The sequence below is a fragment of the Cavia porcellus genome, unplaced genomic scaffold, assembly GCF_034190915.1.
Source record: "Cavia porcellus strain 051 isolate PalLab524CR breed Dunkin Hartley unplaced genomic scaffold, mCavPor4.1 scaffold_22, whole genome shotgun sequence".
In the NCBI taxonomy this organism is placed as follows: Eukaryota; Metazoa; Chordata; class Mammalia; order Rodentia; family Caviidae; genus Cavia; species Cavia porcellus.
This window is the reverse complement of record NW_026947505.1, coordinates 49,919,439-49,989,408: the sequence shown is the minus strand read 5'-3', so window position 1 is coordinate 49,989,408 and position 69,970 is coordinate 49,919,439. Positions and strand designations below refer to the sequence as shown.

At 40.2% G+C, this 69,970-nt stretch overlaps 1 protein-coding gene across 7 annotated transcripts; it reads right to left on the bottom strand.

The window, feature by feature from the left end:
- Window positions 1-12,091: 12,091 nt before the first annotated feature.
- Mrap2 (melanocortin 2 receptor accessory protein 2) lies at window positions 12,092-63,690 on the bottom strand. 7 transcript variants are annotated; one of them, XM_063233169.1, is made up of 7 exons: window positions 63,535-63,672; window positions 63,222-63,300; window positions 42,071-42,180; window positions 41,510-41,559; window positions 34,983-35,116; window positions 24,427-24,526; window positions 12,092-13,610 (listed from the first exon to the last, which is right to left on the bottom strand). In XM_063233169.1, exons 5-7 carry the CDS (start codon window positions 35,107-35,109, stop codon window positions 13,220-13,222), a joined length of 618 nt encoding a protein of 205 aa, XP_063089239.1. In that variant the 5' UTR covers window positions 35,110-35,116; window positions 41,510-41,559; window positions 42,071-42,180; window positions 63,222-63,300; window positions 63,535-63,672; the 3' UTR covers window positions 12,092-13,219. The 7 variants fall into 7 exon arrangements, with proteins under 7 accessions (XP_063089239.1, XP_005006000.1, XP_063089243.1 ...); XM_005005943.4 differs by lacking the exon at window positions 63,222-63,300; XM_063233173.1 differs by lacking the exons at window positions 42,071-42,180; window positions 63,222-63,300 and having other exon boundaries at window positions 63,535-63,676.
- Between the last annotated feature and the right edge of the window lie 6,280 nt (window positions 63,691-69,970).

Sequence of the window (69,970 nt, the reverse complement as noted above, 5' to 3'; positions counted from 1 at the left end):
ACACAGAAAATGGACACATTTGGGCTATTTTGAATAAGGTGGCTTTCATGAAGACTTAAGCTCCAGAAATAATTCTTTTTCACTGTGATGGTCAATTTTAGGTGTTGATTTGACTGGTTTCTAAGCCATATCTACAGCTAGGTTGGTCTATAAGGTTCTTTCTAGAAGAGACTGGCATCTGAATCAGTGGACTAAGTAAAAAAATCCACCTTCACGCAGTAAGGGAGAGTACTACCCAGATGGTTGAGGGAGGCCTGGATAGACAAAATGGCAAAAGAGAAGGCCAGCTCAGTCTTCTGGAGCTGAGATAGCCGTCTTCTGCTGATGGACCTCAGAGCTCTAGGTTCTTAGACCTTCAGTGTCCAGGACTAGTATCAGCAGGTTTTCGGGCCTTGGCCTCAGACTGAGTTTCACCATAGGCTCCCTTGGCTCTTAAGCCTTCCTTGGGACTGAGCTATGCCTTTGGCCTATCTGGTTCTCCACATCACAGTGAAACAATTTTTATATGCATTTATCTGCATTGGTTTTGGGGTTTCTAGAATTGGATTTACAAGTTGATTAGACTTAAAAACACTGAAGACTGTTTTCAACAGTAGCAAGAGTTCTGTTAGCGATGGCATAGTGACTCTGAACAGGACTATGATGACAGTTGGAACTGTTGTCACCAGAGGTGAAAGAAAAGGATAAGTTCAGGAATTTAATTCCAAGCTCAAGCACTGCATAAAATCTATGAACTTGTTGGTGTGCCTAGTTGGAGAATCTTAATTCCTGTAGCCACAGGACTGAAATTGTTAAGTCCTCATCATGGAATTGGATGAAGTACAATGGATGTTGAAGTCCCTGCTTCCAAGGGTGTGTATTGTTAAAGTGAGAGCATTGTGAATGAATGTAACAAGTAAAACGAAGATGTACACTTAGCCAGGGAGGTAAAAGGCCTGTACACAAAAGTACGAAACACTGATGAGTGAAACTAAGAAAATACAAGTAAATGAAAAGATACCTTGTGTTCATGAGTTGGAAAAATATTGTTACCCAACTCAATATATATATTCAGGGCAACCCTTTGAAATTTTAAAGAGTTTTTATAGGAAAAAAATTTTCAAGTGGAACCAGAAAAGACCCCAAATAGCCAAACTAACCTACCTCCCTGACAAAAATATACTACAAAATCATAGTTATCAAAACCACATAGTATTGACATTAATATATACAGACACACACACACTGACGCATAGAATCACGATAGTGTCCAGAGATAAACCCAGCTTTTACAGACAGTTGATATTCAGTAAAGCTGTCGAGAATACACAAAAGAGAAATGAAAGCTTTTCCGTTAATATTTGGGTAACTAGATACCCACATCCAGTAAAATGAAGTTGGGGCTATATCCAAAAATAAATGCAGATTATAGACAAATGTAAATAAAATGTAACTAATGAAAACAGGGAAAGCTCCATAATACTGGCCTAGGCAATGATTTTTTCAGTATGACCCCAAAACCACAGGCAACAAAAGCAAAAGTAAACAGATGAGTTTGCATCAAACTAAAAAGCCACACAGCAATGAAAACAAGAGACAAAGAGAAACTATTTACAAAACATACATCCAGTAAGCTTATAGTTATATAATTCAATAGCAAGAGGACCCAATTTTGAAAATAGGCAAAGGACCTGAATAAACATTTCTTTACCAATCAAGTAACCAACAGATTCATAAACAAATGCTCAACATCATTTAATTTTCATTCATTTAGTAATGCTTCACACTATACTTCACACATTCTCTCTGTTGGTGGCAAGGTAGATTGTAGAGCTACTAAACGCATGGAAGTTCCTGAAAAACCAAAAAATTAAACTACCATATGATCCAACAATTCCAGTACTAGGTGGATATCCACTGGAAATCAAATTGGTAGGTGTGAGACATTTGCATTGCCACCTTGCTGCATTATCCATTGTAGCAAAGAGAACACTCTTTAAGTGTCCACCAAGAGGACAAAATGTGGCAGACATACCTAATGCAATACTATTAGTCACTTTGTTGTCACTGAGACAACACCCAACAGCCACAAGTTAAAGGAGGGAGCTTTATTTTGGCTCACTGTTTTTAAACGATTCAGTCCTTAGTTGGTGTTCTAAGGCAGGAAGGGCATAAAGAGTTTGGCAGAAGAAAGCTCTTCCTGTCGTGGTAGCCAGGAAACAGAAAAGGAAGAAGCCAAAAATGGAGTTATACCTTTGCACATCACACCACCGGGGACCCACCTCTTCCAGTGAGGAGCCCCACCTGCTAGCCTTCTGGTGAATGTAGCTCCCCCATGAACCAGTCACCTTCAAAAGGTGAAAACATCTGAACACAGGAGTCTTGGTGGACATGAGCCTGGAGAACTTCATGCTGAAAAACATGGTGACTCAAATTTATGCTTTATGACTTAGATACTCCATTGTGCGTATCTAGCACATTTTCTTCATGCATCTGCTGGCACCTTAAGACCAAAATGCTAAATAAAATAGAACATACACAGAAGGATACATGTCACGTTGTTTCTCTTAACATGAGAATTCCAAAGTATAAATAATTTGAAGAGCAAAATAAAAAGTGATTTAAAAAACAGGAAGATATGTAGAGATGGAAAGAGAATTTAGGGATGGGGAGGAGAAAGGGAGAGTAAAAAGATCAAGATGGCAATGTATGTATGTACCAATTCCCCAGAATGAATGTACTATGTGTCAAAAATATACTATGAAAAAAAATGTTCAATGACTTACAGCTAATATATATTTTAAAACTGCTGGGAGTAAATTTCAAATTTTTCACCCTCAAAAAATAAGTGAGGTGATGGGTTTTAGTTGGCTCGATTTTGTCACTGTGTTGTAAGTATGTAGATATCACATTGTACCCCGTAATTATAACGTTATTTGCTAAATAATAAGGGCATTTCTAGAGAAAGACTGAGATCCTGTAATTTTCAATGGGAACATATAAGAACTGATAACATTGAGCTCCCAAGTTCCAGTGAGTTTTCTGAGCAAAAGTGGCCTTGAGCACTAAGCCTCAGGCTTTCCACCTCTGAGGGGTTTAATCCTACATTGCCTGTAGAAAGAATAATGGCCTCCCTTGAGGCTGTTGCTAACAAAATAATACTGATTCTTCTCAGGGCACACCAATCCACTCCAGGCTCATGTCCACCACCATCAAGCTCCTGAAAGTACAAAGTGTGTCCATGAGGAAGTGTGCTGTACTCTAAAAGAACTTGAGTTTTCTGATTTAAAAAGTAGCAATCCAAGTGATCAGTGTGGAAATGGGTTTTTAGGAGTATGGAATAATAGAACATAATATGCATCAGGCCAAATTCACTGAAATGCACCCAGTAAGCACAGAAAGTGCATTTAATGTTGCACCTTGAGGGGCTAGAAAGGCTCCTAGTGATACAGGGGACGAGAACTCCCAACTTACTATGTCGGTGAGTTGGTGTTCTCTAAAATTGAAGAATGAATTTTAGGAACAAAGGAGGTTAAGAGTAGAATATATTTATTGAGAGAAAGAAAGCTTCTGTCTGAAGAGACCGAAGGGGTCCCCAGCGGGTTGCCAGGACTATCTTTTCCAGGGACTTTCATAGAGCAAAATCATGGGGCGAGACAGGTTCAAGGTAGGGGAAAACTGGGAATTCACAAGGCAGATGGGCATAAGGTGGGACATAACTATAGCCAATAAGATTAGTAGTTCAGGTAAAATTGGTTAAACTGGGGACAAATGTGGAAGCAAGTCACATTCTTAAGGAGCAGTGACTCTTCCCTAGGGGGACGGGATGGTGACTCCAGGCTTCCTCAGAATGATAGGGAACTAATTAGAATATCAGTCCTTAAGATGTGGATGCATTTGTTTGATCTTTTGTCTTGAGGTCTGGCCCAGGGCAGGAGGTATCTGTCTCCCCTCAGGTGCAAAGTATTTGGGCTTCTGCATGTGCTCCTTTGAGGACCTAGCCCTGTCTCACTGCCTATAATATTTTTAACTAACTCAGTTGCTTGCAACACTAACAGTTTGATTATCTGAAACATGGATCAGAAAAAGATGGCCCACACTAAGCAAATTGGAGCCGGCATATATCCCTACTTTAGCCTCAAAAGGACTCAAAACCTTAGGGAAATTAGAATGTTACCAGGTTCTGTATTTGTCACTTAAAAAACCTGCTCACTCACTGACAAAACATCACATTCACTGATACTGGGTAAAGACTGTAAGATACACAGAAACCCCAAGACTCAGGACAATAGGCCTGCACACAGATGCACACATACTTTCGGAGGGCAAAGTAATAAGACCAGTAACACGGAAGCATCTGAGGCAGAGGCAAGGAAACGGCAGCTGAAGTCCGGAGAACTCCACGGAGAGAACTGGACAGGACTGCAGTCCCAGTCCCCACATCCAGAGGCCAAGATCAGGTCCATACCTAGCACATCTCATGGATATAACATGGGCATTATCACAGAACTGGAGACACCAGACGAAGGTAGGTTCTTGTCATAGTTATAAAGAACCAACTACATCTGGAGGATATCCTTAAAGAACGGACATCTTTCCTCCTTGAGACAGGCCTCAATGCTAGTAGTAGAGCTATATATCATGGGAGAGTGGCGGGCATCAACATAGAAGGCAAAATAAAAGAAAAAAGAGAAGGTGGAAAACGGCAAAATGCAGAGGCAGATTTCAGCTCCAGACCCCCAGATCACCCAGGAGAGGCTGGAACTCAACGAGATGGATAAAGCTGGAAATCAAACTCTAGAATTGTCTGAAAAGATAAAAGAAGTGAAAAACCAAGTGGAAAAGTTATAGAGAAAATGATCTCTCAGGTTCAAAAAGAAATGATGCTTAAAATCAAAGATATTAGAGAAAATACAAATAAAAAATAGATGAGCTTTAAAAATATGGAAACAAAAAATGCGCAACATAGGAGAGAAATGGAACCCATGAAACAGATCCAGAGATCCAGGAGATTAAAACCTGCATTGAAAGTATGTGCAACAGATTGAACAATGGAAAGGGTAGAGTTTCAGATCTTGAAAACAGTATTGCAGCTAGTGATCATGAAAAGAAAAGTATCTTGAAAGTAATGAGACCATGAGAAATCAATCCAACAGCTTATTAAGACAAAGCAAAGATTAACATAAGATTGACTGGGGTCAATGAGAAAGCTGGAGACAGCACCAATGACATAACAACCATATTATATAATACAGGAGCACCCAACTATATAAGACAGTTATTGGTAGACATGCAAAATCAAATAAGCAATAACACAATTGTAATGGAGACCTCAAAGCCCCATTGTCACAGAGAGACCAGCTAGATAGGAAAAGTGAAGAAATATCAGAGCTGAAACAAACCTGTGAACAAATGGACTTAACAGGAAGAAGCCATGCCCCAAGGCTATGTATCAGGTGGCACGCAGAGGTCCAGTGGGCCCAGAGTGGGCCCAGAGAAGCCACCACGCCCCAAGGCTCTGCCACCATCAGGGGATCATCAGTGAATCACTGCCCCATGCCTTTCCCCTACTGCAGGAACCCCAGATTGGAGGAACTGAGGGGCCTAATCCAATCCACTACACCAAGGGACTGGCAGCCAATGCAGGAAGCATCCAGGTTGCAGCAATGGGCTCATTCAGAGGAACACAGGAAAAGTCAAGATGAAGGACAAAATACATTCTCAGACCTCCAGTCCACACAGAACAAGTTCAGGAGACACAGATACAATAGAAATTAAAAGTCACACATCTGAAATTTGTGAAAAGATAACAATTGAAGTAAAGAAGAAACAGTTTTTGTATTTTTTGGTTAATGTTATATGCCTGTGTCTGATGGTCTGAACAGCTATTTGAAAGATATCAAGAGGCATTATGGTGGTCGTTGTTAATTTCCTATTATCTTTCTTTGAAGTGCTATGTCATTTTCACTGTTTTGTCTGATTCTATTATGCTTGGTCATAAAGGCAATTATTTTGATGATAACAAGATATATTATGCTAGCCATTGTTGATTTCCTATTATCTTGTTTTGAAGACTTATAGTGCTTTCATTGTTGTGTTTTGATTGGCTTTATTATATTTTATTTTGTTTGGTTTTATTCTCTTTAAAATAAATATATAAATAAATACACAAATAATTCAGTAATAAAACAAGTACCTAATAATACAATCACCCAAAGATTTCAAAAGGCACTTCACCAAAGATAGGTGGAAAATAAGTATATGAAAAAATGCAAAATACCATTAGTCATTAGAGAAATTAAATAGAATAGTATATTCTTAAATGTGCATTTAAGAATGGAAAAGTTTTAAAAACTGACACTACAACATGTCTGCAAGAAAGTAGAACAACCAGAATTCATTTACACTAAGGAATGTAAAATGCTATACAGTTTAGAAAACTGTTTAGAAATTTTTTGAAAAGGAAACACTTACCTAGGAAAACACTGAACTGGATGGACATTGTTTTACTTGCTACATAAAAAATAGTTCATATAAAAACTTGTAAATAAATACTCTTAGCAGTTTTATTTTTAATAGCCCAAATAATAACTGACTCTAAAACTTATCAACAAATATATGGATAAACAAATTATGGTATATGAATACCATAAAACACAATCATCAACAATGGATCAGCAACTGAAAGGAATTAATTATTATTTTTTCTTCTTTTTCCTACAATATGGAGCTTGTTAGTTACAGCTCCATGCTGTCTTTTAATTATTTATTTTTTAATTTTTCATTATTTTGAAGATAGTAAAATACAACAGAACAAGATGCAACAAAGTCAGTTGAGACACTGTAATGAAATTGGTACAGAACTTCGCAGCAGGTTACCGGGAAAGCAGTAATGGGTATCACAGTATATCACGTTATCTTCATAACAGTTTTTCTTTCAATCAGGTATAGCAAAATAAAATGAAATATAGAACATTATAGAATGTATCAAAACAGAATACCAAATAGAGCAATACCATTAATCCGAACAAAGCAAACCAGTGATAAAAATATTTTCCTTCAAAGAGATGGTAGAAGGACATCCCCCCTTATTTGCTATATTGCATACGGTCAATCTCCTAAGAGATGCTCAGATCTCTATGTCCCATTTGCTAACAGGGTGGGGAGGGGGTAGGATGTTTGATTCTCAGCCCGTACGCTGGTAGGCTCATTACCGCCTACCAGGGAGGCAAGCTAGTTGCTTGGTTTCCCAGCACCCCAAGTTCCAACATAGCGCGGATCTCTGGAGTCAAATTAATTATTGATTTAACACGGATAAATTTTAAGATAATTGTGCTGAACGAAAGAAACCAGGTAAAGGTTAGCAATACTGTAAGCTTCTACCCATATAAATATCTTGAAAACACAAACCAATATACAGCAACAGAAGGCAGATCTGTGGTTTCAGGGGAAGATGTAGGGAGGGGTAAGAGAACATTAGATAATTTTTATGAGTGTTAGATATGTCATTGACTGTGTTTGTGTTGATTGTTTCTTGAGCACAAACATGTGCCAAAATGCATTAAATTGTGCACTTTAAATATGTAAAAATTATTTTGCCAAGTATTCCTCAAAAATTTTTTTAAAAAATGCAACTCAGACCTCATTCACCTCAATTCTTTTTTTTTTTTTTCCTGTCTTTTTCCTTTTTATCGGTACCAGGGATCAAACTCATGACTGCCTGCTTGCAAGGCAGGTGCCTATGCCGCTGAGCTAAATCCCCAGCCCCTCACCTCAATTCTTGATTGAAATGAGATGAACAGTTTTTCTCTCTGCATAGCAAGGACAGGGGCAATCTTCATGGAAGATTAACATGTATATACTACAAATAGGCTTTTTCGTGTATGATGTCTCCCAAATAATAAGAAATATGTAGACCTGCAGGATTTGTATTGATTATGAAAATATTAAATATTGACTAATACAGTGGTACCTTGGTGCCTTCCCCAGTCCTGATCAAAAACCAAACTGGATAAAAAAGAAATATCAAATTCAATGGTAAAGTTTAGTACTGACCTTAAGGGAAACTTTGATTTGGTTCTCACCAATTTGATCTGTGACCAGAGTCGTGGAAAGAATTGAGTTCATGAGTTGAGGTACCACTGTAGATGCAAAGCCACAGATGACCTAGGAATTAATAGAGTCTTTTACAGGACTATAAAATGATTACTTTTAATATATTCGATAAATGGACATCTTCACAGAGAATGTGGCAGAATGAATTTTTAAGAAGAATCCAACAGATATCCATAACTGAAGAAATGTGTGCTTCTTTATAGGCATCTAAGCTAGACAGAAATTTATATACAGTCAGAGAGGAACTGGGTTCTCAAGGACATCAGCACAAAAATAAAAACATCAACGACCAGGACTAAAGATGAAGGTGCACTGGCCAAGCCTACATGCCTTCCTAAGGGATAAAGAATTGTAACTAGCACCACCTGGTCAAGCAAACCCAGAAAGGCATTAGTCCCCCAGGTGGGTGACCACAGCATCTGGACCCGTCCCTTCCCCAAAATACCTTTGTTCTTTCCATGTTCCGGTTACTTGACTCATTTCCCAATTTTGTCAATATTAGCTAAGCAGTTATACTTATAATCCAGAGGTTGATACTAGTTGTATAACCCATGCTGTGAAATTATCCCTGAGCAGGGATCTCAGTGGCCACCCAATTTGGGAGCCCTCCTGGAAATCCAGAAGCTGTTCTGCTCTACAGTGGAACTCCAGTTTCCAAAAGAACTCTCCTAATTTCTTGCTTTGATTCATGACTTCATTCCTTGATGTTAGGGAACCACAAACTTGGCACATCGAACATCTAGCAGGTTGGGAGTTGGTAATTTCTCCTATATCACTTCTAGTTATAGAAACAGTGAAATGGACCAATTTGGATTGCTTTCAAATAAAGGTTTCAGTAATGCTGGATAGAATACAACAAAAATGACATTAAGCATTAGGGAAAAGAGAACTTCCCAATAGAAGAAATAAAGAGGAACTTTAAAATCAAAAGAATAAGCTTATTAGCTGACTGCACATTTCTCTGAAGGGGATGGAATTTTACTATTGATTTATGTCAAACATTAGACTCTCTGTTTGGTGACATGGTATAAAAGCTTTTAGAAGTGCTGCCTCTTCTGTGATGAAAGTTGGGAAGATATGGATCACAGAGAGATTAAAGGTCATTGGTTGTAAGGACTCTGGTTTCTTCACTGAGTGAAGCAGGAAGCCACGGCAGAACATTGAGCAGACAACTCCCCTTAACGTAATGAAAAGGATCATTTAGACCTGCATGTTGCAAGTTCTTATAGAAGAGTTAGAAAGATCATCCTAGCACCAAGGAGCTCAGTGACTAAGTTACATCACTCATGATTGTTTGCAGCAGTTGCTGAAGCGGCCCAACCAGATTCTTTCACTAGCCAGTACCCCTTCCCAGCCACTGAGGATGCTGACCAGGGCTCCCGTTCCTTGAGAACTGCCCTTGATCAGCCACTTCCACCCTACAGTGACAAACAGTCATGCTCCTCCCCAAGCGTGGTGTGAGTCTGTGGAGATGTGTGTGCTGGAGAGCTTCCTGTGAGGTCAGAATGAGTTTGCTAGTTTTTCCTCTGCATGGGATGCTTCCCAGTCTCTTCCCTTCTTCCAATATTTCCCTTCCAGTAAGCCACTGCAACAGTGCTCAGGTCAGGCTCCACTTCCATGTGAACTGTCCTAAAACAGCAATGCTAAAGCAATCTTTTTATTTACATCCTTAATAAAATCCACCCTCATACATTTCTCTCAAAATCAAAGGTTGGTGTCTCCAAACTCTTTGTGCTAACTCTTCAGCTCCATGGACACTGGTAAGGCAGATTTGCATGCACAAACTCTCCAACATGTATGCTTGGCCCTATTCTGCAATCAAAAAGATGGTTTTAGTATAAAATCTAACATTATATTTCAGTTTTACTATTCATCTATTATAATTTTATTATGAATGCACACCCACAGTAATCTCGGTCAGACCATATTTCAATTCAATTGAAATATTAAATCTGCATGCAAATCTGCCTATTAATTTAAAAAGCAAGCCATAACCACACAATGCTCCACATTCCAATTCTTACCCCAGAAATAATGCAGTAGAAACCTGGACAAAATCTTCGAAATGTACAAAATATGTATCCTAGGTAGATAACAGAGAAAAATAGTTCTTCTAGTTATACAAAGGAAAAAGACAAAAAAAAAATACAATGAAGAAAACTTTTGCTCCAAAGAAAGCAGATGGAAAAGATCCTGGAAATGTTAATACATTTCCTTTGTATCTCTGGAGCCCTAGAACTTCTTTCCCTTGAAATGTAAATATAACTCCTGAGTCAAACGTATTTCTCCAGAATTCTCTTCCTACTTACACAGTTGTAAATTAATTTTGTACAACTTGCTCTTACCCCATGATAACAAATTACCAGCAAAATTTATTCAAAAGCTCCACCTCTTAGAAAAACAAGAATATTTTCTCTACGCTCCAAATGTATCTGCCTCAAAAACCAGCAGAATCAGATCTTACCTGATTACAGGTTGTGGGAGGTCACCTCCTCCAGGACATCTGTATGCCCAGCTTGGACATAATGGCTCTCCTTCCACAGTACATTATTTCTGGGTGGCACTGTCACCAAAATGGGTTCAAAGAGTTTCTGGAACAGATAAGAAACCTAACACCCCTAAACATGAAGTTTTGGAGATTAGCTGACTCCTGGCACAAAGAATTTTCAGCACTAGTCAGTAAGAAACACAGAAGGGTTTTAGTAAGCAGAAATAAGAGTGTGAGCCCTCAAGAAAGAGAAATGCATGAGACAGGGTTGGAAATATATATGGAGATTTGGGAGTGTTTTAAAATGGGTGATCTAGGATGTGCTTTTCTACTTGTCTGACAGGTTATTCATCTGGAGAGCTGTATGAGAAAGCAAGACATTTACCTGGGTTTGGGGTTGAGATAATGCTGTCCGTTAGTATTGTCCTTGATGGAGGAGGGAGTGCAATTTATAGGTGAAAAAGACAGCTTTAGGGTCCAATTTATTCATTCTTTCTTTAAGACCCTTTGGTTTGTTTTTTGTTTGTTTTAATTTTTTAGAGTTTTGTTTTGTTTTAGTGAGTTTCCTGGAAGGGAAAAATGATAAGTAACTTTTGCTATCCTGAATTGCTCTTTGTTTTGTTTTAAGTATGATTTTAAAATCCTTAATGACTTGCCTCTTTTTAAAAAACTTTATCTGTCTACCTCAGCATAATGTTGTATTGCTTATTTTACCAATAAGACTATTTCAATGGAAATAAAATAGCTAATGAGGGCTGGGGATATAGCTCAGCCACACAAGAATCTGCCTGGCAAGCACAAGGTCCTAAGCTTGATTCCCAGTACCAAACAAATAAATAAGTAACATAAAATAGTTCATGTATACAATATACACTTTGGCAAGCTCTTGGCAGCTTTAATTATGAAAAAATCTATTGCCATGCAGAAACAGCCTATCACTTATGTTTGGTTAAATTATGAATAATAATACTACTTATAAGTTAATGAAACCAGCATTCTTGCTCTAATTCTGCTGCATAAAATTATTCATGAAAATAGTAAAAATCTATTTATAAGAATTTGTTAAAGTGGGTTTTTTTTTCAGTATGAACTCAGTATTGAACCCAGGGAACACTGAGGTGTATCTCCTTCCCTTTTTATTTTGAGATAAGATCTTGATATATTGCTGAGGCTGGCCTTGAACTTGGGTTCCTCACCTCCCAACTTCCTAGGTAGCTACAATTACTTGTGTAGACCATTATTCCCTGCTAAAATAGTTCTAATTACACTAAATATCCCATGCTTTGTTCTATAGTTTAGAGTTTTAAAAAATACTTTACTTAAAAGACACTATGGGAAAGGATTTTATTTTGGTGGAATAATTCCTAAATAAAATCTCATGCATGATTGTATAAGCAGGATCCCAGAAATGACAGTCAGCATTTCCAAGCTGAAGAAGTTAAGAGGCATTACAGACATGGACTAGTTTAAAAAATTTAAAAATTGGATTTTGAAAACAACCAGAGAAAATTCCTGTGCAGTCATATACATTTATTATGTAGCTTAAGCAGATAAGTAGTAAACAAATTCATAATGAAAATTGCCTGCCCCAGATTAGCAGCTGGCCATGCATACAACTGTGTGTGAAAAACCAAGTTGTTTCCAATACCAGTATGTAGGTTTGATTCGTTCATGAAATTAACTGGATGATGTTCTGTTAACACAGTCAAGGCCACCATGAGATCTGTTAGTGTGGCATGTAAAATTCACTGGCCATCTCAGCTCAAAGCTGCATGATCATCACCTGCATAGACAGCATGGCAAATAGCATTTTCCCTGTTCTAAAGCCAATGAAGCAGCAGTGTGACACTGATTAACACCAGCACAAAGACACGCAGATGATACCCTCTCGTTCAGATAACACCTTTTTTACATTGCTGGGGATAGAGGTGCCATGCACTATACCATGAATTGATAGTCCCTCTGAGAGGGACAGAGCTATACCTACATTTGAGAATAGGCAGTTGGAGAACCTCTAAAGAGTTATTTCAGCAAAACCCAGCAAAAATGCCCACCACAGTGACTATATGGGTCCTAATAAGTAAAGATCTCCTCACTAACGTATGGCTCAATTAAGGACCGAGTGGAAGATACACAGATTCAGGGATCCAACAGAAACGAAAGGCAGTGCCTTCTTGTTTAATGCTTTCTTGTGTCTCAGCTCGCCTTAGCTGCAAAGTCACACATTCACGAAGTGTTAGTGCTGGGGGAGATCACCTACTCCAGGTATCACTCACCACTAACACTGTTGCATCCCAGAGAAGCAAAATAGTTTGCTAAAGGTATAGCATGAGGGTGGCAGGGCCAGATTAGAATGTAATATGCCAGTCCTCATTCAAGAGTCCTGACCTATTTGGACAAAGTTTCAACAAGGAGGATGAGATAGTGCAAATACTATCCCTAACAAAAAGAAAGAAAGAAACTCAGTGTGTTAAAAGGCAAACAAAGCTTGATAAACACCAACAATGAAAGACTCCAACCGTCTTCTGAGGGAGACTCTCTCCTCTGTCTCCCTTGCATATACACACACTTTGGTGAATGGAGCTTTCTTGCTATGGAAAGACAGAACCTACATCTTCAGAAACACAGAGATGCTTCTCAGACCAGGTCTTTGTGTGAGGTCTGGGAAACTGGCTTATTTTCTAGAACAATAGGTGGTTCTGAAATCAGAAGATCATCCTCCCCAAAGGAGTTCTGGTCCGTGTTCACAAAGTTAGGGATGTCAAACTTCATGAGCCTGTTCAGCTCCTCTTCTGTGCTCCTGCTGCCTCTGACGGCTTCCTGGAGCTGCACATCGCTGTCAACAGCCGTGGTCTGGTGACATGCTTTGGCCCTGTCCAAGCGTTCCACTTCATTGATGTAGCAGTGAAAGAGAGATCTAGACTCTTCATTGCCCTGGTGGGAAAACACTTTGTCTGGCTCCAGAGGTTTTCCAAAGTCTGACACAAAGCTGTTCATTCGGAATCGCTTCTCTGAAGACTCTACATTGCTGTAAAGAAAATGAAAATAAGATTACAACTTACTCACCTGGAGGGGTTATATGCAAGCAGCCAGCATATTTCCACTAATCACCTACTGAGTATCCTTTTAAGAGCAGGCATAAAAACAACAGAAATGTGACACATCACTTTTGAACATGTGTAAACAAACTTGTAAGAAATGTCTCAGATGAGAGCTCCTGGATTATCCTAAAGATAGACGCTTTATTAAAGAATCTTCCAATATTGTGCATGTACATGGGTATACCTCAGTGGATTCTTAGATCTGCTGCCTCAGAATTAGTTGAAATGCTTCTTAAAATGCAAATCCTTGGTTTACAGAAACTCAGGTCCTCTGGAGGTAGACTAAGCAATCCATATTTTTATAGAATTCCCAAGGATCATTACAATACAAGCTTAAGAACAGTGGTGTACATCACAGTGGCTTGAGCAACAACAATGCACACTAGAGGAGTATTTGTCACTTACTACTTGTCAAAGCACTTTAGTATCCATTTATTTCATTTAATTTTCAAAACTGAGCAGTGTAGTCACTTAGGGCAAGAATTTTTGTATCTATATTACAGAACAGAACCTGCCAAGACCAGGATGTGAAGACCATGGTCAGTGAACATGTAATCTTCCTGGTGATTCCTGCTCTGAGATCTCTTCTTTCCCAACACTCAAGACCAAGACTTATCAAATTCTTAATAGGAAGGGGAACATGGATTTGATTTATAGGCATGAGCAATCTGGTCTACATCACCAGCCTCCAAATTATCAAGAATCATAGTCCAGAGGTTGGCAACCCTAGGAGCTTTGCCATTCAGTTACCTGGGTATAGAATTTCAGATTATCGCCTAGAGTGATTCCCTGGCTAACACCTTGTTGCTGTTGTTAAACAACAAGGCTACTTAATTAATTAATCACTCATTAAAAAACTGTGTTGTGAAGCTCAAAGTTTTATATGAGTATAATCTTCATTCACTTTGTCATTTATTATAATTCAGAGATAAATTGCTTTAAACATGTGCTTTAATGCAAATTTAAGTGTCTTTCAGTCAATGACTCTACAACTGTCCCTTCACTTGGTTTAAAAGATGCTCAAGAACAGGATGAAAGTGCCAGCACCCTGAGACTTACTAAGCTAAAATGGCAAGGGAAGGGGGGGGCGGATAACGTGTTTAGAAAGAGTGTCATTAAGATAGCTTGGACCCAAACCATTCCCAGATTCCAGGGCCAAAGAGCTTTCCTTGGGATGATATAAGCACCACAGCAGAGCTGAAACCCAGATGACTCCCACCTTTGGCAAGAGTTTTGTCCCTCCCCAGGGCAGAGCCAGGGCAGTGTACACAACAGCCCCTCTGTGATGCCTCCCCTGCCCCACTGTGCTAAACCACTGCTCCACCTGTTCTTAGCCTTGTCTCAATAATCTGTTGGTGGGGGCTGGGGATTTAGCTCAGCGGCATAAGCGCCTGCCTTGCAAGCAGGCAGTCGTGAGTTCGATCCCCGGTACTGAAAAAGACAAAAATAATAATAATAATCTGTTGGTGATAACAGTGCAATTTTCTTCCCCCTAAAAGCAGAGAAATGTTCATCATTGAAATCTGAGTCTGGTTAAACATCGAACACTCAATATTCTCTCTCTCTCTCCCTCCCTCCCTCCCTCTTTCTCCTTCTCTCTCTCATTAACTGATAAACTAAAGGATTTATACAATATTCCCTCACATCTGTACTTTCATCTTCCATGGCTCCAGTTACTTGTGGTCTAATATTAATAGAAAATTTCAGGAATAAACTGTGTATTATAAATTGACATTCTAAGTAACATAATGAAGTCTCATGCAGTTCCACTCTAGGAGAAATGAATCATCACTCTGTCCAAAGTATCCATGCTATATATGCTACTCACCCTATGGCAACTGAGAGAAACAGAGAGTGCACATTTACATAAATTTTATTGCAGTGTACTTTTATAATTGTTCTACTTTATTATTGTTGTTAATTTCATAGTCTATCTAATTTATAAGTTATACTTTAACATAAAGGATTCAGTATTACCTATGGTTGTAGACATCTATTGGGAATGCTGGAACATATGTCCCACAGATAAGAAGAACTACTTTATAAAGAAAATGTGTGACCAGGAATACCACTTTCTTCAATTCTGTTACTATTCACTATCCAATTCAGTTACTATAGCACCAGTGGGTAAAATTTCTGACTAAGACTTCAGAAATACAAAGACCTTAAATATAAAATAAAACTTAGTAAGTTTTTATTAATATATATCCATGAAACTATCATTCTAACCAAAATATAAAACACACACTTTACCCTAGAGCACTTTACCCTTCCATTCAATTTCTACCACTTCAGGTAATAATGTTTTGATTTTCTTATTTCCACTGATTGATTATGCCTGCTCATAAATTTCCTATTGATATCCACCTCCTACAGGGATCTATTTTGGTATTTCTCACTATGGATTAATTTACCTATTCTTTACATTCATGTAAATGAAATCATACAATATATAGGCCTTTGTGCCTGGCTGCTTTTCTCAGTATGTTTTTGTGATCACTCATGTTGCATGTAACAATAGTTTATTTTTTCTTTGCTGAATAATACTCTATTGTAGAAATACTCTACAGTCTGTTTATTCAGTCTCTTCTTGAAGGAGATTTGTGCTGTTTCTAAGTTGAAAGTGTTGTAAGTCAACCACCAGAAACATTACTGAACAGTGTCTTTGTGGGCATGTACATTTACTGATTCTGAACAAAGTACCTAAGAGCCGAATTACTGGGTCACATAGGAGATGTATGTTTAACCTTTGTGGGGTTGTTTTGTTTGGTTTTGTTTTGGAGGCAGGGTCTTGCTACATAGTTCAGCTAGGCCTTGAACTTACTTGTAGCCCAGGCTGGTCCTCCTGCCCCAACCTCCTGAGCGCTGGGACTACCAGTATGTACCACCACATCCAGAATGTATGCTTAACTTTTTGAGAAACTAAAAAATGTTTTACAAAGTAGTTGTTCCATTTTATATTCCCATCACAATGAGAAGTACAGATTGTTCCACACTCTTGCCAACATCTAGTGTTGTTAGTCTTTTTAATGTTGGTCATTCTTATGGGAGTGAAATAGCATCTCTTAATGATTTTAAATGCATTTCTCTGATGTCTAATAAAACAAATAGGTTTATGTTTTCTGATGTGTCTGTGTCTGGCCTGCTTAGAAAATTTGTTTGGGGTTGTTGATTTCTAGAAATTTTATAATATATCCTGAACATAAATTCTTTGTCTGATATATAGTCTGCATTAAAAATGTATGCATTAGGAAAAGAAAAAAAATTGTATAAACATTTTAATGCTAAATTTATTGAGACATCATGAGATTAATAATACAAGCTACATTGGGCCTCTACAATTACAAGTGGTGCTCCAAGCAGTAGCCATTGGCTACTGCTAATGACATTTATTAGTATGATGAACTGTTGAAGTATGCATATATTTTTCAGCAGATTCTATTTATGGGTTCTACTGGACAGGATTGCTCTAGAATTAGTTACTTGAAAAGATATAATTCATGTTTAAATTGTGCCAAGGTTTATTTTCTTTGAGTTGATTCAGTGGCTTCTCTATGAGTTTATCTAGTAGTTTAAAAATCAATTTCATTTCAATTGACCTTACACAAAAATCACTGTATTTCTATGTCTGTAATGAACAATAAGAAAATTAAAAAATAATTCCATGATAGCATCAATAATTACTTAGGAATAAATTTAGAAAAGTATGTTTAAGACTTATACACTGGAAAATTTCAAAAACAAAGTGAAATTAGGGGAAACCTAAGTAGATGGAGAAATGGACCGTGCCTGTGGACTAGACTTTGGGTACAAAGTCACATAACCATATGCATCTTCTTGTTAGTGCCAAAGTTTTTTTCTTATGTTCATTTACCAATATAGCCCAATGACTTCTTTTTTATATTTTGTTCAGATTTTACAATTGTTATCTGCAAGATTATTCTGTGATAAGCTACTCTGCCTTAAGGGACTGCACTCAGATGCCTAATGTTTTTTGGCCCTTTTACATATGGAACCATATCCTGCAAGAAACCCTCCCTGACTCTTCCACTCTAGGATAGGATATTCCTATTTGTTTCCTCACTCTATACTATGCTTATTTCTTTACTTCTCTATCATCATCATCTTGAAGGCAAGCACTGTGCATTTTTTGTCTATGTCCCAAGTATCTATAATAGCACTAGACATATAATAGCTACTCAATACACTTTCATGAATCAGTATTGAAGAGATCTTCATAAACTAAAGTGACCCTTGCCTTGATAGAACACCTCTTCTACAACTTCTACAAGATCAGAAATAAGTTCAAGGACATGCCCAGCAAAGGCTAAAAGCAGAAGCACATAAACATTAATGGAGAGATGGCTGATCCTCAGTGTAGACTTCAGAATCAGTGATACAGGAGGTCCAATAAACCAATCAATCCATCTCTCTCCCACGGCTATATCCGGCTAAAAGAAACACCCTGTCTCTTCTTCCCATTATACTCCACAACCCTAAACTGTGCCCTAGGGCTTCACTCAGTGGTTCTTGGAACTTATAGATGAGCAGGCATCTTGCACTTTCCACAATGGCCAGCCAGGGATGGTGTGGGGACTCAGAAGTTGTGGGGGAGACTGCCTGCTATGTATTGGGATAAATGGATTCAAGCAAAACAGTGAAAAAACTACCTTTTAGAGAATTCCAGTCTTTTTATGTTGCTGTAGTTTAGTTTTTTGAGACACAGTGTCGCTATGTAGTTCAGGCTGGCCTTGAACTCACTATGCTGGGATCACAGGTGTACACCACCACACTTGGCAAGAAATCTCCAATCTTAAAACAGCCTGGCCCTCATGAATCACACCTGAGAATATTCCAACATTTAATGTAGGAAATATTAAAACACTTAAATAGGCAGCAAAAAGACTGCAGCTGGGCATTGCCTTCAGTTTTTCAGGAAAGAATTTTCCAATCTTATGGCTAAGTTAGCACTCCACAGGATGTATGTTCCCTTGACCGAGAGGAGGGGCTGGCTGTGGCTATAGACAGCCCTTTCCAGTCCTCATCATGATCTGGGAAGTTTATTTCCATAGTCCCAAAAGAAAGTTATTGAAATTCTAACAAGTTAATTCCAATCTACCACTTGAGTGCAACCCAAGGCAAGAATAAACACACTAAGATATTTATAGTTATGAGGAGCCAAGGGGTCCTAAGTCCAACCAGGATGAAGTTTCACTGGATCAGAGGCCTCTACCCAGGGTCCAACCAAGATTTTATTAATTCTCTATAAGGGGAGTATCTCAGGGATGAATGACATGAGAAGGGCAGGAAATACATGAGCACAGTCAGCTGCACTAGGTAGGAGGCCTGAGATCACCTCTGCAATATGCAGGAGGAAAGATATGCAGAGGGAGTACTCTGCACAACACAGTTGAGGTAGTGCCTAATGTTTGGGGCCCAGTGCTTCAGCTCTGATGTACAGTCTCTTCTGCCCTCAGAAGTCATAGCTGTTTTTCTCAAGGATGGGTCCCAGTGGACAATGTGGAGCAGTGGCTCTTGAGGAAACAGCCACTATCTCCTTGCTTTAAAGATTACACATCAGCTCCTCAGCCAGCCCAACTGCAATTGCTTAAAGCCAGTTGAAGCGATAAAGGAATGGCCTAGCCAGTTCTGTACATATCAATACATGGAGATAAGGCCATGGAGATAATTGCTCTTCTTTCAAAGAGACTAATCCAGGAGCTTTGCCACATGTGGCTTAATCTTCTCAAGTCAGAAAAATATGAAATAATAATTGCTCACCAACGCCTACAATATTAGAGCAAGTTAAGGAGCTTAAAATCAATCTGCCATCCTAGAGCTTTAGCTATATTGATAAAAATTTCAAAATCGCAAAGCCATAACATCTTAAATTCCACCTTAACCAAGCTTATAAATGAAAGCAGAGCCACAAGCTTCAACGCCTAAACACCTGAAAGAATGAGAGAGAATGAAGAGGCTGACTGAGCTAGCAATTGATAGTGTTACAGGCAGCTGAGTTAGTTAGAAATATAGGCAGACAGAGCCAGGCCCTTGAGAGACCCAGTGCAGAAGACCAGATATCTTGCAACCTTGGAGGAGATAGACATCTCTACTGCAGACCAGATTGCAAGACAAAAGATAAAACAAACACAACCACATCCTAAGCTTGGGGTTGATATTTTATATAGCCATCAGTCACTTTGAGGAAGCCAGAAGGAGCCACCAATCCAACCCCTTACAGGAAAAAGCCCTATACTACATTCATGTCCACTTGCTACATGAGTCTTTTTCCCATTGGATCCAAATTTAATCAATTTTACCTGGGTTATTACACTTGTGATCTTATTGGTTGACCAAGTTTTGTCTCACCTCATGCCTACCTGCCTTGCAAATTTCAATTTTTCCCCCACTCAACTCGTGGTTTTGCTCTACAAAAGTCCCTAGAAAAGACAGAGTCCTCAGCAATCCACATGGGACTTCTCTGTCTCTCTCTCAGACACAAGCATTATTTCTCTCAATAAATATTCTGCTCTTGACCTCTGTCATTCCTAAAATTCATTCTTCAATTTTAGAGAACACGAACTCGTACCAGACATATAGTAGGTTGGGAGTTTCTTTTTCCTATATCATAGTATGTTACAACTACTATCCAGAAAAACTATGAAGAATATTTCTCAGAAAAATTCATATTTATCTAGAGTTTCAGCACCTTTACTTAACTTTTTTCAGGTTCACAATTGTGTCATCATGAAAGTGAGATCTCGCTAGTGTGTTTGCACATTCTTCTCTGTGTTCCTAGGGTTTAAAAAACCACATCTGTTTACTCTGATCGAGCCTCAGACCCAGGTTTTTCCTACTGATGTGAGAATCTGTAGTTTTTATTTTCAGTTTGGACTTAACCTAGTGAGTGCTACATCAATCCAACCCAGAACAAAGACTGTTCAGATGGCTCTGACTCTTGGTGATTCATTCTTTGTACCTGTGAAATTCTCAGTATATGAATAGAAATTGTCTTACATACAGGAGGACCCATCCAGTCCCTGAACACCTGCACAATGACTGTAGTTCCCAGGACATGGCTCATGCCTACTAATGTTCATTGACTCCTAACCTCTTTTGTCTGATCCCCTTATCCCCTACTCTCACATCACCTGGGCCTTCTAGTATCTGCTCCCACCAGTTCCCTTGCTCATCCTATAGGTCATCCCCATAGGACCTGACTGATCATCTCTGTGCCTTTGCTTGTGCTTTCCTTTCACCCAATAAGCTCTTTGACCCATCAACTGAAACCAAGTCCCTTCTTCACTAATTCCAATGCCACTGACTCCGGGGAGACTCTAACGCCCAGTGAAAGCAATTTGTCCACTCTCTGAAGTCCTACTGAATTTCCCTGACATTCTGACCTTCTCTTACAGAATGCATCCTTTTCTGTCTCATCTCAGAGCTATTTTTGTATGGTCTTTCTCTCCTATATACTGATGTGCGCATTTTGTTCACCACAGTATCCTTCAAAGGGAACACTTTAGGGGATACCATATGTCAAACAGTTCTACCTGTGGGCTTTTCCAAAGACCTGACTACTATGGGGCATGGCCACCCCCCTATTTATCTTTCAGTGACAGAAACACAGATTAAGTCAGGAGAAGAGACTCCACTCATCTCCATCTGCAGAGGGACCACTCTCTCACTTACTCCTCTAAGGATGCTGCAGACGTATGAGAACATTTACAAACCAAGTGTGTGCTGTTTAGCTCAGTCTGTGCCAATGACTGTCATCACTCACTCATTAAAAATGGTGGGCAGATCAGCCTGGAGTGACAGCTAAGGATGACAGATCATAATTCCAAAAGGCACTTCCTGGTGCACTTAAAATTTGTTTAAGCTAAACAAAGACAAAGTAAGGGTGTCCATTCCTGTGAGAAAATAATAATTACTAAAATTTAGGTTATTCTATGTAACCAACCCTAAGCCTTTCACTGGTAGTACTGATGTCAGGCTATGTGGAGCAGAGAAAATTCTACTGCGTTAGAACCACCCGTGGCTCACTCCTAGGCCAGCAGTTGCTGTGTACTCAGTAAACACCTCTTAATTGATGGGAAATTAAAGGTTAACTGCTGCACAAAGTTTTCAAGATTAAACTGGACAGATAAAATAGATACTCTACATGTTGATAGTGATAGTGACAGCTAAGGATGACAGGCACTTCCTCAGCAAAAACGCACTACATCTGACCGTCACCAGCCAGTCCTGGGGACAAGCTCATTATCAAAGATTTTGAGCACTGATATTTTCTTGCAATTAGCTCCAGTGGTACTCTTCCTTTAGTAAGTGCCATATTCAGGTAAATTGCAATTCAAGTAAAATGCAATTCCTATTTTTATAAGGCCATGTGAATTTCTGTATTTGCTCCCAAATGAAAAACCACCCCCACCGGGATGAGGAGCACTTAGAAATGGTAATCAGAGGAGGATTTTTAAACTATATGATATTTGAGGCTTGATATTTTTTGAAAAATCCAAAATAGCCAACATAAAAATGTAATTCAGGCTCTGTCACCCTCTACCTGGCGGTCCCATGACAATGGGACCACAATGCTCTGAGGAGACAGTATTCACAGGAATTGGCTCCTTGGCTGAGCAGCAGGAAGAGATGTCTCTTTATCCTCAGTGTCTACAAAGCATTGGATAAGAGGTTTTTTCCACCTTTCACACATTAGCAAATATTCCACAGAAAAAATGATCCCCCGCAAAGCTGTGCCTTAAGCCTAAAAGCATTTTAAGAAAGGTGATGCCAGCTTTATAGTGATCTTTTTCCCTCTGCCATCTGCTTTCTTCATGCTCTGGGATATCTGCTGTTCTTCTTCAGGATATAGAGAGGAGTACCCTTCCCCACCGGGAGATCAGCTGGGTGTGGCCAGCTCAGAACTGAGTCCTGTGGGAAGAGGCCTGCACTTCTGGGCTGAAGAACAGATGATCAGGCTGACGTCTCCAAATGCTTTCCTCCCCTGTCACATCGACCCAGGAGGCTGAGGGTGCAGACAGTCCAGATCTCAGCAGGAAAGCTTTTGTCTTTCCAACCCTGCAGTCATGAAGTTAAAGAAGGAATCTACCTGTGATTTGTTATACTGTGACTGTAGGAACTGTTACTGTCTCATAACCTAGCCTGTTACACATTTGCTTCCAGTGCCATAGCTCCTAAGAGCTCAGTGCGCAGAAGCATTTAGAGAGTGGCCTTGAGGCACGATCCATTATTTTTTAAAAAAATAAAAGTTTCTTCTTTCTAGAAGCATGCAGGGTTACCACAGGCAGCCATTCTGAGTCTGAGAATCATTCAGCTTTGCTATCAAAAAGAAAGGTCGTCTAGTGGTATAACTAACCATCAACTGAAATACTAGGAATACAGGTTTAAGTTGCCCAGGGTCACCATCACACAGACCTTTTGGAAGTGAAATAATCAAGGTTCTCCGGGATATGTACCAACAGGATATGTACATGATGGTCTGCATGTGTGAAGATTTTAAAGAACTGGCTCATTGTGATTGTGCAGGCTGACAGGTTAAAATCTGCAGAACAGGCCCAGGCGGGAGCCCCAGGGAAGATCTGCAGTTCTACTTCATTGGAAGTATTCATCGTTGCAGGAGATCAGGAATACTCTGTTAAGGCCTTTAACTGAGTCAGTAAGGACCACCCACGTTAAGGAGGGTAATTTGCTTAACTCACAATGTACAGATTTAACTTTATCTTAAAGATCTTCACAGAAACATCTAGAATATGTCTCACCAAATATCTAGATACCATGGCCTGGCCAAGTTGACACATAAAATTAAAATTAACCAACACAAGGAGAAGTCATAGTCCATTTTGTGGTAAGGTGTTTCCAACCATAAAATAATCTGCCTCCTATACATTCCAGCTCAGTAATCCTGCAAAAATCCATTCTCACACACACACACTTTCTCTTTCTCTCCCCAAAAAAGGAAAATTACAGTGTATCTTCCTGGCTACTCAACAAGATTTGCCCTAATCTGAATTTGTTCTGAGCTCTTCTTACTATGCTTGTAAGCCACACCATATTTTCAAGTTCCCTGGACTTGTATAATAAAAAAGCAAAGGCACATGCCTTTATTTTCTTGAAAATAATATTTTTATAACCAAAATCAAGCACATTTTCGCTGATGTTACTCAGTGTTCAGTAAGCACCCTCATAAACACCCTTCATTAATAAGTTCTTTCACCAGTTTAAAACACACACCCATGTTCAGATGCAATGATGAGAATTAGGTAATCTGAAGTTTCTTTTTTTATGTCAGCTTCAGGGAAACTCAGCGTTTAACTCAGTATTTATCATCACTAAGCGATTCAGCCGAGTAAACGGTAACAATTATTTCTCTGCTTTTTGAAGTAGTTCTAAAAACTAGCTCTCATCCTATTTTGCCACCATCCTTTTTCACTGCTTTTAACCTAAAAAGTCATCTGAATCCTTTTCAGGGAAATGAGAAAATACATTCCAATTAACAAACATTTCAATGCAAGCACCAGGCCTGAACACTGAGGAAAGGACCAAGTCAACCAATTTGATAAGGGCAACATGAACGAAAGGCCAGGGGAAAGTGGGAACACACCTCACACACCGGTATCATGTCCATAACCCGCCCCTACTCTATACCCACCGGACGCAGCCCCTGATTCTGGTTCTCAGCTTCCTGTAGACAGTAACAGACATTCAGAAATAGCCCAGACTTACTCTTGATGTGGGGCACCTGTCTTGGTCAGCAAGGTCAGCACAAAAAACATGAAAATCACGAAAACTGCAAGTCCAACCCAAAATCCAATCACAATGGAATCTGCAAGACAGTTAACAATGGGATTAGTATTTCATAGAAGTTTAATATTAAAGGATCAAGAAATGTAAGTTATTTGGAGATGCCTTTGTGTGTGAACTATGAGAAGATGTCCGCAGCGTCACTGTAGACACAGAGAAAGAAGGAAGCATCTCTGGCTCCTGGGTTTCCATCTCAATAAAGAAGAGGCTCAGGCTCATGGAGTCTTGGTTTCTACATCTCCATGAAGGGTCTAGGACAAAATGCAGGTCATCTATATTCTATTTTGCCGTCTTGAGTTAGAAAATATACTCTTTTGCAGACTGCTAAACAAAAGTTTAAAATGAATTGGTTTCAGTCAACCCAGATGTGTATTTTCAATTATGTTTAATTCAATTCCAAGCCATTTCTTGCAAAGAACATACAAAAAGACCCTGAAATACTTTTCTTACCTTTTGCTGTTCTTTGTAGTTCATCTCTGTAAACTTGCTTTGTCCTAGCTCTCATAATTTTGTTATTTTATGAAGGGTCCTTCAACAAAGATAGACCTAACTGACTTTATCAGATTGAATCTTCATATAGAGACCACTTTATATAATATCTGGTATCCTAGAACATTGGTACTTGTTTTTATCATGAGAAATATAATCTCTTTCTTCTAACTTACCCCTACTTTAAATCCTATTTGTTTTTAATTGAACAAGGTCACTGTGTGCTTGTATTTACCTGAGTTTTTGTCTACAGTTTTCTCACACCCATACCTTTATAAGGGCCTCTCTCCCTACCTGGCTGCAAGAATTTGGCCACGTGGACGTAAGGAAAGGTCATCCATCCTTCAAAGTTCATCCCCAACACCATTTCCTTTATAACACATTAGCTTATTCCCCTAACCCGTGTGCTCTCTCTTTCCTTTGAGCCCCACATATGCCTTTGGTTCTCAAAGCAGGCCATTCCTTGATACCACCTTAAGTAATCCCAAGTACAGATGGACCCTGATTTACAATTGTTTGATTTTACAATATACCTTGAGTGGAAATCATACTTAGGTTTTGAATTTCGATCCTGCGTTAGTGTCTGTGATGTAGTCCTCTCTCTTAATGCTGGGCAGCAGCTCTCAAGTCAGTCACATAACCTGGCAGGGAACTAAGGGCTTCTCTGTAGTGCTCTGTGCTGAAGAGTTATAATGTTTGATAGGGAAGGTATACTAAACGCATTTTAAGTTTATGATATTATAAGCTTATTAGGATATAGCCTCACTGAAAATTAAGGTACATCTGTATATGATTCTAGGACAACAAGTACACTAGATTGTCTACAGAATTTGGCATATAAACACTGGAGTCTAAAAATCTAAATGGCAAATGAATTGAGTCATCTGGCATTTTTGATCTATACTACAATGTTTATGTATGTGAGAATACAGTGAGAATGATTAAGACTTTCAAAAAATAAAGAACTAGAGCTTATGTAGCAAATGTGCTTAAATGAAAAATATTTTTCTGATTAAACTATGTATTTGCGTCATTTTTATAGTGAAAGTGAGATATAAATAAAATCAGCAAAAAACATATGTATTCAATTCAACAAACATGGGACAATAAAAATCTGAATTATCTAGACTACAAAAAATACCATTCCCATAACAGTTCTACATACTGTACTTTATCAACCAAAAGCATACCAAAAGCAAAATTTAAAATTGTATACCAATGTTATATTTATGTTCTCAGTTTATAATTTGGTCTTGTCATAATGACTGACATTTTTTTTCAAATCTGCATGCTGGGAAGGTTTTCTCAGGAAAACTGCTTTCATACTGCAAATGCTGGGTTGAGGACAGTCAAGAGATAGAATAGGGTGCCCCGCCCCCTTCTTCCCATTTGTGCTCAGAAAACTGATTAAAATGCAGAATAATGTAGGCTTGGAAGACTCATGGCCCCCAAAGAAGTCATGAGAGATCTACGAGGGGGATGCAGAAATGGGAGGAAGAGGGTCATTTTGGAGAGCTGCCCTTATCCAACAGCATTTCCAAATGTTTCCTCGATCATCTACACTTTCCATGACAGTATGCTCAAAGTAGCTTTACTTATTCACATTGCACTTCAAGTAAAATTCTGCCTTTTCAAATTACTTTCATAAGTTTTTCCTCAACCATGTCATCTGCCACATGGCCCAGGCTCAGGACGCTTTCTTACCTTGAGTTCCTTACAGGGAACAATGGAAATCCCTATTTCACAGCAGGAATATCTAAAATCCCTTGCAATTTTATTTTCATGCCAAATTTCATGCAAAGGCACTGATCTTCCCAAATGCACTCCTTACTGGGAAGAAGTTGAAACAGAGGTATACCCAGAGTGAGGATTCAATGGGGCCAGAAGTTTAGGGAAATCAAGGGAAATATTTTAGGTGGATCCTACTACATTTACACTTTTCAGATAGCCCCACACTGTTTTGTCTAGACACTGAGCTACTTGGAGACCAAATACAGTGAGACTGTAGGACTAGTTGCTCAGAAGAATTCCTAATGGAATGTACCATAATAAAGTATCTCCTGTTAACCTGACCTCTAGTGAATGGAATGGAAAGAGATGATTAGCTTTTTTTCTTTAAGTCTTATCTTTTTCATTCTAAGGTAGGACTATAGCAATTACCCTATGCCATTCTCTCTCCTTCTTCCTCCTAGGAATGCATATTGACCTTCTGTGTCATTGTTGTATGAAAAATGAGAGTTAATGTGTCATTCAAAAGGGACAATTCAAGACACCAGAGCCAGCTCTGTCTGAAAAGACTTCCATTCCTAAAGTGTGAGAGTCAGTTTCATGGTATCAATTCCAGGCACAGAGCCTGCATTTCTCTCTCAAGTGATGTTCTTACATTTGTTTCCGAGACACATCTTACTCCAAGCTCTTGCAAAAATGAACTCTTAAATGTTTTCCTTTTCTTGAAACATTACAAGTCCTTCCAATATTTATGCTCTTTTTTTATGCCTGATTTTCACTGTAAATCTGGCTGGAAGCAGCCAGCAATATTCATGCCATAGCCTTAATACTGCACTGCCTCGAAGTTTCCTCCACCAAATAACATGTCCCATTACCTTTTAACTCTTCTTCCATAAATGTCAGAGCATGGGCAAAATGTAAAGTTCTTTGCAAAATCTAATACAAATGGCCTGTAGTCCAATTCTTAATAGAAATCTCAATTCCTCATTTTTGTCAAAGCTACATCAGCATCGCCTTAACTGTCCACATCCCTATCAGCATTCTGGTGTGAGTAGCTATCAAAATGGTCCAGCAGGTTCTAGTTATAGCATCTTAGGGTTTTTTTTCCCCACTCTTCCAAAATCTTCCCACAAACCACTTACTTCCAAAAGCTTCTAAACTATGTTATCAAGTATGGTCATAATAATCCTATTTCAAGATGCTGATTTTGTCATAATTATGACAAAACATCTGAGGTAAATAATTTAAAAGGAAGCAAGATTTATTTTGGTTTAGGGTAGCAGAGGTGTCAGTCCATGGTCATTTGGACCAGTTGCCTTGGAGCATGTGACAATGCAGTATACAATACTGGGAAATGCACGGCAGAAGACACTGCTAATCTGGGAGATAAGGATAGTACAATTTCCAAAAGGATCTGTATCATTAAAAATAAACCACATGCTTTGCACCAGGACAAGAAGAAAGATGCCTTGAGAGCATCTCAGGAATTAGCAAGACCATACCCACTGGCCCTCAAAGATTTTTGACATAATAGCCTTCAAGTACTTTTCTTGTATAGTGCCCCATAGAAAATTGTTTCCCTTGGGTCTGATTCTCCATGTTCAGATATCTAGACGCTCATAAGCTGTTACTCCATGGTACAAGCAGGCTGGCTACTATTTGAGCCAGTGGCAGACTCTGGCATTGTTCATATGATGCTAGTTTGCAGGCATGCAGAATGCAAGAGTTGTGAGGTCATGAAGACTCCCAACAAGATTTCAAATAGAAATTCTTGAAGACCAGGGAGTGTATGGTAGAATTAGAGTCACTACAAGTAGCACCTGATGGTGTGATGAATGAAGCTGTGATAATAAAGCCAAAAGTGCAGTGAAGACACCACAAAGTTACAGATGTCAAGGACGTGGAACATCTATTGAGGGAGAGTTGTCAGTGAGCAGAGCCAGGTGAAGAAAGAGGTCAGATGGGCTGCAGGCTGTGGAGATGGTGTTACCTAGTTGCTTTGGAGCTCATCTGGCATTTCCATGTGCCCTAGATGCAAGATGTTATCGTTTCTGTCTAGATGTTCCCCCAAGTCTTATGCAGTTCAGGCTGGCCTCAAACTCACAGCAATCCTCCTGTCTCAGGCAACCTATGCACTTTTATATTTTATTTTATATTTAATTTAATTTAATTTTTCCTAGAATAAAACCAAAAGAAAAATAAAACAGAATAAAGCAAATCAAAACAAGACAATGAAAGCAATAAAGGGCTTCAAAACAAGATTAGAGGAAATCAACAATGGCTAACATAAGTTGTTATCTTCAAAATAGCTTCCCAAATGATCAGACAATAAATTTTTTAAAAAATAGAGATAGGGGCTGGGGATTTAGCTCAGCGGCATGAGCACCTGCTTTGTAAGCAGGCAGTCATGAGTTCGATCCCTGGTACCGATAAAAATGAAAAAGACAAAAAAAAATAGAGATAAAACCAAACCAAACAAAACAATGAAAATGATACAGAACTTCAAAACAAGATAATAGGAAATTAACAATGACCACCATAATGCCTCTTGTTATCTTCCAAATAGCTGTCCAGACCATCAGACACAGGCATGTAAAATTAACCAAAAAATACAAAAATTGTTTCTTCTCTCCTTCAGCTGTTATCTTTTCACAAATTTGGGGTGTGTGACTTCTAATTTCTAGTGTATCTGTGTCTCCTGAAGTTATTCAGTGTGGACTGGAGGTCTGAGAATGTATTTTGTCCTTCATCTTGACTTTTCCTGTGTTCCTCAGAATGAGCCCATTGCTGCAACCTGGATGCTTCCTGCATTGGCTGCCAGTCCCTTGGTGTAGTGGATTGGATTAGGCCCCTCAGTTCCTCCAATCTGGGGTTCCTGGAGTGGTGGAGAGGCATGGGGAAGCGGTTCACTGATGATCCCCTGATGGTGGCAGAGCCTTGGGGCGTGGCTTCTTCCTGTTAAGTCCATTTGTTCACAGGTTTGTTTCAGCTCTGATATTTCTTCACTTTTCCTATCTAGCTATCAGTCTCTCTCTCTGTGACAATGGGGCCTTGAGGTCTCCATTACAATTGTGTTACTGCTTATTTGACTTTGCATGTCTACCAATAACTGTCTTATATAGTTGGGTGCTCCTGTATTATATAATATGATTGTTATGTCATTGGTGCTGTCTCCAGCTTTCTCACTGACCCCAGTCAATCTTGTGTTAATCTTTGCTCTGTCTTAATAGCTGTTGGATTGATTTCTCATGGTCTCTTATTATTTTTAAGATCCCTTTATTTTCATGATCATTAGCTGCAATGCTGTCTTCAAGATCTGGAATTCTATGCTTTCCATTGTTCTATCTGTTGCATATACTTTCAGTGCAGGTTTTAATCTCCTGGATCTCTGGATCTGTTTCATGGGTTCCATTTCTCTCCTACATTGGGCATTTTTTTCCATCTCTTTCTAAGATCATCTATTCTTTTATTTGTGTCTTCTCTAATATCTTTGATTTTAAGCATCATTTCTTTTTGAACCTGAGAGATCATTTTCTCTATAGCTTTCCCACTTGTTTTTTCACTTCTGTTATCTTCTCAGACAATTCTAGTGTTTGATTTCCCATTTTATCCATCTCGTTGAGTTCCAGGTCTGCCCTGGGTGGGCTAGGACTCTGGGGTCGCACCACATCTCTGCATCTTGCCATTCTCCACCTTCTCTTTTTTTCTTTTATTTTTGCCTTTTATGTTGATGCTTTCCTGCCTCCCATGATATATAGTTTTACCACTACCATTGAGGCCTCTCTCAAGGAGGAAAGGTGAGCTCTGCTCCTCAAGGATGTCCTTCAGATGTAGTTGGTTCTTTGTATCTATGACAGAAACCCACCTTTTTCTGGTGTCTACAGTTTTGTGATAATATCCATGTTATATCCCTGAGATATGCTAGGTATGGAGCTGATCTTGGCCTCTGGATGTGGGGGTTGGGACTAGAATTCTGTTAGTGGATTTCTCCACAGTCCAACTGCTTTCTCCTCACTGGGGCTTCAGACACTTCCATATTATTGTTCTCACTAATTACTTTGCCCTCCAAAGGTGTGTGTGCATGTCTGTGTGCTTCCAGTCAGCCTTGCCATCAGGGATGTAATTGAGGAGCCCAACATCCAAATTTATGGTCTTCTAGTTGGTCCATCCTACAGGATTTAATGGACAGGCACAGTGCAATCTCACTATCTTCCAGCTGGCCTGTTACCCAGGATGTCTCATGTACTTTTAAATGTGACTTTTCAGAGGTAGCTGAATCTGGACTACATGATTGATTCATGGTTCAATGCTAGAATTATGGGTGCTGGGATTAAGGGTAAGTCATTGCTGAATCAGTTCACTGATCGCATTGGCATTGCCCTAATCCCAGTAAACTACATACAATATAAGGGACAGAAAGAGGCTTCCTTTCCTCTTTTGCTTTTTCTGTCTTCTGCCACTATGCATGGTTGCCCCCCAGCCATGTCACCCAGCCTTAGAGCCAGCCAATTATGCATAGAACCTCTATAAACTTTAAGCAAAACAAACCTTTCCTCCTTTAACCGTGGGTGTCAGGCATTGTGCCTCATTAATGATAAAAATGATATGAAGCTATAGGATTTAATGTTTGCCCTGCTGTTTGAGTCTTTCTTTGGCCCAATCCTTCTATTTTCTTCCCTTGATCCTCCCCTTCTGGAATAGCAATACATACTCTGTACCAGTTAGAAGTATGTAACTTGTTTTGTGGCTTAAAGTTAGTGGCTTAATGCTAAGAGTTTGCCTTGAGTCTCAGAGGAGACTTTCAACTTGGACTTTAGAGTATGTTAGAACTGCTAAGATTTTGGAGATTCTTGACATAGGCTAAATACATGTTTCATTATGACACCAAAAAGAGCCTTTGGAAGTCAAAAGGGAATAGTATGTTGTGGATCTAAATGACCTTAAAGGACAAGTGCTAAGTGCTTGGTTACTAACCTGTGTAGCTACTGGGAGATGGTACAACCTTTAGAAGGTAGGGCCTAGTGAGGTCACTGGTGACATATCTTTTTAGGGGATAGAAGGGAACAGAGGGTCCCTGACCCTCCGTTTTTGCTGTTGTCATTTTGGCATTCATGAAGTAAGAAATTTCTTCCAATATGTATTTCCCATCATGATGCACTACTGCCTTTCCACAGGCCTACAGACAACAGGACCAAGTGGCATGAATCAAAAGCCTCTTAAACTATGATGCAAAACAAAGTTTTCCTCCTTTTAAGTTTGTCTCAGGTATTTTATAACAGCAACAGAAAGCGGGACACTTGTAACCTTTTCGCCTCACACCTCTCCCCAAGCCCTCTTGGATGGCTGAGAGGTGTCTTAAATTAACAGGTCCGAAACTGAGTCCCTCATGCTCCTTTCTAAAGCCTGCTCCCTCCTTACTCTTTTCCATCTCACTCAATAGTGATTCTGCTCTGCCAGTTACTCTGACCACAGATTCCAAAGCATCTCCAACCCTTTTCTCTCTATTGCACCTGCTCCCACTCCAATGACACATCTTTTTCAGATGTATCTTTTAAACATATCTAAAATTTATACACTTCTCACTGTTCTATTGCCCCCACCCTGCCAAACCACCATCACTAGCTGGATGGACGGACTATGGTAACAGCCTCCTGACTGGTCTCTGTTTCCAATTTCATCACTGTTACTACTCAATTGAAGAATGATCCTACCAAAACCTAAGACAGAGACTATTTGTCTGTTCCAAACTCCTAAGGGACATCTCATCGTGAAAGCCAAAGTTCTTAGCACGACCTTAAGGACAGCTTGTCCTGTCCCCAGACCTTTCTGACCTCTCCTGCTGTCACTTGCCTTTTATTTACTCTGGCACCATGATGGCCTCCATGTTATTCCTTGCATATGCCAGATTCTTGGCCATAGAGCTTTCTCCAGGATGTGCTTTCGTAATATATTTTATGGATTAATCTCACACTTTTCTCAGGTTTTTCTCAAGTTTCTCCTTTTCAAAAAGGGCTTTACATAGATACACTATTTATTTGTTTACCTCCACAACCCACATCATCATTCTGTAAGCCTTGTCACCGTTTGACATAGTCTATTTAGCCAATCTGTTATCTCTCACTAGAATACAACCTCCACACAAAGATAGTATTTTTACCTTTTCAGTTCACTGTTGTATCTCCAGTGCTTTAAAATAGTGTTGCATAAAATAGGTGCTCAACAAATGCATTAAAGAAATGAATGCATGGATTTCCACTCTGCTGGTTCCAAATGTATATCAAATATATGTTCACTTCTAATACATCAAAATTAAGGACAAGAGATGAATTCACAAGACTATAGGAGTCTGTTTCCCAGAGTCCAAAAATATAGGAATTTTCATTTTAGTAGACAGAGGAACTTACTTTAACTAAAGATGTAGCTATCGTTTCCAAGTATGGCAAGATACATTAATGAAGGTGTTACAGATATTCTTATTCTCAAAAATACTATGGTACAGCGTATATATTCCTATTCCTGCTTCTCTTTGAAATATGCTTCTCCTGTTCTTTTGAAATTTCAGCTAATCAGTTTTACATTTTCCTCAGCAAAACAACATGCCACACTTGAAGGTTAGAATAATGGATTTTTTAAATGGAGGAGACAGTACCAATAATGGATTTAATTTTTTCACTTTCCTGTGTATCTGGGGTTTATAGTTTGTTCTATGTCTGATATTGTCAGGTTCTTGACACTAACAACATTTACTTATATCAGTTCTGTGACAGCAGAACAGGAAATACTACCTGGGATATTTTTGTATTTTCATGATGGGAATGTCACAACCAAAGCAGTCCTCACTAGTGGTATAGTTGTTAAAGTATCACAGCACTGTCTACATTTCACACAACTTTTTTAAAAAGCCACAGTCATTTCTAGAATATAATATGCTCACACAATATTTTCTTGAGTTGTTTCTGAAGATGCACTCACCAACCTAAATCATGACAGTGGCCCTGTCTTCTCCGTCCCTAATTTAAGGAAAAGAGACAGGATCAAACGGGCCAAAAAATAAATAAAGTTGATGCAAAAGGTCACATTACTGAGAAATAAATGGCGATTTTCCTTGTCATGTTAATTTTTACTATAATTTATAATAAGCAAGCATCCTTACTTAAAAGTTATCCCCAAAAAAAGAATGAATTAAGTGAATTTAGGATGATTTCATACACAGAGCACAAGAGCCTTTCATCAATGACAGCATATTCTAATGGTTTTGTGTACGTTTTCTTCCCTTAAATACTAACAAGGCATCAATAAAGGATGAATGAATCCATTCAGTAATTGCGTTAGAGATGAAGGATATATGATTTAGTTAAGGGCTTTTGCTTAAGGAACAAGAAACAGAAAGCCACTCCTTAAACAAGTGGGAGCAACAAATGGGGACAGGGGATCCAAAATGCCAAGACAGAGTAGAGTAGAAACTAACAAGAAATAACTAAAAGACAGAGAACTTCCTTTGCTGCATCTGTATCTCTGATTCTAACACCTTTTCTGCTTCTCAGTGTGTCCCATCAGTTTGGACAATTGTAACCCAAAGTTTGTGCAGTGCTTAGACACTCAGTGTAAGATAACAAAACATCTCAGGAATGTTTATGGGATAGCCAAGACATTGGGCAAAATTCCTGCCTTTCTCTTAAAACAAGGATATTTTGTGTGGGCAGCATCAGGTTAGGATACAAGTTGAACAGTAATATCTCACAGAATTACATTCTTTGTTCTATGCCAAATCATTAGTCACCTCAATTACATGAAAGAGAACTGATACCTATAACGTGAAATTAGGAATTGTAATCGGCTATTCTTGTGTGTCATTAAGACATACAGGCTGCTGTCCACGGTTCCAGAAAACCGACTGGATTTGAATGATGTTATTGACCCTGCATTATAAAAGAAGATCCTTCAAATAATAATTCTAGAATCTATTTTTGTACATATTTTTGATAGTATAATATTAATAGTTTGGGGGAGATGGGGTAATTGATGCTTAAAAAAAAACCCCACTGTTTGAGATTGATAGAGTCACATTCTCTCACTGAAGAAATATTTTAAGTTTTTCATCAATCAGAATCATCAAGGTCCCCACATAATACTATCTTTGAGCAATTAGTCTATGCATGGAAGGGGTGTTTTATGAGGTTTGAGAGATAAAAGACAGAGTTCAGTAAGAAGATGGATGGTTCAAGGGAAGTAATCACAGTGGAGAACTGTGTAAGACTTACATTTATGAGCCTTCAGTCCTTCGAAGGAAACTGGTCCAATCTCATAATATTCATATTCCCAAGTGTAATCTGAATTAGACACAGATTGCTGGAAGGTTCTGTTAAAAATTAGCCTCTGGGCAGACATCTCCACCCTGCACAAACAGAGAAAGGCAAGTGCAAAACCTGTTAATTCATTCACAACTGCAGTTATTCTAATCATTCTTGACAGTCAGAAATTCAAGAATAAAAGCCTCAAGGAGCTCCTATCCCCTGGGTTAGGAAAAGGTTCTCAGCACTTGCCAACACCTTATACCATGTGGCTATTATCTTTTATCCCTTCACTAGTCTGCAATATATTTGAAATCAGATACATCATCTTTCTTTGTGAATTTACTTCAATGCATGACATGTAACCGATGTTCAATAACTAATGATAGAAAAAAGAGGAGGGAAAAAGTGTGTTAAAAATATGAGAACACAACTTCAACCATACACACGTACCTGTGTATGTAAATCATCTGCAGAAAATAAGTAAGGTCAGTGTAAACAATGAACTGAGTACGTATCTATTATATCACTAAAGACACACGGCTTAAACGTAACAAAATAGAGTTAAGCAAAGAGACATGGACAGCCAAAGCTGCATAATGGAACAAGATCCTCAGTAAAGGACCCCTATGCTCACGGCTTACTCCTTAAATTTGTCATGTTTTCAGGATTTCCAAAGCGTGATCTTTGGTGTTATTTGGGGCTATAAAATTCTGACTTCTTTGGAAGACATGGAACTGGGAAGCTTGGATTCCAAGACATAAGTCAACACAGCCTGTGTCCAGTTACTGTGCACCTACTGTGTGCAAGAGTGCTCTCTGTGGGGTGGACAGAAACATGTGAACACAGACTGGGGCCCACAGACCTTCCTTCACAACGAGGAATTAGACAAGTAGACACATAGCAGTCATATTAGGAGAAATTTAAATGAAACACCATTCAAAACTAAAATTCACCAGGCAGTCACCACCACTGCACTCTCCTTGCAAGAGCTTTCTGAAGTGCCCCTCTCCTAATGTCCCATTGTGGGTCAGCCATCCACAACTATCTGTAAGGCATAACTCTCAGGATTGGTAGGGCAAAATTATCACCATGCTTCTTCCTCAGTCATGAGATTCTCTTCCCCCTCACCCTTTTCCCCTGTCCCCAGACCTTGGCCCCACAGAAAGAGACTCCAACCCCTTGGCATATATTGTTCAAAGGATGGGTGCTCAGATCCAGAGATGCCTGCCAGTGTCAGAAACCAGAGTGCGACTCTGAGGCCAACAAATCATTCCTCCAAAGGCAGAAAACAATATGCCAATTCTGATTGGAAAAAGACACAGATTATAAGGAAAGCTGACCCTTAGGTAAGCACTTAGCCACCTTTCCAATGTCTTCACAGGAATAATGTAAAGTGATTACCACAGTATCATCTTTGGCCTTTTAATTATTTGAACATGAAGCTCTTTTCCTCAATGATAAAGTAAATTTCCTCAGGAAATGAAAATTAACAATGCAAACTGTAGAAGCAATATCCTCATTTATAAATGTTTCCCCTAGCAGAAAAGAACCGTGACAAAAGCTGAGAAGTGTTGAGGGGCACAGTGCAGGAAGTTCAGGCAGAGTGAGATGAAGTTAATCTGCAAAGGAGAATATACGGAACTCCAAGCCATAGAACAAGACACTAGGTTCAAGTAAGAAGGCCAGCACTTACATTTTTGCTCTGCTTCCACTGGCTGTGTCTTTGGCCATCTACAAAGCTGACCATGACTACCTGAATATACTGTAGTAGAAATACTCACCTCCCTGGACCACTTCTCAGGTCTCCTAATTGGTTTTTCTGCTTGCACTTTTTTTTTGGGGGGGGGTGGTAATCAATGAGTCTTTACTCATTGTATCTTTCCAGGGAAATAAAAAAGGAAGGGAAGAGTCAGAGTGTATGTTGTTAAATGATTAGAAACAGGGAGGTAAGTACTCTGGTACAGAAAAATTAGCCATCAAATATACATCCCAACGATGATGTCACCAAAGCTGAAGAGGACTTAAGTCTCAGGCAGTTGAAGAACGGGGGAAAGCAATCAGTGAAAGAACAGGCCAGCACCAGCTTTCCCTCCCTCCCTCCACGCATCCCTTCCCATAAATTCAAGATTTTATATAAAGTTTTTGTTTCTAGAAGTAGACAGAGAGTTATATCCATCTCTTACTAAACAGTTTTGTGGACACTGACATAAGTGTCTTGCACCGCATAAAAGTGGCTAACTTGAATAGGAATTCAAATTCCTTTCCTGGTCTCCTGACCACACTTTTGTCTACATAAAAGGCCCCAACTGCTTCTCTGCGGACTGAGTAGGTTTGATCCATCTAAACAGCATGAAATACAGCAGGAAACAGTCTTGATTCAGGAGGTCAAGAACCAGGGCACGGGGCTTCTTGGTCCTTCAGATTTCTGCATAAGTCATTTAAGCATCATGGAGACATTCCAAAAATTAAATATGTTTATGTGGGGGTATCAGGTTTTCTTTTGATGGAGAAGTTAGGAGTCAACTTTTCAGGACAGATCTTGATTACTAAAGTATGAAATGGGGGAAAAGGAAACACAGAAGAAAAGATGGTTCAAGATCTGGTTTCATTCATACCTCTGTGATCTACTGTGATCTACTCTCCAAACATTAGCCCATTGTTTTTCAAAGACAGAGCACTCATCAGTTCTTTAAAACCACTTTTAGTAGTTTTCCACTGCTCTAAGGAATCAAAATCCTTAAAATGTCCTGTTTTCTCCTCTTCCATCAGTCATTGGGCTTCATATATTTTCATGTTATAATGCTCTTACGGAGGTTCCTGAAATACTTCTTTATTCTCTGCATACAGGCTTTCCCTTCCTGCCTGAATATTTTTCCTGCCAGCCCCACACTAACCCCCGCTTCTTTCCCTGAGTATTCCTGTCTTTTAGGTCAGAGGCTGGCAAACCCAGATCACTGCCCATTGAGTCAATTAGGATCCACTAGAGGAACAGAATATATATAAAGAATATAAAGACTTTACAAGGCAGGTTTACAACAGTCACCTGCAGAGTCAGGTATGGAAGAATATAAAAGCTGTCTGCGTGCTGGAGAGCTGGAGGACACAGCCAAAGTGAAAGGCCCGGAGTTTACTGCTTAGTCTCATGCAAGTACATTAGCTGAAGGGTCTGCATTGGAAGACTGATGATGGATACCCAAAGGCAATGGCAAAGACTAGAGCTCTTCCAAAGAAGCAGAAGAGAGATTTCTTTCTTTTTTCTCTCTTTATTCCATCCCAGCTGCAACACTATTAATTAACTCTGGGTGGATCTTCCTTCTTTAGTCAGTCAATCATCCAGACACACTAGAACCGTGTTAAACTAATCCACATGAAAAAACCATGTTTCTTATTCAAGTTAATGCCACAATTAACATCATTCCTGTGTTCATGTATAACCTGCAAGAGAAGGATGTTTATGTTTCTAAACATAGGAAAAAGCTGAGTGTGGTGGTGCACACCTGTAATCCTAGCACTCTAGAAGGCTGAGGCCGGAGGATAGAAAATTCAAGTCCTGCCTGGGAAATTTAGTGACTGCAAGACTCTGCCTCAAAATTTTAAAAGGCCTGGTAAAGGCTCCAAGTTCAATCCCGGTACTGGGGTGGAGGATGGGAGGAAGGACAGTATCTTGTGACACTGGAAATTATATGAAATTTAATTTATATAAAGGCTTCATTGCAACAGAGTCTTCCATTTGTATTTTTATGGCTTCTTTAGCATTACAATACCAAAGACCAGTAATTCCAACAAAGATGGGGTGGCTGAAAAAATATAAAATACTTTCTAGTCTTTTACAAAAAAGTTTGCTAACCTCTGCTATATACCCACTAAAGAATTTTTAATTTAAAAAAAATTTTAATCTGATTTAAAAACTGGCCAGATACTTGGTACCAACTCCCCAGTTAGCCAATTCCTATCAAATTTGCCATGTGGTTATTTGATCTTTGTGAATAAAGTTATAATGAAAATGTGTTGATCAGAGTGTTTAAAAGCCATAAGATCAACATTTACATCCTGGGATTCATGGAACTCTACCATGTTTATGGATTATGAATTTTATTTGAATGGAAAATAAGATCAAGTCTAAATTGATAATCCTTTTTTAAGGGAAAATAGGGTGAAGTCTAGCATGATCATATCGTTTGTGTTGGGAATCAGTGTTAATGCCAATGAAATAACAAGCACAAGAAGAGGCAGTAGGCTTTGTGCAGAAAAAAAAATAGTGCAAAGTACATAAACAAACATAATCAAGCCCAGGAGCATTTTCTATCCTCCCGACCAACAGCACAACTCAGACACCAAAGCTGCTTTCCCCACTCCTCGCATTCAGACACAGCAGTGACCCCACCCCGTGGCTACCAAGGTTCACAGGACCTGCAGAGCTTTCTGCTGTTCTGTCAGGTCAGAAAGCAGCAGTAACAGGGCCAGCTAGGGACAGGAGAATAAAGTATGTTTGTGTCAGAGTCAGCTGTGAGGCAACACTGACCACCTTCCTACCATACCAAGAACTCTTTTTCATTTCTCCTTATTCTCTTCTGCATACTATTCTCTTTCATCTAACTAAATCATTTCAGGTTATATTATCAAATTATACTACAAAAAGGGCCGAAAGACCCATGTGCCAATTTTCCGAAAGTGGACAGCCACATTGAGGGACGTGCAAAGTTCTGGCAAATAAATGGAGACAGAAAGAGTAAATATCAGGACCACTCCCCCTCCCGCTAAGGTCCTAGAGAAATGTAGACTAGAATATTAACTCTCTTCTCCCCAGGCACCTGCCATTTTGCTAGCCTTCAGATAAAAGGAAGGGCTTCTATATCTTCCTGGCTGTTGCTTTCAAGTTCTTACATCCCAAAGGTAGATTTGGAGGACTGAACTTCTGGCCTCTTCTTTAAAACAGGCATCTAGTGCCTTTTCAAAAGTCATAAGGCAATATTCTTTCATATAAGCCTCGAGTTAGTCAGCTAAGGCATCAGATGCCTGAAGACAAACCACAAGCAGAGGCTATGGTGAGGCAGTATTTTGTATCATACCCATTATCGATACCAAGGGTTGCCTCTCTGAGCTCTGCTGAAACACAAACTAGATAGAAACTGCCCACATGTCTGGGTAGCATCCTCCAGAGTCTGATATTCTCATCACAGTAAAGTGCATCTAGCAGCTCTGGCGCAGGAGCAGGGAGGGTGGTCTGACACCAAGGCTCACTCAACGGGTGCTGAAAGCTGGCAGCTGCTCTCTGAGCTCAACAAACAGGAAACACTGGGGTTCTGCAGGCAGCTGCTTCTGTGCCCTGCTGCTCCTAAGCATGGCGTGCACTCCCACTAAGATGTCCTCAATGCCAGATTTTTCTATATTAGAATCATTAAATAACTTCTTTGGCAGGAAACATCATAAATGAGCTTCCTGGAGCAGCAGCAGAGAGAGAAATTGCTCTTTTGAGAAGCCACAAGTACTGTTGCTAACAAAAAGCAATAATAAAACTTAATTTTACATCTGAAAGCAGCACTTGAAAGGAAAGTTACCTTTCCTAAATATGCACAGGGTAGTTTAAGCCAAGCCAACCTACCGAGGGAGGCTTTGGGGGCTGCAAATCCCAGAAGTGGAAGGTTGACTAGCAGACCTAAGACCGAGATCTTTCCCAAACCACCACCCTTCCTCCCACCCCAATTCCAACACTGTTTCCTCCAACCCACGTTCTCCTACCACGCCTGAGCACTCTCCCATCTCACATACAAAAGCAGTCTCTTCTCCATTGCCCTGAGGTACACAGATGTGAACATGAATAAAGATGCAGAGTGAATAAAGGGTCTTCTCAAGTCATTGAAAGATGATATGCTCACTACGGAGGCTGTTGCTGTGGAGTAGGACAACCTTCATTTCTGTGTTAGGGGTAAACTCCAGCAGAAAAGATCTGCAAGTGATTACCAACTCAGCCATGGCATTAACACGTTAAGGAAAGGTCCAAGTGGTAGCCAGAAACATTGAAGAACGAGCATGTATTCACATGTACACACACACACACACACACACACACACACGCACGCACACACAGTGGTGTGGCCAGAAAGGCATTCTGAGAAGCTCCTGCCAATGCGACGGATCCGCAGACCCACAATGACCAGCTTGTACAGAGGAAGACCTAATGGCCCATTCAGACTTGAGATCAAAATTCCTGATTGCAATGACTCTTCCTCTTTCTCTCTCTCATTCTCTCTCTCTCTCTCTCTTTTCCTCTCTACAGGCTTACCACTAGGACCACCAACCTCAGTTCCAGCCCGGATTTTAAAGTCTCCTTCAGGAACTGTCCCTAGCACTACACAGAGAAGTTGCCTCTTTTTTAAAAAATTTTATTTTAAAGAAGAAAAAAAAACAAAGAAAATAAAACAATAAAATCAATCAGAATAAAACAGAATAAGTGATACAGGACTTCCAAACATTATGAAATCAACAATAGTTACCACAATGCCTTTGTTGTTTTCAAATTAGCTGCAGATGCCACCTTCAGTATCTGCAGAAACAAACAGAACAGTAGAGAATAACAACAATAAAAACAAAACAATGAATTCAATAAAGAACCTCAAAACAAGCCTGTAGTAAATACATAATGGCTTCCATAATATTATGTTTATGTTAACTCTGAGGGCATGAGCAGCTATTGAAAGTTAGCAAGACAGCGAGAAGTCACCTCTTGACTTACCACCTTTCCAGCAAAGACACGTGAGAAACCAAAGTCTCACCAAGCTCTACTTGTTGGCCCTCGGCCTCGGGGCAAAACTTCAGCAGCTTAATTCCTTCATTTCAGAGAGGCCTGACCAGGCACATGAGTCAGAACTGCCTGTGCATGCAGCTTACTAGAGTTTAAGTAAATGGTTGCACACGAAGAACAGAAGACTCTGATGTTATAAGTCTGGCTCCTACTTAGACCAGAGCCAGCATCTCCTTAAGGCAAGCAATCGTGACCTCCCTGAATGACCTCCTGAGTGAGGGTCCACATGGTCTCCTCCCAGGCCAGTACTTACATTACGTGATGGATCTCTGTCCCCAGTTCACATTGTCACCGTTACAGATCCCATGTGAATGTCCATCTCCTACTTACACTTGCCACCTTCACTCCCAAGTCTGTGGATTCCTTTTGTTAAAAAGAAAAACCTCAGGTAAGTTAACTTCACAGAACTTTAACTGAGCTAAGCATGATTTGTGACTCAGCTCTGAAAGCCAGGGCAGCTTCTAAACACTCCAGCGTACAGCAGGGGTAGGCAGTATGGACAAAAAGCAGATGTGAGGTCCAAAAGAGACCATGAAATTAAGTGAAATAAATTAGACACACAAGCTCACATACCACCTCGTAGACCACCATAGGCCAAGTGTGGCATGTGCCTGTAATCCAAGCATTTGGGAGGCTGAGGCAGGAGGATCATTGCAAGTTTGAGACCACCATGGGCTGCAAAGTGAGCTCAAGGCCAGCCTGAATTGCATAGTGAGATCATCTCTCAAAAAGACAAAAAAAATTCTTTAAAAATCACATATCAGAAACCCAAAATATAAAGAGGAAAATAAAAGATACATAATAGGAAATAGGGAGATAGAACTTTTACAAAAAGGAAGGGAATCAAGAAAGAGAAAGAAGGATGATAGAAGGGGACAAAAAAATTAAGATGCATTATATACATGAACCAAGTCCTCAAGATGAAAGTAATCATTATGCACTGCAAATATGTACTAACAAAAAAGAAAAATTGAAACAGAAAAAGAGAAGTGAGGTACTAAGCCAGCTGACTACAGGACAGGTCAGTATTTGGTCTCATTCGAATCAGTTAGCTGCCTGCAAATAACTGAATTGACATTTACTCAGCTGCTGTGACTGACTGAGTCTCAGCTATTTGTTACAGTAGTAGATTTCTAAATTAGGCTCTCCATTAGGTCAGGTAGCAGTTCCTTCCATAAGGACTCAAATGTGGAGACCCCCCTCCCCAGGCCAAATTTAGTTTACCTCATTTCTGTGAATCTATTTTAAGTTAGCAAATTCTTTAGCAGGATGTAGATTTTTCTCTCCTCTAATTAGTGGTTACCGGCTCTAAGTAGTTCAGTTAACTGACTAATTAGTTTGAGGAGTTTGGAGCCTTCCTGAGACTCCAAAGTGGACATCTTTCTTTCATCCACTAGTGGCTTAAGGAGGACAAGCCATCTGAACCTCATAAATCAATTCCCTTGGTCATACCTCGTGCAACTATGTAGTAGTAAATAGGTTAAAAGGTAATTTTTCAAGTTGGAGTTGCCTGGCTCTTTAGTATTTCAAAGCTCAATCTAAAAAATGTTAATTACTTGATTTCTTAGGTATTGGGACATGATAACTGTCCTTGAGTTTTGGAAATATTGTTGAAGATGGTAACAGATCTTCTAATATATCATATTAAAGGCTTGGAGAAGACTGCATTAACCAGCTCTCCCACACGCTTCTCATTTCCTTTGGCCTGTTTTTCAGTAAGTACCATTTAGGCAGAGACATCCTCTGCTGTGATCCTTGATGGATTCCCAGCAACTACATACTATAGTTTCAGTGTTGATAACCCCCAAAATTCATATGCAGTGGTACTTCAGTGCACAAGCTCTTCTTTTCAGGAACAATTCAATTCACAAACAGAAAGGCAAAATTTTGCTTCTGTTCATGAGCTGTGTATTGGATGACAAACATGACCACAGCCGTCTTCCCTGCACAAACACAAACATGGCCATCTTCCTTCAGAATCATGGAATGAGTTAAGCTGGGGGGCTGAGATACCACTGTGTTGGAACCTGGTATCCCATATGCTTATATTGAGATTGGGCTCTTTAGAAGGTGATTATGTCATGAGAGTGCAAATTTCATGTATATAATTAGTGCCCTTGCAAAGGAAGCTCCAGTGACCTCCCCATCCACCATGTAGAGACAGAGCAACAAGGTGCCACCTATGCAGCAGATATGCTTAACCAGACACTGAATCTGCTGGTGCCTTGACATTGGGTTTCCAAAACCGTGAGCCATAAATTATCAGTCTGAGATATTTTATTTTAGCAGCATGAACAGACTAAGTCACTGTACAAGGCTTGGTCATAGCAGATATGAAATTAATAAATCACCAAATTATCATTTTCTATTTCTCCCTCTCAAGCCAGAACCCAAGACTAGCAGCAGTCTCCATTCTAATAGTGCCCATAAAGGGATAAAATTCCTGAAAGCCGTTATAAAACCTCCTCTTGGGAAGTGTTCTTAGGACAGGGGATGGGCTGAGATGCTCATGGGGATTGCAGACACAGTGTCCCCAGCCAGGTGAGGAGTCACCACACCTTGGCCTGCAGGTCCAGCGAGCTGAAGTTTTGGTTTTCCAGATGTGAGAAGACTTTTACAGATTGAGTCTCATTGCCCATGTTGCCCAAGCATAAAGACACAACTAGAACATCCATCTGTTGAATTACAGTAAGAAATACAATAGCCAAGCAATAGGGCACATGTTTTAGATGGTGTCAGAACAAAATTTAAGGTCAGAAGGTTATCTGGGGAGTGTGGAATCAGCATAAGGGTGTTGGGAAACACCTACCCCTGTACTACATGTGTCATCACGCCACTTGTCTTGTATCTGAGTATCAGTATCTTGTTTTCACCACACAGTGGGGGGCCTAAATCACAGAAAAATCATAGCTCAGCTCCTGCTTCTTTCCTTGTTTTCTTTATCTGCTCTTTAAAATTCTAGGCCTGTTAAGCACACAAGTAGAACTCCAAGCCAACAACTCCTTGACAGTCAGGGTTGCCAGGTTTCTGTGACAGTTTATTTTTGCTTTATTCCTGAGGGAGGATGTTTAAAATGACTAAAGTCAAAGAACCAGCACCATAAAGCAATGCTTCATGAGGAGATAACACTTCAAACCCATCAGGAGGGCTATTTTCAAAAATCAGAAAAAAGCAAATGCCAGCAAGGATGTGGGTAAATGAACGTTGGGTTTCTTGGTGTAGCAACTTTATGAAGACAGTCTAGGGGACCTCAGCTTGAACACAGAAGTACTATGTGACCCAGCAACTTCACTTCTGAAAATGTACCCAAAAGAACCAAAAGGAAGGACTCAAAAAGATACTTGTACACTCATATAATAGCAGCATTATTTACAACAGCCAAAAGTAGAAACATCCCAAATGTCCACTTAGAATAAATGGATAAACAACATTGGTATACAAATCTAGTAGGATATTATTAATCCTTGGAAAAGACTGAAATCCTGTAATATGGATGAACTTTGAAAACATCATGCTAAGTGACATAAGCCTGACACAAAGGGACAAGGATTACATTGTTCCACTTATCTGAGGTGCTTGGAATAGTCAGATTGTTAGAGGTAGAAAGCAAAATAGTGACGTGAGAGGCTGGGAAGAATGAGGCAAAGAGAATTTATTGTATGATGTAAACAAAGTTTCAGTTTGAGATAATGAAAAACTTCTGGAGATCCAGTCAGCCTGGGAATACATACTACTCGAAGCAGGACAGTCAAGAAAGCTGGAATTGTCTGTGCTGAAAACACATGACTGCTTCTCAAATTCTCTTTTTTGCAAATCTCACCTTTTGTTTTCCTCATGGGCATCAGCCCAGCTCATTTCAGGAGAACTCTTGGTACAAATTATTCTAAACTCTATTGTGTACAAATACCACATTTTCTTCATCCATTCATCTGTTGATGGCACATAGGCTGCTTCCAAGATTTAGCTATTATGCATTGTGCTGCTATAAACACGGGTCTGCATGTATCCTTGTAATATGCCAGCTTTAACTCGTTTGGGATGATAAAAAGGGAGATGGCTACATCAAACGGAATTTCTGGGTTTTTCTTTTAACTTTTTGAGGATTCTCCACTCTAATTTTCATAGTTGTTATTGTAGTTTACATTCTTACCAACAATATAGAAAGATTCCTTTTCTGCTCATTTCCTTATACCACCCTGCTATAAAGAAAAAGAAAGGAGGCATTCGTAGGCTAATGGGTGCAACTGGAGGACACAAGGTTAAGTTAAATAAGCCTGACACAAGCTTGAATGTTGCATGATTTTTCTTACATGCCATTATATATACATACATATATATGTGTGTATATATAGATTTTTCTTATATGATATGTATCCATATATACATTTTCTTACATATATATATATATATATATATATAGAGAGAGAGAGAGAGAGAGAGAGAGAGAGAAAGCGAGAGAGAAAGCATGCTGGAGAGTGAGCAAAATAGTAGATAATAGGAAACAGGGATAAGTTCAAATAACTCCCCAAATTATCTCTTCTATCATTTCAAAACCATTTTAAGATAAATACTAATCTGTTTCATTTATACTAGTAGTTTCTTTTGCTAATTAAAAGGAAAGTTTTGTCCTTTTGTTTTCTCTTATAGAGACACACTTTTTGTTTGACTTATACTCAGAGCACCATTTGGACCACTCTTCTAAAATCATGATGCACAGTATATTAACCATTGTTATTCTCTTATTGTTTTGTTACAAAATTTGTTTTATTTCTTCATTGAAGAATGTTTTTTATATTTTCATTTTACTTGTATTACTTTAAAATAAGAAAAAAAGTTAAACTAAGCTCTTAGGTTCTTCTCAGTGATAACATTTTAAAGTTAGTGGCTTCCTAATGCTTTACCTCACTAAACTGGCCTAGTTCTGGAAATGTTTTCTGGAGACCAGCTGGATTTTGCAAACCTGGGTTGACAACATTTTTATTTTGTCAAGTAAGGAAAAAAAAATTTTTAAAGCAACTCTTGTGAATAATTACCATTCCCTACCTAAAATGTCATCTAGGAACAAACAGACCACGAGAAGCAAAGGCTGCCCGCAAGAAGCTGAGGAAGCCCCTCGGAGCTAACTGGGCAAACTCCAGATTGACGGTCCGTAGGGGTAAAAGGAAAAGCTGCGGCCTGAGAACTGTGATTTGTGCAGACATTATTGGATTAACGCGATCCTGCAGCTTCAAGGGTTGGTCTTGGGCTGCCTTCTACTTCAGACAGGAGCTTTATAAAATCCAAGGCAAGACTTTCGGGAAAATGGTGGAGTGGTGAGCAGCAGGGAAAGAACCTAAGTTTTGGTGTCCAGACTCTGGAACACAGCAACATGAAGTAGAAGACGAGGAGAGAAGTGGGTCCCACAGACACAGGAAAGAAGGATCTGAACTGAGACTTGAAACCCATGGAGAGAAATAATTCAGGAAGTTAGCAAAAATAAGAAACCCAGAGGCAACAGCCCTGCTGGATGGGGAAGCCATGCAGCCCCTCTGTGTGCCAGTGGAGGCCCTGTTGGCCAAGGGGAACCAGCAAGGGAGCTGTCTCCACCTCCCCCACTAGCCCACGGAGAGCAACCGGGCACAACGCAGACTAAGATGATAGTAACTGAGTAGGGAAGTAACCTGACATTTGTGTTGTGTGATTGACTTTGCAGACCTGGGGCTAGTAATCTGGGCAACAATTTGGAGGATAAATAATATGTAACATAGTAATGATTGTGGATTTCCTATTGTCAAAAAATAAAATAATAAAATGTCATCTTAGGCACCCTGCCATTGGGAGAGATCCATTTCACAATGAAGGCAGCCATCTCCCAGAGGAGTTTTAGCTGACATCAACATCATCACAGCAGCCAGGCACTTACATGTGGATCTCCACAACATTGACTCTGCCCACTACATTCACATGATGGTGCCTCTGACAGTAGAAACGCTCACCTCCTCTGAAAATAAAGGACTAACAGGGATATCATGACATTCCCTCCAGGACTACTATTCTGTAACTAAATAAATCCCAAATGCCTTTCCACATGTCACTGACTCCATATACATCTTTTGTGAAAATTATGGATGTGTACTTATGAACATATGTGCACATGCACATGTATATATAGATACAGATTTTTTTTGAGACAGAGTCTTGCTTTATCTACCAGGCTGACCTTAAACTCACTATGTACCTCAGGCTGGCTTTGAACTCACAGAGATCCTCCTGCCTCACCCATCCAAGAGTACAGGTATGCACCACCTTATCCGGTTACAGGTGGATGTATGGAAAGATAGATAGATAGATAGATAGATAGATAGACAGATAGATAGATAGATAGATAGACAGACAGAGAGACAGACAGAAAGACGGGATATATGGTAGGTTGAATTTTCTTCCCTTCATACAGTATCATAGAAGCCCTAACTCTTAGTACTGGAATGTGATTATACTGTACTTGGAGAAAAGGCTGTTAAAGAAGTAATTAAATTAAAATGTGGCCATTAGGGTGGGCCCTGAACTAATCTGACTGAGATCTTTGTAAAAGATTAGGACACAGAGAGAGGTACAGGGTGCACCACAGAGGGACCACCCTGTGCAGAGTGGCAGTTGTGTGGCCATTTGCAAAATGAGGCTTGGCACAGATTCTCCCTCGGGGGAAACCAGCCCTACCAGCCACTTGCTCTTGAACTTCCAGGCCCCAGAACTGTGAGAAAATTAATTTCTGTTAAGTGGTATTTTATTGGGACAGCACTAGTAAATTTATATGGATGATGAAATTAATTTTAGGTAAACAATGTTCATTTTGATAAATTAAATTTCAATTAGAAATTAAACTGTCATTTAACTGAATTAAACTGGACGAGAAAGTGCACTAAAACTGATGTGATCCAAACCACTTTTGCTGTGACTAAACAGCAAATACATTTTTGAAAACCACTTTGAAAATACCACAAATCCATCTCACTACATGCCATCTTTGACAAGTGCATTTATTAAGTTCTCAAACATTCCCTTTAAAGAGAAAGGGCACTGGTTTTGAACATGCTAAAGTTAGTATGGATTGATTCTTATCAACAAGGATATTTTAAACACTATAATATGAACTCAACTAATGTAGGGAGCTGCTAAAGCTGGAAATTGACCCCACCTGCGGGAGCTGGCCAGCTGGGTCCAAGAACAAAGACTGTCAGGGTGAGCCTCAGAGACAGTCATTCTGGGTCCCAAAAATCAGGCCCTTAGTTTGCCCTATACCCAGGTTACTAGGTGTGTCGTGTGACATTAAGTTGCTAAATGTATGAATAAATGCCCCTACAGAGGGGGTGGTTCTTTCCTCCCATGAAGAGAGTTTCCATCTGACCACAGCTTTTGTCTTTTCTTTATTTTTCTCATCCTCTTATGGTCCTTCATTCCAGGAACCCCAAAAGGCTCTGGTCACAGCATATGGCACCTGATCAGCAAATGGGGTAAGAGACAGAGGGGGAGGAGATGTTGGGACACATTTATAATGTAAGAACACATTTATAAAATACCAGACTTATAGTATTTCATGATCAGTTAAAGGAATCGGACCAAGTTTCTGTCCTGCTGTTTCTGCTGAATTCAGTTAACCTTGGAAGTGTCTAAAGCCCAGTTACATATCTCTGATAAGCACTGAGCCAGAGTAATCCTCTATACCTTAATGCGCCCTGGGCTAGTCAAAGACACCCTGTAAGGGTCCTTAACCTAGAATGTTTTTGTATTATAGTAATTCCTTTAACCATGCTCACTCTGTAAGGGTCTCCTCCCCTTGTTCCCAGAATGTTTCTATATTATGATAAACAATTCCTTTGTTTCAACAAATCTGTTTAAGACTAGCCCACCTGTCAATATATGACTCAATGCACGTAACCAATTATGTAATGTTTTGTCATTTGCTTTGTACCTCCCACTTCTGTATAAATTCTATATAAACTAAGCTCTCTGTAAACCCTGTGTTATTGCCTCTGTGGAATTATCCCACAGCAGTTCACTGGCATGAAGATTAAACTGTCTGCCAGTGTAAAGATTAAAAGCTGGCTTCTTATCTCCTCAGTGAAAACAGTCTTCTTTTCAGTTTGGTTTGGCTTGGGAATCTTCCCACAACAGGGACACTTCTTGCAACAGAGGAGAGAAGTGAATTGGTGTAGTTAATATTCATCACTGGAGTGAATTGATATTGACATCATCAGGTATAAAACTTGGAGCATAGAGAAATGAGTCCACTAGGCCTAGAGAGATAAAAAGAAGCCACAGTGAGAGAGAGAAACGGGTTCAGGAAAAGCCAAAGAGACAAACAGGCTTGGGAGAAGCCAAAGACAGAAAAATATTCTTGAGAGATGTCAAAGACAGAGAAGTAGGCTTGAGAGATGCCAAAGAGAGAAGCAGGTTTAAGGGAAGTCAAAAGGAAAAATTGGCTTACAAGAAACAAAAGGGAAAGTCATGTATTCATTTTATCAGTTGTTAGACATGGGGAAAGCAAATTCTCAAGAACCACAAATGTACATGGAATGGTTTGTTGGATGCTTCATTCTTGTATTTACTTTTCTTTTGTGGATCTTGATTAAAAACTATCTTGATGATTGTGGACTGGTGGGATGGCCACAGAGAAATGGGGCTGGAGCTCTCCTTGGGTGGTCTGTCTTGGTTGATTTTCTCTTGTTGCTGAGACAAAATAGCTGACACCCAAAATGAAGGAAGGTTACTAGCTTACAGTTTTGGGTGTTTCAGTCCATATTCAGCTGGCTCCAAGGAAGGATGGTATTGCTAAGGGGCAGTTATTCATGGCAGCTGCAAGTGACAAAAGAGAAAAGAGAGAAAAAAAAAGGCGGGGGAGGCATGTCCCTTTCTCTCCCTTATGTTGTATGCAGGCTACATGACCCTGGTTGGGTGCAGCACTCACACCACCAATCCCACCGCTAAACAACAGACCAATAACAAATGCTAGATTCAGCTGCTTCCATGACTGCATGAGGCTTTGGGGGACCATTTAAACAAAACAACACAGTCTTTGTTTTCAGACCTGGCTGGCTGGTTCCCACAGGTGTGGTCAATTTCCAGTTTCAACAGCTCCCTACAAACTAAGAAAAATTTAGTGGAGACAAAAATCAAAGACCTGTACCCTCCAACTATTCAGGCTCATGTTTGGATTCACTCACTATGCCACTGAACTTCACCATCTCCAACACACTCACACACACACACACACACACACACACACACACACACACACACGTGCTCCCATGCAAAGACAGAGACAGATAGAAGGTTAAGGAACAACACAAGTCTGACCACACAGACAACAGGTGCACTGAGGTCATTAAATGACACAGGTTCACTACAGTACAGGCATCTAGGATGGGCACCTGCAGAGCTGGTCCTCTGAGGCTGTGCTCATCCACCCTCTTCTGCCTGGCAGGTGATTTCTCCTCCCTTCTCTCCAGATTCCTGCCTTCCCTTGAGGCTAGGAGTCTGTCATCACCTCTTTCACAGAGTCTGACCCAAGGATTTCAGCCAATGAAGGCCTCTCTCTTCTCTCACATCCCATGACATAGATTACATGAGTCTCTCATTTTAATAACAAGACAATATAAATTAGACTCCTGGATCAGACTATATTTCACTGAACTTTCATACTGATTGATATAGACGCTACTCTAAAACATCATGGTCAGGTGAATGAAATTTTTCAAATTAGATCATCTTTATACTACTAGGAAACTTTATACCTTTAAAAATTTAATTAGTGGAATTTTTGAAACATGCAACACAGTAAGACCTTGGAGAATAACACCATATCTTAAAGCACTGTGAGGATGGTTTTCCAATAAGCCTGCCTTGTATTTCTCACTTGTGGTTTGTCTCCAAGAAGTACAGGCCATTCTTCATAGCCCTGAACAAAACCATTCTTTTGACAAGCAAAAAAGAAAAAATAACGAGATAGATAGATAGATAGATAGATAGAACTAGTCTTCCCATCTCTGTGCCACAGAAATATAAATTCAAGCATTGATTTATTTAACAGCTTAAGATGAGCAACAAGAAACCTCAGAATTTTAATGGCCATCTTGACCTCCTTGGTTTGGGGTCTGAAACCTGGATGCCTGTCTAATTTCTGTTCCAAGCCCACCCACAGACACCTCAGTAAGATGACTGATGACAGAGACCCGGATGGAGCAGGCCAACTGGGAACTCCAAATTTCCAGGGAAGGTCCAGCCAGAAGACAGTCACAGAGGAGCATGGTAAAGTAAAGAGCTAAAAGCGGGTTCCTCACCTTGTTAGGTCTGAGGATGCCAAACAGAACCCCAAGTCTCCAAACATACTTTGTTCATCTTCCCATAGCATCAGTTTTACATGTAAACCTAGGATACTATCTATGTCAAATTAATAGCATTCACAGTCTGTCCCATCACCAGCACGACCACCTGGGCACCATCTCCGGACGCATCAGGGACTGCACTAGATTCTTCCAGGGCAGTGATGACGAAGCTATGGCACGCATGTTATTTGTTTTTCTTTTAGGACAAAAAAATGTTAATATGTGAGTTACATTTTCTAACCTAAAACCTCAGCATTCAGGTCTAATCATGGTGGTGGTATTTCACAGTAAATAAGTGGATTTTAGATTGCAACTTGGGCACTGTCTCTAAAAAGTTCACCATCAGGACAACCCCCTCAAGATCCCTTCTGTCTCTTTCTCAGACAGAAGCTTTCTTTCTCTCAATAAATCTATTCTGCTCTTAACCTCCATTGTTTCTAGAATTTATTCTTTGACTTTAGAGAATGCAAACTCATACTGGACATCTAGCAGGTTGAGAGTTTCTTTCCCCTATATCATTTGGGAGTCTTCCATTGAAATCATTGGATAGAGGTAAAAGTTTGCTTTTATTTCATGGACTTTGCACTGGGACTCATTTAGGTAACAAATTTTTATGTTTCAAATTTTGTTAGGTCTTTGCTTATTGCTTATAATTCTTATGCTTTGTCTCATATAGTATTATTAAAATGATAAATCTAAGTTAAAACATGAGAAGGTTATAAGATTATAGTACTCAGTGGGACAGTTTTTATTCCTATTTTGTTCTTATACATGTTGCATTTGAACTAGTTACTAAATTTACTGGTAATACTTGTTGACTTTATTTGGACAATGGTGTTACAGACAGTAACATTAGAATGCCCCTTTAATATAAACTTCTGTAAAATGTGTCTTCTTTAATAAAAAATCTATGTCAGACTTAGAAAATATACATGTCTATATAATGAAACATGAGACTCCTTCCACCATTTAAAAGACACTAGGTCAGTGGATGTTCTTAAGACTTGGAGGTGAGGTTTCACTCGACACACTGGCTCTGATATACTTCTATACACTAGAAGAAATGTCAAGCCTGTTCTGCTTCAGTTTCCTTTCTCTGAATTTCTAACCTTTTTCTACCACTTTAAACTTTCCTTTTTAGAAGCATGCAAAATTAGAAAGAAAAGAACTCTACACTGTTCCAACCTTTTCCTCCTACTAAATTAAGCCCATAGAAAATGCATGTTTGCTAATGCCAAAGACAGGGAAATCATCTTAGATGAGGGCCATATACCCCATCTCGGGGTCAGATGAGACACTGGAATTTCATACAGGAGAACACACATAAAAGCCATGTTCTGGCTTAGTGTTCTGGGCAAGTCTCCTTTAGGTGACTGAATCTAAGGCACAGTGGGAAGAACTGACTGCTGGGTGAAATCAGAATTTATTTCTAAAAGCACCACAATTATGGGGCAAAACACATTTAGTGTAAAGGAAGCTCTTTCATTTATGTATATAAGAAAATATGTCAGTAATAAGTATGGACTTTAAAACCTTATAAAGCACTAGATAATGGTCCTGCTCAGGCATTTAACTATCCCTTATAGAATTTTTACAAACAGTAGTTACTCTGCTAAGAGTTAAATGCTCTTAGAACCGCCACTCTTAAAGCATCCCTTTGGTGAACCCCACTGAAGTCAATGGCTAATGGAATTGTGACCAGACAAACAACTGGATTCCTTTCTGGACACTGCCCTCTGGTTGTGTGGACCAATAGAAATAGAACCACTGAGGGGTCATGGCCAGGGCTACTCTGGTAGAAAAGGTTCCTTGGTGGAAACTGGCTACCAAATTATCTCATTTATCTACTTACGTATCTCAGATAGTAAAACAGAAATTTTTCCCAAGCTTTTCAGGCGATTCTAAAACTACTTAGACTGCCTCTCCTTTGGGAAATTAGGCTGAGGCAGCTTGCGATAATTATTTAAATTTCACAGCAGCGAATAGGGGAATGATTTGCATTTTGTGCCTTACAAATGTTAACTAAGAGAATAAAAAAATTTTCAATCAGCCTTTTATGTGTGCATAGAAGACTGATGCGCCTTTACTAACATGTAAAATGGAATAGCTAGATGATAAATACAAGTTTTTCTTGTGAACTTTAAGGATTAAAAAATTTAAGTAAAACATAGTCATGTCCTGGTGCTTGGCAGGATTGCCAAGGTGATTAGATGGGCAACACAAGTGTCTTGGGGACTTCTTTGCCCTAGCGCCCACGGCAGATTTCCCCAGGTCAATTGTTGCTTGTGTCTGTCTCCAAATCACCTTTTCACATATGTCCCTTTCCAATGAAGAAACGCAATAGTTTATTACAGAGTCACGTTTCCTTCTGTAACCATTCCTGTCACAATAAAGATCAATTATAACTTGTGCTTATAAATGTCTTATGGAAACAAAGTTCACAACCTACCTAGGAAGACAAAATTGCACAACAGTTTGGGAGTGGTTAGGCTGGTTGAATTTTGCCTTTTCTCTCTCCAGATGGCATCCAACTGTCCTAGAGTGGAATCTACTCAAGGCATGCCTTGAGAGTATAAAATCAAATAAAGAGGGGATGCCCAAATTATTTCTTTTTGCATAGACATGAGTAGCTCAGTGTCAAACTCTCTTACTCTTTTGGAATACATTTTTAAGCACTGAAAGATGTTCAACTGTTACATGTTGCATTTTAAGTGCAGACTGGGTAGCTCAATATCAAAATCTCTTACTTTTTTGAAATGCATTCTTAAGCACTGGAAGATACTCAACCCTTATGTGTTGAAAAAGAGCCATGTGATATTTCTCTACACATGTATGTGGCCTACCTACACCCCAGAGCCAAAATGGAATACAACTAAAACCATACTGTGAAAAAGAGAATGGTCAGATGTCTTTTAGGTTCAAACTTTTTTTTTACATTATTAAGAAATAATTCTTATTTATGCTCAAAGTATAATTATAATCCATCTGAGACTACCCCATTCATAAGTCTCTTTCTCTCAGTGACTTAAAACAAATCAAGCTAGAACTAAGAAAATATTCAGATGACCACAAGTATATCAATATCTTTAGAGGACTTAGACTTATAAGCTAGGCTGGAAAGATGTAATGTTACTCTTAAATCAAAACTGACTTCTAGTGAGAGACAAACAGCATTAAAAGCTACTGCTGCATTTGGAGATGAATGTCATGTTACTAGTTTTAGAAGGCCAGAAGACAAATAGCCAGGGGAGACTACCAATTACAAATGGATCGCAAGCAGTCCCTATTGAAGACCCGCCTAGCAACTAGACAGGAGATTGGAATAGGAAACATTTACAGACATTTTTTAGACATATGTTCTTGAAGGTCTAAGAAGAATTAGAATTAAACCATTCAACTTTAAATTATCAGCTAAAAGGACACCCTTTTGACTTCTTAGATTGTTTACAAAAGGCATTGATAAAACATGTGTCCTAGATCCTAATTTATTCTTAAAGTTTATTACCCAGTAAGCCTCAGATATCAGAAAAGGTACAAAAGATAGATTTTTGTTCCAGGTATTTCATTTGATACTTTAGTTAAAATTGCCTCTTTAGTAATCTATAATCGGAACTGGCAGAAAGCCAAAGAGAGAAAACAAACAGACCCAAAAGTAGCTGCCTTTGCTGCAGCCCTAAAAACAAGAAATAGAGCTTAAATCTGACTTTCTCACCACCAAGAAGAGCTCAAAGACTAGGCTCAGCTGCCACTGCTGTGGAAAGCCAGGTGACCTCAAGAGGGACTGCATGAGAGCCCCCCCCCCATCTATGCTCTGACTGCAAAGGCTGCCACTGGAAGCAAGACTGCACCCTGAGCAGAAGCCCCAGAGTTCACATTTGTATTCCCAGGTGGTCTAGCAAGACCTTGGGCACTCTTCTTCCTCCCTCCGGCTAGACTGCTATTTTTTTCTGTCATCCCCAGAACAAGCCCTGAGTAATCATGATTAGAGGGGAAAAAACAGCCAATCGCTGGACACTGGCACACCCCTCTTTCCCTTCACAACTCTGGCCTTCCTTCTAAGCAACACAAAAGACACCCCCCAAAAAAATCTTGCTTAAACTGTAACTAGCATAACTTTCTCTTCCCTCATTCATTTGAGTTATACCTAAAAGCCTAGTTCTCATCCTGGAGAGATTTTATCCTGTCTAGATACTGTAAAAAAATTGTATTATATCTATTATCTATATATCTATATCTATCTCCAAGTTGCCAACTAACCAAAATGATGCTGAGACTGGTTTTTAAAAATGCAGTGCATATTGCTGCTCATGTAAAAAGCTTAAGAAGAGTTTTTCACTGGTCTAAATAATATATTAATCTTGTTCTCATATGTCATAAAAATTTAGTTATAACTAAAACTAAAGGGACTTAGACAACATGTCAGACTTCATTAATAAAGGGGCCTATGAGCCAGTGGGTTACAATTGCTATCCTTTAATAACAAAAACAGTTTCTAAACTTACCTGTCAGCTCTAATGCTCATGCTTTGATCATACATGTTCTAATATCTCAGAATATTTGTTCTTTCCTAGAGGATGTCAAATCCTAAGGCATCGTACAGATAAAACCAGTAACATATGCTAGATTCCTTTTAGATTCTTTTACTAGGATCCATCAGATTTTGTCCAGAGAGTTATATGATACATAATGAGACCTTAACTAACTATACTAAACAGGCCTTAAATGACACAACTGTTCTCTCCCTCTCCTAAATAAAAAATTAAATAAGTAAGATAAGTCACCCTCCAAAATTGGATGGCATTAGACATTCTAACAATAGGGGGTACTTGTACAATTATGAAAACTAAATGTTGTATGTACAATCCTGATTCCTCTGCTAGTATCTCAATAGCTACTCAAGATATTATTAGATAACAAATCAATGACACATCAGACTCTAAAATTCCCTGGACCTTGTCCTTAACCTTATAGGAAGCCATTCCTAGCTCCTCTTGGTAAAAATCTTTGCTGACTGCACTCGTAATTATCCTGTTGATTCTATCACTTGGCCCATACCTACTTATTTCTTTGCCTTTGTCTTCTCCAGACTTAAAGCTGTGCGCCAGCCAAGCTGAAAATGCCTGGTGTCTATTAAGGACCTTTAGATAGACCCTCTGTAGAGTACCTCTGACTACTGATCAACAACTAGGACCTTTTCAGCCAGAAGAAGCCAGATCAGTCATCTCCATTACTCCCTCTTAGTTTGGAGTACTTCTTTAGAGAGGGTAATGTTATGGGCAGATAAGTTAGATAGAAATATTATGGGCAGTCAGACAGGGATTGGCCCTTGAAGGGAGCAGTGCAAATGATTAGGTATCTTGCAATGTTGGGGAGAGAGATACTTCCTGCTGCGGGCCAGATCGCAAAAGAAAAAACAAATGCACCAACATACTTCCTAAGGATAACCATCAGGGACAGATACTCTAAGGAGGTATCCATCACCTTAAGGAAGCCAGAAGGAGCCACTAACCCAGCCTCCTACAGGGAAAGGCTGTGTTCTGCATTCATGGCCACTTGCTACATTACTCACTTTCCCATCTGATCCTGGTTTAATCACTTCTACCTGAGCAATTATACTCATGATCTTATTGGCTGACCATGGTTCCATTCCACTTCATGGTTCTACCCCACCTTGAAATTTCCTGTTTTTCCCCACCTTAGACCTGCCTCACTTTGTAGTTTTGCTCTATCAAATTCCTAGAAAAGGCAGGGTCCTCGACAACCCATTCAGGATTCCTTCTGTCTCTTAGGCAGAAGCTTTCTTTCTCTCAATAAATATATTCTGCTCTTAACCTCTATCATTCCTAAAAATTCATTCTTTGATTTTAGAGAACACAAACTCATACTGGACATCTAGTAGATTGGGAGATTTCTTCCCCCTATTTCAATAAGATGTGATATCATATCATATACTATAATTTATCTGCTACTCCTATTTTCTTTAAAGTTCTTTTTATTTCCCATTATTCATACCTATTAGTCCTAGGCCTTTTATCATGAATAACTTATTATATTAAACTTTTTCTTTAAAAATAAAGTTCACCATTACTGTCCTAGGACCTCAAACCTAATATGAACCTTGAATACATACAAATCATTTTTTTTAAAAACCCAACCATGGGGAAATTGTTTTCCATGAACCTGTTTCCTAGTGCCATAAAGGTTGGTGACTACTGACCAGGCAACGCTTAGTAAGCCCTTAAGATCTACCATCCAGGCTGATCTGTCTTCTTACAACTGTTGCTTTTGCTGTTACCAAACAAATGCCCTTTGTAGAGAATAATTATTTGGCACTTGTAAATTATTTAGACTTGAAGGCTTATGAAATTTTTCCAGTGTTCTCTAGTCAGGCAAAATGACACAAGTTTTGATAACAGAAACACAAGCAACAATTAAACCTAGATTTTAAACATCCATGAGTAGGCTGGACTTTAAACATCTGCAAGTTAACTCAGTGGCATAAGCGCCTGCCTGGCAAGTGTGAAGTTGAGTTCGATCCTCACTACCAAAAAAAGTAATTAATTAAATGTAATTTAATAAACATCCACAAGTATAGCGTTTGATAAAGAATTCTCAGTTTCTGCTTTTTTGTCTCACATCTCAAAATATTATAGTGAAGAATTGTTTGTGAAGAAAAATAAGTAAAAACAAACTTCCCCCCTCTTTTCAGACACAAGTAAGCACTTTTTATGCTTTAATCAAGAAAAAAAAAGTTATTCTGCTTTCTAACATAAGCCAATTTAAAGCAGTATGATCATCCAATCTTGAAGTTGGTTTCAAAAAAAACAAACTTGAACACGCCATACACCTTTAAAAAAGAAAAAAATCCTTGATTGTTTGCTATGCTAATATCTGAATACAATTCATGAGTTTGGGGAAAATTAAATCATGCAAGAAAGTTCAACCATGAGCAACAAGCTAATGTATACTGTGATTCTGGTACTTTTGTGAGAGAGTTGTTTCCGTTAATTACTTCTGTGATTTTATTTGAACCAGTATTCTGAAACAGTACTTCTTTGCACATGAGGCAAATGTTTTCTTTTCTAACCACTTCTGCCTCTCAGTCTTTATTTGTCAGAAGTAAATATAACATCAGACAAATAGCTTGCAACTATTTATTATTTTTATCCAAGCATAACTAGCCCATACTCTAAACTGGTATAGCTGTTAGGGGCTGATCAAAGTTTTATTTTATTTTTGCTTTCCATAATCTCTTCAAATGTATCCAAGGGGATACTGGAGCAGATTCCATAACTATTTATACAACTACTTAAGAGACCAAAAAGAATTAAACTGTCCAGTTTTGAAGAAGCAAGGAACTGACCTGGTTGTAAGAGGACATCTGCGCTATCCTGCAGGGTCCTGCTTCAAGCCGCCTCCTGCTGGGGGTGGGGAGGGCTAGCTTCTTTTTTCTCCATCATCCAATCTCCTGCTGGCCAGTCTCTCACCCTTTCCAGATCAAGGCAGGAAACAGGCCCCAATTTGGTGTCTGCACACTCTGTGAATGTCTGAGTGGTGCTCACCTGCCTTCTGCTGGCTTTCCTTCCTTCTGCTGCTTCTGGATTTCTGGAAACCAGCTGCTGCAGGAGCCTCATTTTTACCCAGCTCTCCCCACTAGGTGGCCTCACGCAGGCCTCCAAGAAATCCTCAGGTATGCTTTGCCCATGAAACTTAGGGAAAGCAGGTGATGCAGCTGCCTATGCCACCTAATGAGCCCTGTGCAGGCAGGAAACACATGTACACCTCAATTAATTATCCTTTAAAAGTCCTACCACTAGCACTAGGCTTGTGATAAAGTGCCAACAAACGTCTTTCAAGACATTTTCCCAACAACCCTCAGGCACCTCCCTCCACAGGACTAAAGACTGAAACCTGCCTTTGCGTGCTACGCTTCACCCCTACCACTGAGGGACATCCCAAGCCTCACCGCTCAGATTTTTCAAGTGGCCAATGGATTCACAAGTTTCCAAAATGTTCTCAAATATCTATGCTGACATTTCTACTCCATAGACTAGCATTTTCCTTTGGAAATCCACAGAACTTCAAAGAATGCCTTAGTCAAAAATGTAACTTAGTACTCTGTTATATCACACACACGTGCACAAATGTTTAGGACAGACAATTTCCAATTAAAGTTCACTTTTACTCTTATTTCTAATAAAAGTGGGTAATTTGAACATTATGCGGGCTCTCAGGGACATCAAATTCAACACACATGCACACACCCAGTGGTGACTCTTAACTCTCCGCAATTCTAAAAGACCTAGCTTGATTTCTGGTCCTAATTCCACTACTTGGAACAAACCTGCCTCCTGCTATTCAGATATCAAGGACTGGTTTCTAGAATCTGGCCAAGGTTACTCTCTGCCAGCTTTAATTCTCCTTGTTCTTCATTTGGCCTAATTCTAGACCCTTGTTGTCCAGGCCACTTTACCATGGATAGCTTGAAGGTGGTCCTGTCTGTTATAAATATAGTGCCCAGAATTAATTAGGGAGTAGAGTGGACTCTGTGTTTTTTTGATCCAAACATCATAGGGAGGGAGTAGATGGTGGTGGCCTGGGCCCAGGTTCTAATTTCATCTCTATTATTTATTAGCTACGTGACCACAGGGAAGTTATTTCGTTCTCCCTTAGTTTCTTCATCCATTAAATGGGAATGGTGATAATTCTATTTCCTCCTTAGGGGGCTGTCACAGGGCTGATTTCAAGTTGTAAACACTCCTGACTATGCCTGACAACCAAAAAGCCCAACAAAGTGTTAGTAAGGAAGGCCAGACTTTATCAATGAAATCCGCTGGGCTCCTGAGCAGCTGCTTCCCATACTGGTTCATTCAGAGCTGGTGAGCTACTGAAATTCCAGATTTTTTTTTTTACATGAACTGATGCTCAGTGGGGCTGCTTTATCTTTTACTGTTTAAACTGACTCTTTGACCTGAGTGCAGAAATAGACCTTTAACTCCATTGGGAGCCAAACACTCCAGTATTAGATTCTCTTGTCCAGACATGATAACACGGGCCTCAAAGCTTATCCTTCTAGATTTACCCTTACTGCAACTCTGACTGATGTCTCTTTTATGTCTTTATTTTGGTGAGTGACACAAAATATAAGGTTAGGGACAGAGCCACCCTCTCCCCTCCTTATTCTTAGCTATAGCAAGGAAGTCCCTAAATGCCCCTGCAAAGACAGACACACTTCATCTTGTCTATTAATGGGAAGGGTCAGTGACTCTGATTTATCTGTGGATCTCTGGTTTGGGGGACCTCTGTTGTAAAATGGATATAACAGTCATCTTGCCACAAGGATCAAAGGGGACGGTGTGTTAGGGACACCTAGCCAAGGTACAGTCATCCTAAAGACATTAGAAAGTCAAAAAGGAGGAATTCAGTGGTCATTTCATGGCCATTTCACAAAACTCTCATTGGTGAAATACAACAGCATCTGGAGACCCACAGAAAGAGAGAGAAGTTTACTCTGCAGAGGCCCAGTTAATGTCATTTGCAAGGTAGACAATTACTGCCACTGTAATGGAGGTAGCCAAGGTTAGGTACGTAAAGGCAGCAAGGTAGACAACACAGGCTCCTACATGCATGCATGCAGAGTTCACAAACAATATCCTCACTCATGCAGCGGATTCTGATGTTTTGTATGGAGTTTTATGTTTTAAAATATGACTCACTAAACTGGTTTCATTACCTTAATGAGTCTTAACTCACATATGAGGACAGTAGACAAAGCATGCTGCAGTCTACAGTCTAGCAGATTGACAGAAAAGGAAAAGAAGTTGTCTGGCAAAAATTGTTGCAAAGGTTTTCCTGGTTGGTTTTGAGCTTTTGTTGTGGAAAAAACCAATTGTTCTGGAATATTGCCAGAACTCAATGTTTCTCTCTTTTGAAAAGTCTTCTAATTCAATTCTCAACTCTGCTGGCTTTGTTCTCATCTCTCACACCTATACAAGGTTGACTTTTTGTTCCATTTTGTTTTATAAAAACTTTCACTGTTTTAGGGAGCCTGTCACCAGGACCACAATGTAGGTATTTCAAGCTTCCAGATCTTCTTACAGGTATTCAGGCAATCAACCGCTCTCATTTTTGAAAGGAGGGGCAGCAACTCTACCTGACCCTGCCCTCTGTGGATATCACCCCTTACCATATCACCAGTAATCTCCCTCTTCACAGCCGAGGCACACAGCGGCCGGGGCCTCTGATCACCCCCACCTCATCCTCGAAGGTTCAGGCCTCTGCCCAGCACCTGTTTTGGGTGATATACTCACCTGATCTTCCTAGTCCTCAACCAGACTCACAGTCCTAGTTTGCAGAACCCTCTTCCCACTGTTAACCAGGGGAGGAGGGGGGTGCGGGAGTCAAATGGTAAAATCTACCAATTATCTCAACCTTAATATCTTCACTTGCACACTGGAAATGCTGCTATTACCTTTGGGGCTTTCCTGAGAATTAATGTGGGGGAGGGTACCAGGAATCAGACTCCAGACTTCAAGCCTGCCAGGTAAGTGAGCTAAATCTTTGGCCCCCTAACGATTAATTTATGTATAGAAGTTCCCTCTCTTCACTGAAGTGGCATGGCCACATTCCTCCTTTTGCTTTGAAAACATCACTGACTGTTTCACTGTTTTCAGATTTAATCGAGTGTGATAATCTGAGCGTCTGGGTCATCTGAAATGCTGTGGAAACCATAAAGCCTGAAAAACAGATTTCCAATGAGGCTACTTTGAGGAGATGGTCCTCCTCGGATCATTTCAGAGAAAAGGAAGGCTTTGTTCTCATCTCTCACACCTATACAAGGTGACTGTTTTCTTCCGTTTTTGTTTTATAAATGCTTTGGCTGTTCTAGGGTGCCTGTCACAATACCCTCTCCTCAGCAGGATGACCCACGCAGGGATCACTGGGGAAACCCTACCCACCGACGAGGCGCTCGCCTGGGCCAAGCATAAGGTGTTTCTCGGGGCGCTGAGCCCCAGGGCACCGCGGGCAGGAAAATTTTCTCACCTGCCAGCAAGGGGTGGTGCAGGAAGCCCACCCTGGCCGGGCGCCTAAGCTCCCAGCTCTCTCGGAGGCTCTCTGCAGGCTGCAGGAAGGTTCAAACTTGAGTTCCCTGTCTTCCCGTGCTCTCCCCTGGGCACCCCCAAACCCTGTTCCTACCCTCCCACCCCCTTCTGCAGCCCATTCTCCTCTCTACCCTTCACCTGCCAAACTGCAAAACAAAACAAAACCAGAAACGGAAAGCCCACCGCCGTGGCCCCTGCACACACCCGCACCCCGGCTCTGCTGGGCCCGGGCGCCCCGTCCCGCCCCGGGTTACCGGCTGGCGCAGCCTGGCGCGCGGCTCCGCCGGGTCCCAGCTCCCAGGCCCGGTGGCCGCGCTCGCCGCCCAGACCGCTCCGGCCGCCGAGCGCAGCGCGCTGCGGACACGGACACGGACACGGACACGCGCGCGCCGACAGGGGGCGGGGCGGGGCGCAGCGGGGACCACGAGCTGGAGGGAGGCGCCTCCCAGCGCCGGCGGGGCGCGGGCAGCCTGCGGGAGAGCCCAGAAAACCCTTACAGGCTCGCTGCTCCTTGCGTTGGGTCAGAGCCTGCTGCAAAGGAGAGGCAAAAGAATCCTGTTTGTTTTTTGTTTTTAACTCTTCTTTGGCTTTGCAGTGGGTTTTGGTTGCTCAGGCCAACTCTGAACTCAAAGAAGGAATGGAGAGCAGCGTGGTTTGAGCCTCTTAAAAATCCTCAGCATTGGGTTCAAGTTCAGGAAGGTCTGCGTCCTCCATAAGACGCTGGGTACCAGGAAGCTCAGCTCAGGGCCTCCTCCTATCCACAGAGCACCTGCAAACAGTCAACTGCATGTCCTTCAAGCAGGGCACCAAAGGGAAGGATTGGGCCAGGCTAGTTTCACATTAATAGGCTGGGCTAGATCCTTCTCCCTTCCAGCAAATATTTATTGAGACCATATCCCTTGCCAGACAGCAGGCTCTGGGGATACAGCACGCTAGAGCTTATATTTACATACATAAAATGTGAAATGTTTCAGAGAATCATAAAGTGCTGTGTACCGAAAACAAAAACAAAAATGAATGCAAGAAATGGATGTTTGGTGAGGGACAGTTCTAAGTGGCTGGGGATACCCTCACAGTCCAATTAGGACGTTAGGAAGTGAGACTGCGGTATGCTGTCTGGAGTGAGAGCCCTTGCTGTGTGCTGCACTGAGACGTTTACTGTTCGGATATTCCAGAGCAGGCAGATAGTAGTCCTAGTTCTATTTTGCGAATGCAAAAATGAAATGGTAGCTGAGAAAGTTACAGAAATGCCCAAGATCTCCGTAGTAAGTGAGGGAACTAATTAATATCCAAGCACAGAAGCCAGGTACCCAAACCACTCGTTTAATGACAGCCATTCTGCATGGAGGAGATGCCACCGTGAAGCACACGTGCAGTGCAGGCTGGTGGTGCCAGAAGAGATGTCATTCCTGGAAATGACATCTGAGTCACTGATTCTTTTAAAGTAGCTTCATTTTTGCATGTAAAATGAAATATTTTGGAAACCATCTTCATAGCTTGGGTGTATATGCTGCATATGCCTCATGCATAGGCAACTGAATTTTAAACAACATAATCTGCCTGTGATGAGAGTTGTTAGTAGCTCCAGAGCCTCTAGTTCACTGCAAGTTGTACGTTCCTTTCATAGGGAAGCAATCTATCACCCTGGCAGCAGAGAGGACACTGCCTATCCTCAGTGTCTGCTGAAGCTTCAGAGAGCATGGGGACAGAATCACTGCTGCTGAGAGGCAACGGTGCCCACAGACAAGGTCCACTTTCGCTGTCAGCTTCAGGGGACCTTGTTCTGCTCAGAGTACCATGGGGTCATGAGGCAGAGAGCCAGGGAACATTGTCCTGTGTAAAAAAGCTGGGTTGCTCATCATTAGTTTCAGAAGCCAAAGCTGCAGCATCCATCATTAATAAGACAGCAGAGCTCATGTCTCTGCTAGGTAGTTCCACGTTTCCACGGCTGCATTTCCTTCTTCATCGCAGCGAGGGTGGCAACACCTTTCTGCCTATCCTTCAAGGTGCATCTCAAATGCCACTTCTGCCAAGAGGCCTTCCTCTGCCCAGCTACAGATGAGCTCCTCACTTAAAACCTGATACCACTCCTATGGCATCTGGCCTTTTCCACTTTAGAGCAGCATATATGTTTTAACTCCAATTACGCCTACTTTGTTTTGTTTCTCGGCAGTATCTTACATCTTGCAGGCACATAATGAGCGTAGTCTTGTTGTTACTAATCTGCAAGAACCCAGATTCTCTGTCTTAATCTTGTCTTTGCATTCCAAATGTCCAGCTCACAGAATCTAGTAACAAGACTCAGTTATGTCATGATAGATGTTTGCCAATATAAGCTAATGAACAGTCTGCTCTGAGGTAAATTATATTTGCCCCATTCCAAGATTGGAAAATTTGGTTTTTAAAAGTAATTTCCTTAAGGTCACAATACTAACCATTGATAGAGTCGGGACTTAAACCCAGAACTGTTTGCTTCTAAATGCGTGCTCTTCGCCACAAGCTCATACTTCACAATATTCAGTCATTGCTTCATGCACCGCCTCGACCTTTTGACATTTATAGATATTGGTGCTCAGCTCTGCACCAAGCACCAGGACAACTGCAAAGGTTAAAAGGTTAAAACGCTGTTCTTGCTACTTAGAATTGCTCATTATCTAGTAAAAGAGACAGACAAGTAAAGACATAAACATCTATAAAATGTCATAAAGACCTATAGGAGCCTTTTGTTTCATTCAGTGATGGGAAGTGAAAGATGATAGGATTCACAGAGAAGACAGACTGTATGGTTTTAATTTTGAAGATATATAGTATTTTCTTACAATGGTAATGAAGTTCTTGAGTTGTAAACAGAAGGATAATATGCAAAAATGAACAGTGAACACATGCAGAGGCTGGTCCTCTAATTCAGGATTGCAGTGTGGAGAGGATGGCGGGATGAGGCTGAAAGGATTGGCAGGGACAAATTGCAAAGGTCCATGGAGTGGCTTCAAGGAGTCCACCATCTCCTATAAATGCATAAAAGAGTGTTTGTATATGTGCATGTCAACAGGACTGACAGGCAGAGAAGCTACATCAGGGGTATAAGAAAGAGAGGTCAGTTTCCCTTCATACAGCCCGTTACTTGAACTGTGAACTACAAGTAACTCCAAGGAACTATGATACTAGCCAGCATATGCTGAACACATGGATTCTGGATGGATGCGTAGCTCACCCTTGTTATATTGGATCCAAACACACCATTTCTGGGCAAGAAAGCTAAACTCCAGCCCTTTCTACATTTGTATCCTTATACTTTCCAAGAATGAGCAGAGGGAAGTGCTGGGTAGCTGGGAGGCCAGGAGGTGGACCCTCTTACTAGGGTCTGGCAGCTGAGAACGTGTCGTGGGGAGACAGAAGAAAGCAGGTCTGCAGGGAGGTAGGACTCTGAGCCTGTTCCATTGAACCATCACACTTCACGTACCACAATAAGTTGCATACCCCCAAAATCATATGTTCTGACCCCTTGTATCTCAGCATGTGACTGTACTTGAAAACAGAGCTTTAAAGGAGGTGGTTAAGGTAAAGGAGATCATTTAGGTAGTACTAATTCAACTTGACTTGTGTTCTTAGAAAAAGATTAATACATAGAGAAATACCAGGGGCACATGAGCACAGAAGGATGACCGCATGAAGGGACAGCCAGGGGTGGCCATCTGCAAGCCAAGGAGGGAGGCCTGGAGCAGAGACTTTCCTTATGACTCTTAGAGGAAACCAACCTTGCTGACACCTTGATTAGGATTTCCAGTCTCTGAACTGTGAGAAATAATTTTCTATGTTTTAAAGCCCAGTAGGGGGTATTTATGGCAGTGCCAGCAGACTTAAAAATTTACAGAACAACAGTTCAAAATTCATAGAAAAATTTTTATTAATTTAAAGATGGTGACAGAATAAATTTGAAGGCTGTGGCCCTCTCTAGTCACAGAGTTCTGCACCTCTGCACTTCATGGGTTAACTAACCCCATGAGGCCAGATCTTAGGAGTGGGGGAAAGGAGATCTGAATACAGCATGAGATCTATCAGTGGAGAAGTGTGGCTGAGGCTAGGACGGATGGATGTTCTTTGGAAACAGAAGTGAGAAGAGAGGAAGGCTGATATCAGAATAAGTAGCTAGAGAAATAAGACACAAACTAGAGGTGTAGAACGCAATAGAAAAATGCACAGTAATGCCTAAGGCCCAAGGTCATTTGATTAAGAATCAAAGCTCTTAGCTTAGAGGTCATATGGTGGGAACTGGGGCAGATTGCTACTGGAAAGGAGTATAATCACAGGCTGTTCTGCCAAGGAGGCTGCAGAGGAGGGAGTGGCATGAGGTGCAGACCAATGCAGGCCAAGGGTCCAGGAGGGCAGGAAACTAGCCACACACTGTTACCAAGGTTACATCAGCTGTGCAAGGGCTAATGGAAGGGTTTCCAACAAAAGCTCCATGTGGCCTCACTATAATGTGAAGTAGAGCTAGAGCTTTTCTTGTTTGTTTATATCACCTGAATCCTCTTACTAGAGCTACAAAAGCAGCAACTATGCTGCTTCAGTTCAACGTGAGAACTGTCCCTGGCATCTAGTAAACACAGCAAACATGGCGAATAAATGAATGGGCTGTAAGAGGGAAGAAAGGTCATGTGTATTCATGTTTCAGAGACTTAAATATGCTTACGGATTGAAAGCAAGGACCCAAAAAGAAGAAGGAAATTGAAGACTATTGAGAGAAGAAATAAGATACTAAAATATGAAAATGAGTCAAAAGAATGTTAGAGAAAAAAAGCTGAATCTTTCTTTGGGAAATGAATTTATGTATCCATTTAATGGTTAGTATCTTGCATTGCTTTGGACCTTTTGGGGATGGTGAGCTTATGTGAGGGGCAGGGTTTATAGAAAGAAAAGATGAAATATATTCATTTCCATTTGTTCAAGATGACACCATCTAGTTAAGAAGTTTTTCGGGGAAAAATATACAGTAAAGAAACACATCAAGTACGTTCCCATTTACCCAGCATTTCTCTCCCTCCTAGTCCTATTGTTCCCCCGACAGAGCTGTGCAGACATCCACCCACAGAGCGCTGCACCAGGCAGACAGAATGTCTAATGTGTTTAGTTCATGCAGTCGGAATGATGGAGCTGTGAGCAGCTCTGAAATGCCACCTAAAATACATTTCATGACAGAGTGGGGTCCGGGGAGAGGAAGAAGGAGACCAGACAAACTGGGGAGAAGCTATAACCACATGGGAGTCGTATGTATCTCTGAGCTGTAACACTGAAATATCACTTTCCCTCCAAATTGGATCTGTGCATTTTTGGAGTGAATTTCTGGCAGATTCTTGTATGTTTACTATCACACAAGAATAAGAGCTCTTCAGTTTATTGGTTCTGTGCTCACTTACTCTTTGTAAATAGAAAAGAAAAACTGGTCTGTTCTGACTCTTTTTTTTTTTTGTTTGTTTGTTTGTTTCTTGTTATTCCTTAAGTGGTATCACAGCCAATATAAGGTATACTGGAATTATTCCAAAATGAAAAGACCTATTGAGTCCGGCTTTGACGTTGGCAGTTACAGCTACACAAGTCCTGTCCCACAAGTCCTGTCCCATGTGTATTTCTGCCCACTCTCTTTTCTGGGTACCTGCTTGGTATTTCCCATCAGTGAAGCAGTGAGGACATGCGGTCTGTCTGGCATCATAGGAAGCTACCTTTACCTTCCTGGTCCCTTCCCTTCTGGGGAATTTTGTACTCACCACCCTCATCCAGAGGTTTCATTCTCTTTTTGGTTTCAGCTGATGGCCCAGCTTTATGAAGCCCTGCTCTCATAAAACATGAACTGACCCAACTATAATGCCCAAAATGTCACTTGCAGGGTTTAAATGGGAGCTGACCACCTCAGAATACCTGCAGGCTCCTGAACACTGCTGGTCTGGAAATTATCCAGCATATTTCACATCTCCCAATTTTGGCCTTACTTCTTAGCAGCAGGTAGTCAGGGATGAGTGAATGTGCCTGGGGAAGGTTTCACTGACTGTAATGGTTGATACACTGTGTCAAGTTGAGAAGTTTAGAAATTTAGCTAAGTAACTCGGGAGGGAGTCAAGGTCCTCACTTTATAAATGTCCTCATCCTGAGCAAGAGGAGGGCACTGAGATAGTGTGTATGTGCTATGCTTGCCCTAGGCAGGGTACCCTACTTACAGTATAAAGGAGGAAAAGAGGCTTGTTCTCTCCCAGTTTTTGCTCATTTGTTTTGCACCTTGAACTGCTGCCCCTTGCCATGCCACCCTGCCCTGGAACCAGCTGAGTATGGGCTGAAACCTCCACAAACCGTGAGCTAAACAAACTTTTCCTTCCTTAATTTGGGGTGTCTGGGATTTTGCCTCAGCAATGAGAGAAAAGTAACCAAGACACGGACCTCTCAGAAACAGTTTGTCACCCTGGTTACATCCTTTGGCCTTTTTTAACATTTCAAATTCCCATTCTCTGTCTCTCTGTCTCTGTCTCTGTCTCTCTGTCTCTGCCTCTCTCTCTCTCTCTCTCTCTCTCTCTCTCTCTCTCTCTCTCTCTCTCTCTGTTTTAATCCATTGCCATTTTACAGTTAACTTCAAGCAGAAGCCAGTAATTAAGCACTTACTGCCTGCCGTGGGCTTTGCAAACGTGATATTCAGCTGTGAAAACA

Excerpts from the sequence above, each read along its gene's own strand:
- Mrap2 (XM_013157818.2), bottom strand. The coding sequence starts at position 35,109 with ATGTCTGCCCAGAGGCTAATTTTTAACAGAACCTTCCAGCAATCTGTG. Across the intron at positions 24,527-34,982 it reads AGGACTGAAGGCTCATAAAT|ATTCCATTGTGATTGGATTT; the intron begins GTAAGTCTTACA and ends ACTGTCTTGCAG. Across the intron at positions 13,611-24,426 it reads ACAGGTGCCCCACATCAAGA|CAATGTAGAGTCTTCAGAGA; the intron begins GTAAGTCTGGGC and ends TTTTCTTTACAG.